The 72,089-nt window shown below is 43.2% G+C and overlaps 3 protein-coding genes across 5 annotated transcripts in view; all 3 read right to left on the bottom strand.

Moving 5' to 3' along the window:
- LOC132388168 (zinc finger protein 239-like) overlaps window positions 1-3,064 on the bottom strand; it is an 8,794-nt gene extending 5,730 nt beyond the window's left edge. The window contains exon 1 of the mRNA XM_059960519.1: window positions 3,042-3,064. The gene's annotated coding sequence lies outside the window, so the exon portion shown is untranslated. The remainder of the gene's footprint in view (window positions 1-3,041) is intronic.
- Window positions 3,065-14,928: 11,864 nt separating this feature from the next.
- LOC132388167 (zinc finger protein 229-like) lies at window positions 14,929-22,854 on the bottom strand. The gene is made up of 2 exons (XM_059960518.1): window positions 22,770-22,854; window positions 14,929-17,679 (listed from the first exon to the last, which is right to left on the bottom strand). The coding sequence occupies exon 2, from the start codon at window positions 17,271-17,273 to the stop codon at window positions 15,831-15,833; it is 1,443 nt and encodes a 480-aa protein (XP_059816501.1). The 5' UTR covers window positions 17,274-17,679; window positions 22,770-22,854; the 3' UTR covers window positions 14,929-15,830.
- Window positions 22,855-44,321: 21,467 nt separating this feature from the next.
- On the bottom strand, window positions 44,322-51,889 carry LOC132388161 (zinc finger protein 229-like). 3 transcript variants are annotated; one of them, XM_059960509.1, is made up of 2 exons: window positions 51,846-51,889; window positions 44,322-47,602 (listed from the first exon to the last, which is right to left on the bottom strand). In XM_059960509.1, the coding sequence occupies exon 2, from the start codon at window positions 47,193-47,195 to the stop codon at window positions 45,906-45,908; it is 1,290 nt and encodes a 429-aa protein (XP_059816492.1). In that variant the 5' UTR covers window positions 47,196-47,602; window positions 51,846-51,889; the 3' UTR covers window positions 44,322-45,905. The 3 variants fall into 3 exon arrangements, with proteins under 3 accessions (XP_059816492.1, XP_059816494.1, XP_059816493.1); XM_059960511.1 differs by having other exon boundaries at window positions 44,322-47,422; window positions 51,846-51,856; XM_059960510.1 differs by lacking the exon at window positions 51,846-51,889 and adding an exon at window positions 51,378-51,507.
- Window positions 51,890-72,089: the final 20,200 nt, after the last annotated feature.

Genomic DNA, 72,089 nt, shown 5'->3' with positions numbered 1-72,089 from the left:
CAATACGATTCACCCCCTCCATTATCTGTTCTGTCATTCTGGCTCCCTCCCTGCCTGCAACTTTAAATCCCCCACTAGCACTTGCAAGCTTTACCACTAGGAGATTAGTCCCATTCTAGTTCTGTTCCCCTAACTATTGAATCCCCTATCACACCTTTGACTTACCTCTGCCAGATAATCCCTCCCCCAACAGTTTCGAAAGTGGTCCACCTGTTGTTGTGGGGGATGGCCACAGGAGTATTCTACGATGGCTGTTTAACCTCATTCCCCTTTCTGACTCTCAATCAGTTTCCTGTGTCCTGCACCTCGATAAGACACACCTCTCTTTCTGTCATTTCTATCAGCCCCTCCCACTCCCGGCTGATCCAGAATTCATCCATTTCAAGTTCCAGCTTCTTAAAGTGCAGGGTTACAAGCTGCAGCTGGATGCACATCTTGTAGGTGAGGGTATCAGGGACCTTCCCACCAGTATCCCCTCCAATTTGTAATCACCAGTGTTCACAAAAACCTTGTGCTGTGCAATTTTTTGCCCAGTGAGAACAACACGTGCACAGTGAATTTTATATAGAGAGGTATTCATTTCGTCAGCTATCAAGTCACTGTCAATAAGCACTTTGATCTCCTCTGGGTTTCACTGACTTCATCCGCACTCTCACACAGCCAATGCAACAGGCCTGTAGCAGTACTGAAGGATTTTCTCACCAGTGCTTTTGCACACCGTATATACATTGGCACGCAAAAGTTTGGGCACCCCGGTCAAAATTTCTGTTATTCTGAATAGTTAACTGAGTGGAAGATGAACTGATCTCCATAAGTCATAAAGTTAAAGATGAAACATTCTTTTCAACATATTAAGCAAGCTTAGTGTATTATTTTTGTTTTTACAATTTCAGAGTGGAAAAAAAGGAAAAGAGCACCATGCAAAAGTTTGGGAACCCCAAGAGATTTGAGCTGTCAGATAATTTTTACCGAGGTCTCAGACCTTAATTAGCTTGTTAGGGCTATGGATTGTTCACAATCTTCATCAGAAAAAGCCAGGTGTTGCAAATTTCAAAGCTTTATAAATACCGACTCCACAAAACTTGTCCCAACAATCAGCAGCCACGGACTCCTCTAAGCCCCTGCCTAGCACTCTGAAAATTAAAATACATGATGCAGGAGAAGACTATAAGAAGATAGCAAAGCATTTTCAGGTAGCCATTACCTCAGTTCATGATGTAGTTAAGTAATGGCAGTTAACAGGTACAGTGGAGGTCAAGTTGAGGTCTAGAAGACCAAGAAATCCTTCCAAGAGAAATGCTCGTAGGATAGCTAGAAAGGGAAATCAAATCCCCTGTTTGAGTGCAAAAGACCTTCAGTAATATTCAGCAGACTCTGAAGTGGTGGTGCTCTGTTCTATTGTGCAGGGACACCTGTACAAATATGACCTTCATGGAAGAGTCATCAGAAGAAAACCTTTCCTGTGCCCTTGCCACAAAATTCAGCGTCAGAAGTTTGCAAAAGAACATCTAAACAAGCGAAACGATGAAGGGTGTCGGCCTGAAACATCGACAGTGCTTTTCCCTATAGATGCTGGCTGGCCTGCTGCATTCCACCAGCATTTTGTGTGTGTTATCTAAACAAGCCTTATGCATTTTGGAAACAAGTCCTGTGGACTGATGAATATAAAAAAAGAACTTTTTGGCCACAATGAGCAGAGGTATGTTTGGAGAAAAAAAAGGTGCAGAATATCATGAAAAGAACACCCCTCTAACTGTTAACCATGGGGGTGGGTCGACCATGCTTTGGGCTTGTGTTGCAGCCAGTGGCACCGGGAACGCTTCACTGGTAGAGGGAAAAATTAATTCAATTCAATACCAGCAAGTTCTTGAAGCAAACATCACACCATCTGTAAAAAAGCTGAAGATGAAAAGAGGATGGCTTCTACAACAGGATAATGATCATAAACAGACCTCAAAATCCACAATGGACTACCTCAGGAAGCGGAAGCTGAAGGTCTTGCCATGGCCATCACAGTCCCCCGACCTAAACATCAAAGAAAATCTCTGGATAGACCGCAAAAGAGCAGTGCATGCAAAATGACCCAAGAATCTCATAGAACTGGAAGCCTTTTGCAAGGAAGAATGGGCAAAAATCCCCAAACAAGAATTGAAGGACTCTTAGCTGGCTGCAGAAAGCCTTTAGAAGCTGTGATACTTGCCAAAGGGGTTGTTACTAAATACAGACCATGCAGGCTGCCCAAACTTTTGCATATCACTGTATGCAATTTTCTTCCTGAATGGTGCTTCAAAAAGTTGGACTTCCAAATATCACTCTTCTTCCTACTTGCAAATTCTCCAGCAACTTTTGCATCACCACAATGCACACAGGTAACACCAGTTTCTGTATTGTACATAAATATTTCCCCTGAAACCTCCCTCAAATGACGGACAGTGATGAACTCGGTGACGACAATGCCAATGAATTTGAAGGGAAGGGCAGCAGTCTGTCTCATTGGAGTCTGGCACATTTGTGATGTGAAAGCTACTTGTTGCCCAGGACAAAGGTGTTTGATATCGTTATGTGCCCAAAGAGAATTGGCAGAACATGTTCTCACGGGTAGAAAAGTCCAGAGCAAGAGCAGGCGGAGCACGCAACACACACAAAATGCTGGAGGAACTCAGCAGGCCGGGCAGCATCTATGGGAAAGAGTACTAATGCTGAGTCCCGCCGGCATTTTGTGTCTGTTGCTGGGATTTACAGCAGCTGCAGATTTTCTCCTGCTGCGGTTGGAGATAGAGCAAAGGTGATTTTCCAGCTGATCGAAAGATTTTGTTCACTTTTTCCGAGTTCCTAATCCTTGCATTCAGATAGCTGGAGCTCAGCTCCGTCTGTGAGATCTATCTGCTCCCGTTCCCTGATCAGCCGGAAGCTCCCCGGGGCCCGTGTACGGATCGTGGGGCTGAGAGAGAGGAAAAAGACCTGCCTGTGCCGAGTTTACGGGCCACAGTCTCCGGTTCTTACAGCAATTGTCACTCAATTAGAGTCAGAAAAGCCCTTACCTCTCCGCTCCTCCCGACATTTTGTATACTGCGCGCATGCGTAGTTATCGGAGACGGCAGCAACACTGCGCCTGCGCATTTGATCGCTGCTTCGAACGACGGCGGAATTTTATTCACGCGGTTTTATGGGTAACCATGGTGCTATTAAACATTTCTGCAAGCACAGGTTCCTTGTCCATATCACAGGTTTTTTTTTTGTGTGTAGAAAACTCAGCAGCTTTCTTAATGCAGAAAGCGGCTCCCATAAACGATACATTAAATATCAACAGGCACTTCGTGTATCTAATGCCAAAGTGCAATCCTCTTACAAATGCAGATCTGAAACAAAAGAGATTCTGCATTTGCTGGAAATATAAAGTCGCACGCACACAAAATGCTGAAGGAGCACTGCAGTTCTGGCAGCAACTAAGCAGAGGAGTACACAGTCTGGACATGCTGAAGGGGCTCGGATTAAATGCTGCCCATTTATTCCTCTCCACATTTGCTGCCTGATCTGCTGATTACCCGCAATGTTTTGTAGAAATTAACCATTTTGTTTTTCAATTGACCAGTTTCCAAATGTTTCTCATCTTTCATTCATAGCCACATCTTGCTGGTTTGGTTCCTCTTCCTCCTCCTGCTCGTAACCTCCAGATCCCATCTCTTTCCGGAGCCCCAACGCCCTGATTGGAGCTGGCAAATCTTTGGTTTCTGACTCTGTTCCATCGAAAATTCACTCGCCATTCTGCTGTCAGGCTTTAGAGGCGCATTGCAACAACCCGGTTGTCTGAGGCACAGTCCTCTGAAATTAGTGGAAATGACACAAAATTTGAAAAGAGCAGGGAAAAAGGAGTTTAACCATCTTAGTCCAGAGCCCTGGGGAAATACTCAGCGAGCTCATCGTGTTAATTAGCCTGGGGAAAATCATGCAGGAAATTCATGCAGGTGTATCAGATGATGAGAGGTTTTGATCGTGTGAAAAGTCAGTGGACTGCACTGCCAGCGATGGTGGTAGAGACGGGTACAATAGAGTCTTTTAAGAGAATCTTAGAGAGGTACATGCTTAGGAAAATAGAGGTTCTGTGGTAGGGTCATTCTAGGCATTTTCTAGAGTAGGTTACATGGTCAGAACAGCATTGTGGGCCGAAGGGCCTGTAATTTGCTGCAGATTTCTCTGATTCTAAGAAATTCAAGGGAAATCTCTTCTCCCACAGTGGTGACAAGTTGCAACAGGGAGACTCAGAGATAAGTTTTAAAATACTGATATGGAACAGAAAACTGGGCAGGGACCAGATAGACTGAGTGGCCTCTCTAGTGTACATTGTACTGAGATCACATTTTATTTACGCGGCTGCGACTAGAGACTTTCTGATTATTATGTCCCTCCCGGCATTTGACGGTGGTAAACTCAAGAGTCAGCAATGGTATTGTACCTCAGGAGTAGGTGATTAGGCTTTTTCGTTGGAGATCGATAAACTGCCGGTAGTGTGTGTCTGGATGAGTGGGTCGTTTTCAGACTGGAAGGAGTGAGCGTTTGGAGTACCCCAGAGAGCAGTCCCTGACCACAGTTGTTCACAGTTTAATGTCCTGGCGGAGGCAGCGAGATGTGAGATGTCCCAGTCTGCTGGTGACGCAGAAAGAGTGGAGTTGGGGGAGGGCAGGCTATTCACATGCAATTTCGTAGCTTTGCAATCAGTACATAGTGCACTGTGGGGCTGCAGTGGCGGGTTCCAATGCTGGGATCCGTGCACAGTCACTGTGGACTGTGACAATTTTGTGAATAAAGCTCCATTCTCCAATTTAGAATCGCAAGCTGGGGAACAAGCCTACCGATTGTATATTTAAGTTGTATTTAAGTTGTATAATAATAATCTGATAACCAGATAGTATAGCTCTCCACGACCTCTCTATCCAGTCCTTTCAATATTCGAATTCGTTTGTAAATTTCCCCAGCGGGCCATCAATACTGTCATCCGATGCATTGACAGTGAACTCGCTGATAGAAAAGTAAAATTTTCTCACTAGCAACCCTATGGCTTCTAAGCAAAAACGTTACTTTACCGGCTTGATAATTATATTTTATGATAATTAGTGAGTGCAACCATGTAATACTTCGTCATATTATTAAATTAAGTATTATATGTGTTATTGTACCAGTTATTCACTGAAATGTAGTGATAGGCTATAATCTTGTTAATGTCTTAACTATCACTATATTTCTGTGGAGCTCTGGAATTCATATATTTCTTTCATCTTGGTTTACTACTTGACATTATAAGAAGCCCTATTTTATACATACACACACACGTATACATATATATACATACGTGCACACACACACACACACAATTAATGAGCAGATACACAAATTGGGTGCGACGTACGAGGGGTTAAGTCCGGGATCAGCCCCTAATTATCGCCGCCCGAATGGGAGAACCGCCAACAACAGATGCGGAGGTCTGCACCTCGCCGCCGGTGGCCGGAGGTCCATGCAGCGCAAACGGGTTGGCGGGTGGAGGGGGGGGGGATACTCGGATAGAATATAGGGACTGATCCTGGACACTGAGGGTGGCCTCATCTTGGCACAAGAGGAGGCGATGTTTCACACGTCGGAACGGGAACGGGAATGGGAATGGGAATGGGAATTAACATGTTTGGACACCGGGAAGTCCCGCTCGGAGCGGATAGTTCAAAGGTTAATCTATTAGCAAAGCAGGTATCCATAAACAACTCTGAATGTTTTACTTCTCCAGAGAGCCACGAAACAAATGTCGTTCACAGAGAAAAATGTAATTTCCACACCAACCCCAGCATAAAGACTAACGGCATCCCGATCATCAACCCTCAAAACCCACCCCTCCCGTACAAAAGGGAACAATAACATCAACACCCCCGAAAAATAAACACTACTACCCGGCACAATTGCGGAGGAGCCGGTGTCACCAGTGTGGAGGCGGCCGCATCGGGAGCAGCGGACACAACAGGCGACCCCGGAAGATTCACAGGTGCAGTGTCGCCTCACCTGGAAGGATGTTTGGACAACGGAAAGAGTTTGACCGTCCGGCCCTTTCACTGTGACACCCCGAACTCCACATCAAATCCGTCCAAACGAATCTGGGTGATCTTTAATGACCAATAAATATAATTCCTCTCAGCGATCAGCTGTCTGAATGATCCCCTGAATCTGAGAGGAAGGGGTATCTATGGTCCACACTGTCAGGGTGATGAGTTTACCAGGAGACAAAGACTACAGGGACGGGAGGTTTTCTGTTGACTAATACACTGTGTGTGGACCCCGCTGGCAACGCACTCCCACATGTGACGTCACACAGCTCCTCCCCCACGCGCCTGATGTCAGGCATGGGCTCCCCACACCGGGATCTGCCCTCACGTGCGCGGTGTCTTACGTCACCCACGCGCTGCTGTGCTCGAGTTTTATCGGTTTAACAGCTGGGCTAATAATCACATGACTAGCCCCTCCCCCACCGCTGTCAACAGAGGATTCAGGGGCTACGTTATTCCCATTGGTGCGAAGCGATGTCAATCACTGGTTACAACCAGTCACGGAGGCGGACAAGCCGAGTGGGCGTTACCCCGCTGAGTCCATCTCCCGCTCAAGCGCCGACAGCCTCCTCAGAGCGGAGAAAACCTCAAAGTAAATGTCCGCTTTCTGATTTATTTCCATTTGCCTCCGAGGGCAGTTGGGGTGTTTGTGAAGCGTCTCCTGCGGCCGGAGTCTGATGTATCGCTGAGAGGTAGGAGAAGACCGCTCGGTTCGATGCCGGTTCCCCGGGGAGGGATTTTATTGAAAGGATGAAGATACTGAGAGAGTGGGCGGACAGGATGTTTGTCCCGGTGGGGGCAGGAGGGGCTCATCTGTGGAAATGTCTGAGCACACGGTGGTGTCGAGCAGAGGGATTCACCACATTGGGGGCAAACACCGGCAGACTGTTGTCCTTCAAGCGGGGACAATGGTCCGGGCAAAGTGACAATAATTTGTGCTTTGTTGAGATTGTACCTGGAATATGGTGTAAAATCCCGTTCCCCGTACTAACACGGGTTATACAGACCGAAGAACAAACTGCCGGAGGAACTCAGTGGGTCGGGCAGAATCTGTGGAGGGAAATGTACCGTCAACATTTCGGGCCGAGACTCTCCCTCTGGACTGAGAGTGGACGGGAAATAGTCAGAGAAAAGAGGTGAGGGGTGGGGATGGGGCAAGAGATGGGGAGAGAGAGGTGGATCCAGGTGAGGGGGAGGTGGAAATAGTAACAGGGGTGGGAGGTGAGTGGTTGGGGCAACACGAGGCTGCAGAAGATGGAAATTAATTCCACAGAGGATTATCAAAGAGGTTAGAGAGCATTTGTTATAGAGAGTGCAATGAAGATTCACCAGACTGATCACTGGAGTGGTGGGGTCACCATATGAAGAAAGATCAAATGTGGTAACCCTTTCATTTTGAGAACCGAGGACTGAGAGGTGAACACATTGAAATGTACAACATCATGACTGGTTGAACCAGGGATCTCAGTGTCTGAAACAGGGATGGACTGTCCGGGACTGAGATGAGAGTAAATGTCCCCATTCCGAGGGTGGTAAATGTCTGTAAAACCCCTCCACAGAGGGCGGTGAAAACTCAGTGATCGTCCCCACGTAAAACAGAGGGCGGCAAATGTGTGGAGACCGAAGGGATAGAGGAAACGAGGACTGGGCAGAAACATGTGGCTGAGATGGGAGAGCAGACGCAATCTTGCTGATGGTTAGAGGGGCTGAATGGCCTGCTGTTTCTCACTTGATATTTCAGTGTTCCTGTCCAGCAAGGCTCCGGAGGAATGCGAATACAAATTAGTGTTTATAAACACAGAACTGATTTAAATGAAACGTGAAAATTTCCTGTTTGGGTCTGAGATATGTTTTGGACCTGGATGGGAATGAGCCGCTGACTCTGTGACCTGGAGGTGGAGGGAAAGTGATCGGGGAAGATATGGTGTGAAATAATAATCATGTCTCTGGGGTAAATATGGAATAATGTGGGGAATGCAGTGGATGAGTCGGGCAGCGTGTGAGGGGCGAGGAGCAGAGTCACCAGATCAGAAGGGAAACCCTCCACCCTTCACCTGATCCCGTTTCCCGTTCACGTTTCTCTGCAGATCTGCAGCATCTGCGGGTCACTGCTCTACGTGTGCGTGTAGCTTCATCTTTCCCCGTTCAGACAAGTCAGTGAGATCCGGATCTGTCACGTCCTCTGTTGTGCGTGGACAATGTTTTTTTCTCTGCAATACTTTCTGCATGTTTCTTGTTTAAAATCACAATTGTTAAAATCTATTGTTATGAATTAGGTTCTACTGCTGCCGCAGGGACAATGAATTTCATGTCATATGCCGGTGCTATTAAACCTGATTCTGATATTGATATGGGAGACCCACCACCGGTCACCTGTTCCCAGTTACCGCAGATCGTAATGTGAGATTGAAGCATTTTCCATATAGTTGCTTTCCACAGAAATGACAACAGTTCAGTTTCCTTCTGAGGTTCCTGAGCAGAAGCTCAGTCTGTCTAATATTTCCACACAATTAAAATGGGGAATTTGTTTATTATCATCATGTACTGATTGATTGGCCTAATCTCAAAACCGCTAACAATCAATCAAATACCTTCTGACAAGGCTCGGTCCAAACAAACTTTTCACCCTTCTTCAGGAGGTTGGTCAGAGGAAGAACGATAGCAGCAAAGTTCTTACAGAACTTACGATAATATCCATCCATTCCCAGAAACCTGCTAAGAGCCTTCTTAGCAGTCAGAATAGGAACTTGAGAAATTGCCTGGACTTTTGACCGAACAGGAGCCAACCTGCTTTGACCTACAACATAGCCAAGACAGGTCACAGTGGCATGGCCAAATTCACTCTTAGCCAAGTTAACTGTAAAGTTGTCCTGGGAAAGCCTGTCAAATAGCTTTTCTACTGCAGATATATGCTCTTCACAAGTGCCACTCCCTGTAACTAAGTCATCAATATAGGTATCTGTGTATTCTAACCCTCGAATTACAAAATCAGTCACTCTCTAAAATGTTCCTGGAGTATTTTTCCTTCCAAAAGGCAAAACATTGTACTCATATAACCTAGATGGTGTCACAAATGCAGAAATTTCTCGACCTCTGTCCGTCAATGGAACACACCAATACCCTTTCAACAGATCAATCTTTGTAAGAAATTTGCTTTTCCAGCCTTATCGATGTAATCCCTGGGGATAGGATAGGCATCTGTTTTTGTTACTGCATTTACCTTTCTATAATCAGTGCAAAATCTAACAATACCATCAGGTTTGGGTATAATAATGCAGGGTGACTCCAATCTCATTTTGAAGGCCTAATAATACCATTCTCCAGCATATACTCAATTCCCTGGGCAGGCAAATTTACACTTTTCTACGTTCATGCAATATGGGTGTTTAATCAGTTTGGCTTGACCAACATCTACATCATGTACTGCGACCGTTGTTTGCTTGGGAACATCGGGAAATAAATCTTTAAACTTCAGAATTAATTCCTTCAGCTGTTGTTGCTTTGGCTGGGGATGAGACAACCTGTTAGCAGTGTTTTTTGGAACAACCGAGTTCACTAGCCTAACTGGAACCACGTTTGGTTTGTGAAAATTCTCAGACGAGTCAATTGTTTCATTCTCAGGGTTGCCAGTTTCATTTGTTTTGACAACAACACTCACAGATGGTACCTACTAGTCAAAAAAGGCTTTATCATATTTATGTGTACCACCTGTGTTAGTTCAAGTCAGTTGGGTGTTTTAATAACATAATTCACATCATTAATTTGGGAGACTATCTCATACGGTCTATTGAATTTCACCTGAAGTGGATTCGTCAACATAAGGCAAGCTCCTTATCCCCCACCTGGTATTTTCTTTCGCAACCCCGCTTATCAAACCAACACTTCATTTTGTTTTGAGAAACCTTTAAGTTTTGACTCGCTAAACTAAAGGCTTGGTGTAGTTTATTTTTGAACTTCAAAATGTACATCTCCATCAATCCACCGTTCCTTTTAACAAGTTCAAACGTCACTCTGCGACCAAATACAAGTTCAAACGGAGTAAAGCCCAGTGATTCCTGTACTGACTCTCTTTCTGTGGACAAAAGCAAATGTATTCCTTCATCCCACTCTTATAAATTTTCAACACAATATGTCTTAATCATTGTGAGGTCGAGTCCATTTTATCATTCATTTGGCTTATAACCACAGACAGGAAGCCGTCCTTCAGCCTGGTGTTACGCACTTTACGGCTTTTGTATCCCTTCCCCGATGGGGGAGTGGGTTTGCAGCCAGACTGTCCAGGTTATGAGGTTCTTTGTGTCCATGGCCTGCTTTTCCGAGGGAGGGGAAGTGTAGGAAGAGTCCATGGAGTGGAGGCTTGTTTCTCTGATGTTCTCTGCTCTCCAAAGTTCTCTGCAGTTCCTTGCAGTCATGGGCAGAGCAGTAGCCATACGAAGGCGTGAAGTTTCGACAAGAAGCTCAGAGACCTCGGCCTTCACCCTGCCTTGTGTAGCTGGATCCTGGACTTCCTGTCAGATCGCCGGCAGGTAGTAAGAGTGGGCTCCATCTCCTCTGTCTCCCTGACCCACAGGATGCATAACCCACAGGGTTGTCTCTTTGGCCTTCTCCTTTACTCTCTGCGCACCCATGACTTGTGTTGCCACCCACAGCTCCAATCTGCTATTTAAATTTGCTGACAGCAGTACATTGATTGGCCTAATCTGAAATACCGATAACAATCAATCAAATGCCTTCTGACAAGGCTCGGTCCAAACAAACTTTTCACCCTTCTTCAGGAGATTGGTCAGAGGAAGAGCGATAGCAGCAAAGTTCTTACAGAACTTACGGTAACATCCATCCATTCCCAGAAACCTTCTAAGAGCCTTCTTAGCAGTCAGAATAGGAACTTGAGAAATTGCCTGGACTCTTGCCCGAACAGAAGCCAACTTGCTTTGACCTACAACATAGCCAAGACAGGTCACACTGGCATGGCCAAATTCACTCTTAGCTCAATTAACTGTAAAGTTGTCCGAGGAAAGCCTGTCAAATAGCTTTTCTACTGCAGAGATATGCTCTTCCCAAGTGCCACTCCCTGTAACTAAGTCATCAATATAGTTATCTGTGTGTTCTAACCCTCAAATTACAAAATCAATCATTCTCTGGGATGTTCCTGGAGCATTTTTCCGTCCAAAAGGCAAAACATTGTATTCATACAACCCAGAAGGTGTCACAAACGCAGAAATTTCTCTACCTCTGTCCGTCAATGGAACACACCAATACCCTTTCAACAGATCGATCTTTGTAAGAAATCAGCTTTTCCAGCCTTATCGATGCAATCATCCACCCTAGGGATAGGACAGGCATCTGTTTTTGTTACTGCATTTACCTTTCTGTAATCAGTGCAAAATCTAACACTACCATCAGTGAGGGGGGATTTGATCAAGGTATTTAAAATTTTGAGAGGGATAGATAGAGTTGACGTGAATAGACTGTTTCCATTGAGAGTAGGGGAGCTTCAAATGAGAGGACATGATTTGAGAGTTAGGGGGCAAATGTTTAAGGGAAACAGGAGGGGGTATTTCTTTACTCAGAGAGTGATAGCTGTGTGGAATGAGCTTCCTGGAGAAGTAGTAGAGGCCAGTTCAGTTGTGTCATTTAAGGTAAAATTGGATAGGTATATGGACAGGAAAGGAGTGGAGGGTTATGGGCTGAGTGCGGGTAGGTGGGACTACGTGAGATTATGAGTTCAGCACGGACTAGGAGGGCCGAGATGGCCTGTTTCCGTGCTGTGATTGTTATATGGTTATATCAGGTTTGGGCACAATAATGCAGGGTGACTCCAATCTCATTTTGATGGCCTAATAATACCATTCTCCAGCATATACTCAATTCCCTGGTCAGCCAATTTACACTTTTGTACGTTCATGCAATATGGGTGTTGTTTAATCAGTTTGGCTTGACCAATATCTACATCATGTACTGCGACCATGGTTTGCTTGGGAACATCGGGAAATAAATCTTTAAACTTCAGAATTAATTACTTCAGCTGTTGTTGTTGCTTTGGCTGCAGATGAGCCAACATGTTAGCAATGTTTTCCAGGACAACCCGAGTTCATTAGCCTAACTAGGACCACGTTTGGCTTGTGGAAAGTCTCAGACAAGTCAATTGTTTCATTCTCAGGGTTGCCAGATTCATATGATTTGAGAACAACACACACAGATGGTGCCTGCTTGTCAAAAAAGGCTTTATCAATTTTATGTGTACCACCTGCGTTAGTTCAAGTCAGTTGGGTGTTTTAATAACATAATTCACATATTTAATTTGGGAGACTATTTCATACTGTCTATTGAATTTCGACTGAAGTGGATTCGTCAACATAAGACAAGCACCTTATCTCAAACCTGGTATTTTCCTTTGTGAGCCCTGTTATCAAACCAACACTTCATTTTGTTTTGAGAAATCTTTAAGTTTTGTCTCGCTAGACTACAGGCTTGGTGTAGTTTCTTTTTGAACTTCGAAACACAGTCTAACGAGTTAACATGTACATCCCCATCAATCCACCGTTCCTTTTAACAAGGTCAAAGGTCACTCTGCGACCAAATACAAGTTCATACGGAGTAAAGCCCAGTGATTCCTGTACTGACTCCCTTTCTGTGGAAAAAAGCAAATGTATTCCTTCATCCCAGTCTTTTCCATTTTCAACACAATATGTCTTAATCATTGTTTTGAGGGTAAAATTAAATCTTTCTAAAGCCCCTTGTGATTCTGTATGGTACGCAGATGATGCAATTTGTTTTGCTCCCAGTTCAGAAACAACCTGCTGGAATAATCCAGATGTAAAATTACATCCTTGATCAGACTGGACTTCTTTAGGCATATCGAATAAAGTGAAAATCTTGGTGAGAGCCTTCGCCACAGTTTTAGCTTTAACATTTCTGAGAGGCATTGCCTCTGGGAATCTGGATGCAGTACACATAATAGTTAGCAGATACTGATGGCCAGCTTTAGTCTGTTAGCAATGGGCCAACACAATCCACTATAACTTTGAAAAAGGGTTCACCGAATGCAGGTACAGGCCACTGGGGTGACCTCATTAGGTTTACCCACAACTTGACAACTGCCTTTTGGAAACTCTTATTCAGGGTAAACATAACTTTATCAGTTAAAGCAAATTGATCTGCTAATCTAGCAGATTCCTGCATAGTGGCAGCATCATTTCCATCTAAATACATCTTTATGTCATCAGGAACGCACCCTCTGAACTCTTCAATTAAAACCAACTCTTTGAAGCTGTTAAAATTATCATTTACATGTTCAGATGTGCACCAGCGGTCAAGACACACAATTTTCTCAAAAGCAAATTCCGTATGTCTGGTTCACAGATTTCTTCAAATTTCTGAACTTCTGCCTGTCTGCTTCTGGGACCAACTCACAAGCTTTGAGCACAGCCTGCTTCAATAGATCATAATGTGTCATGAATAGGTCATGACCATGTGGCTAAGGTGTTGGACTCGTGATCTGAATGTCATGAGTTCGAGCCTCAGCCGAGGCAGCTTGTGTGTCCTTGAGCAAAGCACTGAACCACACACAGCTCCTGCAGATTTATAGCCCAGTGGCGATGATTGGGGCAGCATAAATAAATAAATAATAAGCTGCTTCAGCAACTGTCAAAGCAGAATAGGCTTGCTAAGCATTCCCCTTAATTACCCTTTGTAAGAGAAATTTCTGTCTGCTTTTCTGCCTCTCCAGCCTGAAACTGCCTCTGCCTTTCCGCAGTCTCCATCTTTAATTTTTCTCACTTGCACTGGATCTCAAGCTCACTAGGTTTACTTTCAGGAAACACCTCCAACTCCTCCACTTTAAACACACCCTCAGATACATAATGTTCAGCTATTATCCTCCGCATCTGTGCCCTCCTCATTGTCAATTTCACCTTAGCAAGTATTAACATTATAGCAATACTGAACAACTCAATCCTTCTGCTGTTCTCTAATGCCCGAGAGGCTCACACTTCCAGATATCTATCAACATCCATTGCTGCTGGTTTTCCACACACAAATAAATCAAAAGGGATTTCCCCAATGAAATCGATAATACATCAATCCTTAAATTTCTTCATATCCCAGACGCAGGCCCCATTTTGTTACAAACCGTAATGCTTTAGAAACGAACCAGCAGCAACAGACTCCGCCTAGTGGCTACGCATTTTAATTCCACATCCCATTCCCATTCTGATATGTCTATCCATGGCCTCCTTTACTGTCAAAATCAATCCAAACTCAGGTTGGAGGAACAACACCGTATATACAAGCTGGGTAGCCTCCAACCTGATGGGGTGAACATTGACTCCTCCACCTTCCGTTAATACCCCTCTTCCCCTTCTTACCCCATCACTGACATATTTAATTGCCTGTTTTCCATGTCTCTCTGGTGCTTCCCCCCCCCCCCCCACCTTTCTTTCCTCTGAGGCCTCCTGTCCAATGGTCCTCTCCCAGCTCTGTATCACTTTCGCCAATCACCTTTCCAGCTCTTAGCTTCATCCCACCACATCCGGTCTTCTCCTATCATTTTGCATTTCAGCCTCCCCCCACTACTTACAAATCTCTTAGTATCTTTCCTTTCAGTGAGTCCTGACGAAGGGTCTCAGCCTGAAACGTCGACAGTTCTCCTTATAGATACTGTCTGGCCTGCTGTGTTCCATGAGCATTTTGTGTGTGTTGTTTGAATTTCCAGCATCTGCAGATTTCCTCCTGAGTGTTATGTGTATAAATAAAATTCCCAAACTATTGAGCTCGGGGGAAACAAGACTTGGAGTCTTGATTTGGTAAAGTATGAAAGTTCAGTTCAAACACAGAATAGGTGATGAGAGAGATATTTGTAATCCAGGGTAAATGTTGAGAGAAGGCAATTATGTCATATTCCACAGGTTACATGGTGGTAAAACAAGACCAACAGTTGCTGTAGATTTTATCTGTCATCCTTCCAAATCCACATACTAATTATCACCCAAAGTGACTTGTCATGAAGGGTATCGTCTTCAAAAGAATTACCACACCATAGCCAGACAAGGGTTAACACATTAGTGGTCACCGCAGGATACCCCAAATCAGATCCACTCCAATGGATCAAATGAGGTGACATCCACATATTCAATGTACGGAGAATCGATAATTTGCCCACACTTGTGGGCAAAGGAAAGTTCCAAACAGTGACCCTTGGCCACTAGTTCCCTGGTTTCGATTCTTTCCATTTTTCCTCCTTCGTCTCCGTCTGACTCTGAGTGTCTGTGTCCTCAGTTAAAACTAAACAAGCTGCACACAATGTAAACAAGCTGCAAGTCAGACACATTTGCCTTCTTAATCTCTCTCTCTCTCTCTCTCCACAGCAAACAAAACCTAGAGATTCATAACAATGGCCACTCCCCATTGTGAGCTGACAGGTGTGTCAGTAGGTGGGATGACTGAGTGAATCCTTTCCCACATTCTCAGCAGGTGAACGGCCTCTCTCCAGTGTGAACTTGTTGATGTTTCTGTAGGGTGAATAACTGAGTGAATCCATTCCCAGACTGAGCAGTTGAAAGGTTTCTCCCCAGTGTGAACTTGCTGATGTACCAGTAGGGTGGATGACAGAGTGAATACTTTCCCACATTCTCAGCAGGAGAACTGCCTCTCTCCACTGTAAACTTGCTGATGACTCTGCAGGGTGGAAGAGTCAGTGAATCTCTTTCCACATTCTGAGCAGGTGAATGGCCTCTCCCCAGTGTGAACTCACTGATGTTTCTGTAGGCTGGATAACTGAGAGAATCCCTTCCCACATTCTGAGCAGGTGAACGGCTTCTCCCCAGTGTGAACTCGCTGATGTCTCTGTAGGGTGGATGACACAGTGAATCCCTTCCCACAGACTGAGCAGGAGAGAGGCCTCTCCCCAGTGTGAACTGACTGGTGACTCTGTAGGGTGGATGACTGAGTGAATCCCTTCCCACAGACTGAACAGGTGAATGGCCTCTCCCCGGTGTGAACTCGCTGGTGACTCCGTAGGTGGGATGACTGAGTGAATCCCTTCCCACAGACTGAGCAGGTGAATGGCTTCTCCCCAGTGTGAACTCGCTGGTGACTCAGTAGGTTGGATGACTGAGTGAATCTCTTCCCACATTCTGAGCAGGTGAACGGCTTCTCCCCAGTGTGAAGTCGCTGATGTCTCTGTAGGCTGGATAAATTAGTGAATCCCTTCCCACAGACTGAGCAGGTGAACGGCCTCTCCCCAGTGTGAACTCGCTGATGTACCAGTAGGGTAGATGACAGAGTGAACCCTTTCCCACAGACTGAGCAGGTGAACGGCCTCTCCCCAGTGTGAACTCGCTGATGTATCAGTAGGGTAGATGACAGAGTGAATCCTTTCCCACATTCTGAGCAGGTGAACAGCCTCTCCCCAGTGTGAACTCGCTGATGATTCTGCAGGGTGGAAGACTCAGTGAATCTCCTCCCACAGACTGAGCAGGTGAACGGCTTCTCCCCAGTGTGAACTCGCTGATGTTTCTGTAGGCTGGATAACCAAGTGAATCCCTTCCCACATTCTGAGCAGGTGAATGGCTTCTCCCCAGTGTGAACTCGATGATGTCTCTGCAGGTGGGATAACTGAATGAATCCCTTCCCACAGACTGAGCAGTTAAATGGCCTCTCTCCAGTGTGGACTCGCTGATGTATCTGTAGGTGGGATGACTGAGTGAATCCTTTCCCACAGACTGAGCAGGTGAATGGCCTCTCCCCAGTGTGAACTCGCTGATGATTCTGCAGGGTGGAAGACTCAGTGAATCTCCTCCCACAGACTGAGCAGGTGAACGGCTTCTCCCCAGTGTGAACTCGCTGATGTTTCTGTAGGCTGAATAACCAAGTGAATCCCTTCCCACATTCTGAGCAGGTGAACGGCTTCTCCCCAGTGTGAACTCGATGATGTCTCTGCAGGTGGGATAACTGAATGAATCCCTTCCCACAGACTGAGCAGTTAAATGGCCTCTCCCCAGTGTGAACTCGCTGATGTATCTGTAGGTGGGATGACTGAGTGAATCCTTTCCCACAGACTGAGCAGGTGAATGGCCTCTCCCCAGTGTGAACTCGCTGATGTACCAGTAGGGTAGATGTCTGTGTAAATCCTTTCCCACACTCTGAGCAGGTGAACGGCTTCTCCCCGGTGTGAACACGCTGGTGTGCCATTAGAACAGATGACTAAGTGAATCCTTTCCCAGAAACTCAGCAGTTGACCAGCCTCTGCCCAGTGTGAACTGATTGGTGTGTTCACAGGTGGGATGACCGACTGAACCCCTTCTCACACACAGAACAGGTGAATGGCCTTGCCCAGTGTGAACTTGCTGATGTACTTTCAATTGTGATAATCGAGTGAATCCATTCCCACTGTCTGAGCGGGTGAAAGGCCTTTCTCCTGTGTAAATTACAGGCGTGCCAGTTGGTCAACTGTCCAAGTGAATCCCTCCCCACAGTCCGAGCAGAAAGGGTGGTCAATTGCATCCCTTGCTCCACTTTTTAAACATCTAGACAGAGACAACAAAACTGATGTGCCGTGTTTGAGCTTCCTGGCGACAAATTCCTTCTCATTTTTAACCTGTAAAAAGATTTAACAAAATCCATCAATGGGTTTAGTGCAACATTTCAAATGAGATTACTTGAGTTGCCAAGGTTTGATCTGGTATCACACTGTTACGGTGAAGTTCAACGAAAGTTGGACAGAGAAATCAACTTCTGACTGGGCAGAGTGCTGGTATCTGGAATGACCATCAATTCCCTGATGCTCTTCCTGTCTCTATAAGAATGGGGCATTTCTGCCATCTCCAATCTGTGACCTGGCTCAGTTTGACTCTCTCCGTTGGTATTATTCCCTGTTCCCACTGAGCTGCATGGGTTCCTGGCCCCTCAGTAACTGAAACACTCTCACACAAATAGTTTTTCTTGACTTGCAGCTGGGATCTTCTTTGATGTATTATTAACTTAAAGTGTCACAGTTTTAACGTCACATAAAAATTCCTGCTGAAATGACTGGTTGGTTCACACAGCTGTCAAAAGGGGTTAGAGTGAATTTTTGTATTATTTCAGGTTCTTGTCACAATCTTAGAAAATTTCAACATAGAAACAGGCCCTTTGGGCCATCCAGTTTGTGCTGAACCATTTAAACAGCCCACTCCCATACCCCTACCATCCAGGTACCAACACAAAACTCTTAAATGTTGGAATTGAGCTCGCATGCACCACTTGTGCTGGCTGCTCATTCCACAGCCAGATGACCGTCTGTGTGAAGAAGTTTCCCCTCATGTTCCCCTTAATATTTCACCTTTCACCTTTAACACATGGTCTCTGGTTGTTGTCCCACCCAATCTTCATGGAACAAGCCAGCTTGCATTAACACTATCTGTGCCTCTCTATCACAATCAAATCTCCCCTCGATCTTCTGCATTCCAAGGAATAAAGTCCGGATTTGTTCAATATTTCTTTATTATCCAAGTCCTCCAGACATGGCAACATCCTTGTGAATTTTCTATGAAATCTATGAACTTCTTTTACAACTTTCCTGTAGGTAGGTGACCAAAACTGTACACAATACTCCAAATTAGGCCTCACCAATGTCTTCTAGAAGTCAACATAATATCCATCTATTGTTATCAGTAATTTGGTTCATGAAGGGCAATGGGCTGAAATCAATCTTTCTATCCCTATCTACCTGTGATACCACTTTCAGTGAATTAAGGTCTTGTATTCACAGGTCCCTTTCTTCTACAACACTCCTCTGTGCCTGACCAGTCACTGTGAAAGACCTCCCTTGGTAGGTCAGACCAAAGTGCAACAACTCATACTGGACTGCATTAAATTCCATTTTCCATTTCTAAAACCATTTTCCCACCTGGTCCAGATTGCACTGCAAGCCATGATAGTCTTCTTGCACTCCACTGAACCCCCTGTCTTATTGTCATCCACAAATTTGCTGATTCAGTTAACCACACGATCATCCAGATTACTGATATAGACTGACAAACAACAACAGATCCAGTACTGATCCCTGTGGCAGCCACTAGACACAGGCCTCCAGCCAGAGCGGAAACCACACTCTGGCTTCTCCCAAAGACAGTGTCTCATCCAGTTTACTGTTTAATCTCGAATGCTGAGTGACCGAACCTTCTTGACCAACCTCCCATATGAGACTTTGTCAGGTGCCTTGCTGAAGTCCATGTAGACAACATCCACTGCCTTGCCTTCATCCACTTCCCTGATAACTTCCTTGAGAGACTCTATAAGATTGGCAAGAGCCATGCTGCCTATCCTTTACCAGTCCACACCTATCCAAATACTTACAGTATATACCTGGTTCCTGCACACATTCCAATAACTTTCCCAGTTCTGATGTCAAGCCCACCATAATTTCCTAGTTTATTTTTACAGCCTTTCTTGAACATCAGAACAACATTGTCTGTCCTCCAATCTTCGAGTACCTCACCTGTCACTAAGGATGATTCAAATATCTGTGTTTAGGCCCCGATAATTTCTGCACTTGTCTTCCGCCGGGTCCTAGTGAACAACTTGTCAGGCCCTGGGGATTGATCCACACTAATTTGCCTCAAACCCCTCGGCCTCTGTAATCTGTACAGGGTCCATGAAGTTGATGCGGCTTTGCCTCACTTCTATAGACTCTGTGTTCATCTCCTGAGTAAATACGGATGCAAAAAAAATCTCCCCAAGTCTATGCTATCCTTCATATGGATTACCATTCTGATCTTCCAGAGAATTAATTTTTTCCCTTGCAATATTTTTGCTCTTAACATATCTGCAGAATCCCTGAGGATTCTCCTTCACCTTGTCTGCTGGGGCAACCTCATGCCTTCTTTTATTTCTTTCGTAAGTGTTCACTTGAATTTCCTGTATTTCATAAGTACCCCATTTGTTCCTATCTGCCTGTACCTGGTATGCACCTCCTTTTTATTGATCTGGGAGAGGAAAGACAAAGGGGTGATAGATCTGCATGGAGGGAGGTGGGGGTAAGGAGGGTTAAACTAAAGTTGCAGGGGGAATGGGAGCCTGAATAACAGAACAGAGAGTGGAGAATTTGTGGAGACAGATGTTGTTCAGGCCTCAGACAAAGTCAGGAATGAAAAAGTTGAGCGTGGTGCAGTGAATATGCTGAGCCCTGTATATTTCAATACAAGGAGCAGCGTAGGAAAGGCGGATGTGTTCAGGGCATGGATCAATACCTGGAATCAACACTAGGATCTGGCAACTGTGGACTGGGACAGGCTGCTTTATGGCAAAGGTGTGCTTGGTAAATGGGAGGCCTTCAAAGCAAAATTTTGAAATTAGTAAGCGGGTATGTCAGAATAAAAGTTAAAGATAGAAACTGTAGGGAAACTTGAATTGCAAGAGATATTCAGACCCTGGTAAAGCACAAAATGGAATTACATAACAGGGATAGGCAGTCAGTTCCTTATGGAGTATAAGAAATGCAACAGAACACATAAGAAATCAATCAGGATGGCTAAAAGATGGCATGAGGTTGCTGTCACAGAAGAGATGAAGGATAATCTTCAGGGATTCTAGTGATAGATTAAGAGCAAAAGGATTGCAAGGCACAAAGTTGGTCCTTTGGAAGTCCAGAATGGCAATCCACGTGTGGAACCAAAGCAGATGGGGGAGATCTTAAATATTTTTCAAACTCTATTTACCCAGGAGATGGACAAAGGGTCTGTGGGAGTGTGGAAAAGCGGCATTAACCATTTCAACCCTGGGGGAAAAAACACTTCTCTGGCCACTCACACGCTCAATACCCCTCATCATTTTATACACCAAAAAATGTCTCTAAATATAAACAAGGAAATTATACATTGCACAATCTACTTTCCATGATTCAGTACATTTACACAGACAGGTGTGTAAAAAGGGCCCAACGAATATCAGCGACAAAAAGGCCCAATTCACCACAACCACAAACTGTTCCTGCTGCTATCATCCAGGAAACGGTACCACAGCAAAAGGAGCAACAGGCCCCGGGACATCATCTTCCACCAGGCCATCAGACTGATTAATTCATGCTGATACAATTGCATTTCGATGTTGTATTGACTGTCCTATGTACAAACTATCTATTATAAATGACTATAAATTAAACATTGCCCATTTAGATGATGTAAGGTAAATATTACTACTCATGTTTATGAAATATGTATTTAATAAAGTCAATTCAATTCACCCTCTCCACTATCTGTTCTGTCATTCTTCAACTTATTTTAACCACATCACCCCCTCCCCTGCTCACTACCACTAGCAAGTCTTACCACTAGGATATTTGTCCCCTCTTGTTCTGTTCCTCTAACTAACGAAACCCCTATCTTTTGACTTTCATCTGCCAGGTAATTACCCCCACAGCTTCTGGTCCACCTGTTGTTGTGTGAAATGGCCACAAGAGTACTCTGCGATGCCTATTTAACCTCATTCCCCTTCCTGACTCTCACCCAGTTTCCTGTGTCCTGCACCTTGGGAGTAACTCACCTCTCTTCATGTCATATCTATCACCCCCTCCAACTGCTGGATGATATGGAATTCACCCACTTCAAGCAGCTCATTGAAGTGCAGGGTTACAAGTTGCAGCTGGATGCACATCTTGTAGGGGAGGGCATCAGGGACACTGCAGGTCTCCCCTCCTTCCTCCAATACCCCTCTAATTTGTAATAACCAGTGTGCAGATAAATCTTGGACTGTGTATTTTTTACCCAGTGACAGCTAGCAAATCACTGTCAATAGGAACTTTAATCTCCTCTGGTTTGATCGAGTTCATCTGCACTCTCACACAACCTATGTAGCAGGCCTGTAACAGGAAATGCAGGAGTTTCTCACCAAAGCTTTTGCACATTGTCCATATGTGGTTTGCTTGCTAAATTACGCTTTAAGAAGTCAGATTCCAAATATCACTCCACTTGTTCCCACTTGCAAATTCTCCAGCAACTTTTGCATCACCAAAATGCAAACAGGCATCACTAGTTTCTGTGTTCTACATATATATTCCCCCTGAACCCTCCCCCAATGACTGACGGTGGTGAACTCAGTAAATGAAATCCCTATGAATATGAAGGGAAGGGCAGTAGTCTGTCTCACTGGAATCAGCACATTTGTGATGTGAAAGCTACTGTTGCCCAGGGCAAAGGTGTTTGATATCATTATGTACCCAGAGAGAATGGGACAAAACATGTTCTCACCGGTAGAAAAGTCCAGAGCAAGAGGAGGTAAATGCAGCAACACACACAAATACTGGAGGAGCTCAGCAGGCCAGACAGCATCTATGGAAAAGAGTCCTAATGCTGATATCCTCCGGATTTTGTGTGCGTTGCTTGGAATTCCAGCATCTGCAGATTTTCTCTGTTAGTGATTGGAGGTAGAACAAAGGCGATTTTCTCAACTTGTGATGTAAAAGATTTTTGTTCCCTTTCTCCGAGTTCCTAATCCTTGCATTTAGATAGCTGGAGCTCAGCTCTGTCTGAGAGATCCATCGATTCCCATTCCCTCATCAGCCGGAAGCTCCCCGGGCCCGTGTACGGATCGTGGGGCTGAGAGAGAGGGAAGAGGGCAGGACTGTCCGGATTGCTGCCCACGGTGTCCGAAATTCAGAGGAATTATCCTGAAGTCGGTATTTAAGATAAAAACACGGTTAATCGCTCTTACCTGCAACCGACATTTTCAAAGCCTTCTGTGCACTGCGCGCATGCGTGAAACTCAGGGACGTCCTCAGCCTGACGCCTGCGCATTTCATCGGCGCTTCAGCGCCGGCGAAATTCTGAACGAATTGCCCTATGGGTAATCACGGTGCCATTAGACATTTCTGCAAGCACCCGTTCAATGTCCATACCTCATTTTTTTTATCGTGGGAATCGAAAAAATCTGCAGCTGTTTTAACGCAGAAAGCGGCTCCCATAAGCAATATACTCAATATCAACATGTATCTAATGCCAAAGTAAAATGCAGATATAAAACATAGGAGATTCTGCAGTTGCTGGAAATACTGAGAAAACATTTCCTATGTATTCCTCTCCAAAATTTCTACCTTATCTGTTGATTTCCACCTGTGTTTTGCAGAATTAACCACCTTTTTTTCGATCAACCAGTTTCCAAATGTTTCTAATCTTTCACTTTTAACCACATCGTGCTCGTCTTATTCGTCCCTCCTCCTCTGGACCCCATCTCTCTCTGGAGCCCCTGACTCAGGCTGGCAAATCTTCGGTTTCTGACTCTGCACCATCGAAGATTCACTCGCGAGTCTGCTGTCAGACTTTAGAGGTGCATTGTGTTACGAGACGCCGGTTCGTTTACTGTGAGTGTCGCTTTAAGTGCCTGAGTGAGGCGGGGCTCTGAAGTCAGACACAAGCTGCGGCAGCCTGAGGGAGCGGGAGCGGGAGAGGGAGAGGGAGAGGGAGACAAGCTGTTGGAACTTCAGCGTGTGACTGCTATAGGCTGCAACTCTTCCATGCCAAAAGGTTGGGTTGATCTGATCATCGGCACGCAGTGCACAACGGATATGTGACAGTCACTTCGTATCATCCATATGTGTGGATTTGCTGGAGTATCCGGTGGTATCACTTTTGTTGGCCCTTACGTGGAATCGGGGTGTTCTGTGGTAACCACTTGAAGACGATATTCCTGTCACTGTCACAGTTGATATTTCTATGTGGATTTCGAACTAATCGACGGATAAGAACTTCGGCGACTGATACTTCGTTTACCCAGCGTGGAATCTGTGTGGAATTCTTCGTAATTGTCTTATATCTACATGTTCGTGTACTTATCTCATCGTGCTGAGCCCCAGCTGTCATTCAAACAGTTCCTCCCTTCTCTCTCTGTAAGAACACAGAAGCTGATAGTGTCCTTGTAAAAGTGTAAACAAGCTTACAGATAAACCATAACACCGTCTCCGAGCAGTCTTAGTCTTAGTCTTAGTCTTAGTCTCTCTCTCTCTCTCTCCTCTCTCTCTCTCTCTCTCTCTCTCTCTCTCTCTCTCTCTCTCTCTCTCTCTCTCTCTCTCTCCTCTCTCTCTCTCTCTCTCTCTCTCTCTCTCTCTCTCTCTCTCTCTCTCTCTCTCTCTCTCTCTCTCTCTCTCTCTCTCTCTCTCTCTCTCTCTCTCTCTCTCTCTCTCTCTCTCTCTCTCTCTCTCTCTCTCTCTCTCTCTCTCTCTCTCTCTCTCTCTCTCTCTCTCTCTCTCTCTCTCTCTCTCTCTCTCGTTGAACATCTCCCTCTCTCTTTTCAAAAACACAGTTCATAGGGGTAATTCAGGCACCCGTCACAATACAAATGAAGAAAGTGGTTTTAACGTAGAAACATTGAAAAGAGCGGGAAGAAGGAGTTTAACCAACTTCGTCCGGAGCCCTGAACAACGTCACAACCACAGTGAGCTCATCGTCTTGTTCAGACCGGAGAAAATCATGCAGGGAATTCATGCAGGTGTATAAAATGATGGGAGGCATTGGTCGTGTGGATAGCCAGAGTCTTTTTTTTTCCCCAGGTAGAAACGGCTAACACGAGGGGGAATCGGTTTAAGCTGCCTGGAAGTAGGTACAGGGGACATGTCAGAGCTGAGTTTTTATAAGCAAAGAGTGGTGTGTGTGTGGAATGCACCGCCAGCGACGGTGGTAGAGGCGGATACAATAGGGTCTTTCAAGAGACTCTTAGAAAGGTACATGGAGCTTGGGAAAATAGGAGGCTATGCGGTAGGGTAATTCTAAGCAATTTCTAGAGTAAGTTACATGGTCGGTACAACATTGTGGGACAAATTATCGATAATATGTTGTAGATTTCTGTGATTCTATGACATTCAACGGGAATCTCCTATCCCACGGAGTGGTGACTAGTTGCAATCTGTCATCTCAGGGAGGGTGAGAGGGGAACGGCAGGGGTAGATTTTCATATACTGATATGGAACAGAAACATGGGCAGGGACCAGCTGGGCCGAGTGGCCTCTCAAGCGAGACACGGGATTTGATACAAACTGCTTTGTCTTTCACAGATCCACAATATTAAACACCAGTCCAGTTTAAGGCTAACATCAGCAGAACAGACTCCTCCAATGCTCAGTGACCAGGGTTCAGTCCTGGGTGCGATGAGCAGCCGCAAGAACTGCAGAATCTGACAGTAACAGTCCCTCATGGACCTGCAGCTGCCTTCAGTCACCGTGATGGTGAAACATTTAACACGGAGCTGATTTGAACTTCCTCCCTGATATGAAGTTGCTGGTGCTACAACAGCTGGGATGATTGAGTAAAACTCTTTGCTCACTCCGGACAGAAATGTAGTCTCTATTTATTGTGAACTCACCGGAGCATCACAAGGTGGTTAACTGAATGAGTCTCTTCGCACACACGGAGCAGGTGAACGGCCCCTTCCCTGTGCGAAGCTGTTGGTGTATCTGCGATGCCCGACTGAATCCCTTCCAAAATGAGAGCCAGTGAATGACGTCACAGTGCTCGTAACGTCATGGCAATGTATCCAATCAGATCACGGACATGGACACGTGTTCGGGCTCTCCTTATCGCGAGTGGGGCGCTGTCTTCTCCAGCATCTCCGCCCCCACATTCAAGGATCGGCGACATTCAAGCGCTGGTGAACTGACAGATACAGCGGAACTATCGTGCCGTTGTGTTTGTGATTCCCATACACAAATCCTTTGTATTTTCTAAACTGTTAAAAGTTTACAAACCACGTCGGTGGGTGAAGGACAACATTTCCACTCAGATTATTTAGTTTCCATGGTGCCTTCTGAGAAAAACACTGTCACAACTGAAAACAATTTGGGGGGGGACAAGACTTCATCTTCTAACTGGCCACAGTTCCGGAATCAGGCACAACATCAAACTCTCCGCTTCCCTCTCTGTGTCAAAATGGATCATTCCTCCCCTTCATCAGTCTGTGACTTGGCTCAGTTTGTCTGTCTCCTTCGCATTCTGAGCATGCGCCACACACCCACTGAGATCACATTTTATTTACACGGCTGTGACTAGAGACTTTCTGATTATTATGTCCCCTCCGGCATTTGACGGTGGTAAACTCAGAGTCAGCAATGGTATTGACCCTCAGGAGTAGGTGATTCGGCTTTTTCGTTGGAGATCGATAAAATGCTGGTACTGTGTGGATGGATGAGTGGGTCGTTTTCAGACTGGAAGGAGGTAGCGTTTGGAGTACCCCAGAGATCAGTCCCTGACCACAGTTGTTCACAGTATAATGTCCGGGAGGAGGCAGCGAGATGTGAGATGTCCCAGTCTGCTGGTGAGGCAGAAAGAGTGGAGTTGGGGGAGGGGAGGCTATTCACATGCAAATTCGTAGCTTTGCCATCAGTACATAGTGCAACGTGGGGCTGCAGTGGCGGGTTCCAATCTGCTAATTAGATTTGCTGACCACACTACATTGATCCGCCGGATCCCAAATAATAACGAGGCAGCCGACAGAGAAGAAGTCATCACCCCGACACAGTGGTGTCAAGAAAACAATCTCTCCCTCATTGTGACAAAAACACAGGAGCTGGTTGTGGATTACAGGAGGAATGGAGACAGTGAGCAAATTCAACATTTCCAAGCCTGTTATTGACACAAAATGCACATTTTAATAGTGATAATGACACAATGTATTTTATATATTGTTGATGACATAAAACATATTTATAGATTGTTACGGACAGAGAATCGTATAATTTGTGTTCCGTGTGTTATCTGAATGTACTTGCCTGTGATGCTGCCACAAGTCAGTGTTTCTCTGTACCTGTACCTTCCCGTACTTGTACACTTGGCAATAAATTCAACAGGACCTGAGAAATCTCAGTGAGATTTGATTAGTGATGATCATCTTGGCAGCTCGGTAGGTCGAATGTATGAGACAGTACACTGTTAAATGCAAAACCCTGAACAGTGTTGATGATCAGAGGGATCTTAGACTCCAAGTTCATCGCTCCCTGAAAGAGACTGCACAGATTGATCGGGTGGTTAAGAAGGCAAATGGCGTGGTTGTCTTTATTAGTTGAATCACTGAGTTCAAAAGTCGGGAAGTTGTGTTGCGGCTGTTACGAGCCTGCGGTCGTACTGTGACTGTTTCTTTAAGAGCGCCGGCGTGAGGAGGCGGGACTATGACGCCAGTCACAGGCTGACAGCGCTGACTGTGGACTGAACCATAAGAGAGAGAGAGCGATCTGCAGACAGGCAGTCGGCCAGTTTAAAGAGAGAGAGAGAGAGAGAGAGAGAGAGAGAGAGAGAGAGAGAGAGAGAGAGAGAGAGAGAGAGAGAGAGAGAGAGACTGGAAAAGCTGATCGCTTCAGTTAGTCGCAGCTGAGGCTTGGAACTCTCCTATGCCCACAAGAGTGGGTTGATCATCGGTACACGGAACCACAACGAATGTGTGTGGCTGTCACTTCGTATAATCCATAGGAGTGGATTGTGGAATATCTTGTGTTAACGCTTGCCTGGGTATGTTGTGTGGTAACCCCTGGAAGACGGTGTTCCTGTGACAGGTCACTTTCGCTGATAACTCGTATGTGGACGGATTCAACGGATAAGAACTTCGTCGGTGGTTATTTTGAAGTAACGGCCTTTTCTCTACGTTTCACCCTGGATTACAAATATCTCCCCCCCCCCCATCGTTTATTCCGTAGATTACTGAACTTTCCTACTTTACCATCTCAAGACTCTGAGCTTTGTTCCCTCAGACTTGATAGACTGGGGGTTATATTTACACATATATACACTTTATTTCGTTAAATTACTATATTATAAGTAGACACTAATAAAGAGAGTGGTTTTAACATCCAAACCAGACTCCAGTGTGAACTCTGTTGCTGCTGGTTCGTTTCTAAAACGTTTCAGTTCGTAACACAGTTTTATAAAACATCTGGAGTGTTTCATACAGTTCTGGTCGCCCCCATTCTCGGAAGGATGTCGGGGCTTTGGACAAGGGCGCAGAAGAGGTTTACCAGGACACTGCCTGGATTAGAGGGCATGAGCTATAACGAGAGGCTGGACAAACTTGTGTTGTTTTCTCCAGAGCGGCGCAGGCTGGGGTGAGACTGGATGGACGTTTATAAGATTACGAGAGGTATAGATAGAGTGGACAGAGGATATATTTTTCCTGGGAGTTGAAATGTATAATACATTTAAGGTGAGAGGAGATGTGAGCGGCAAGTTTCCTTCTTTACACAGCCTAATGAGTAGCTGGAGTGGGTAACTGGAGTCACTGCCTGCAGTGGGAGACCAAAGCGATCACGTGATCCCATTTCCTGTTCACCTTTTTCTGCAGATCTGCAGCATCTGCGGGTCACTGCTCTACGTGTCCGTGTAGCTTCATCTTTCCCCATTCAGACAAGGCAGTGAGATCCGGATCTGTCACGTCCTCTCGTTGTGGTGGACAATATGTTTTTCAGCAATATTTTCAGCATGTTTCATTTCACTGTTTCTACCTGCTGAAGTGTAGCCGATGTTTTTGGGTGTCTGACCCATTTATGTGAGAATTTAGCCTTTTCTATTTCTCTGAGCTTCTCATAAATGTGTACAGTTCAGTTAAGCTTCACTCCACTACTTCCAAAGCAACAACCCAGTCAGTCAAATAGTTGCAAACAATTAAAATAGTTTATTAAATCATTTTTCATTTTGTACTATATATATATCATTTAACTATGTAATATTTATATTCTTATTTTAAATCACAATTGTTAAAATCTATTGTTGTGAATTAGGTTCTACTGCTGTCGCAGAGACAACGAATTTCATGACATATGCCGGGTTTATTAAACCTGATTCTGATATTGATATGGGAGACCCACCACAGGTCACCTGATCCCAGTTACCGCAGATCGTAATGTGAGATTGAAGCCTTTTCCATTTATTTGCTTTCCACAGAAATGACAACAGTTCAGTTTCCTTCTGTGGTTCCAGAGCAGAAGCTCAGTCTGTCTAATATTTCCACAAAATTAAAATGTGTAATTTGTTTATTCTTATCACGTACTGAGATACAGTGAATATCTTGCCTGACAGACCATCCACACAGATCGATACATTACAACAGTGCATTGAGCTGATATACGGCAAAACAATAACTGCAACGAAGCATTATGGCTGCAGAGAAAGTGCAGTGCAGATAGACACATGGTGCAGGGTCACGTCGAGTTACATTGTGAGGTCGGGTACATTTTATCATTCATTTGGCTTGTATCTGTAGACAGGAAGCCGTCCTTGAGCTCGTCATGACTAATAACTGCAGGCCTTCCTTTTTTTCTCACTTTCTCGTGGCACTAGACAGGGATGTCCATTAGGCCCTTTATTTTTTAAACTTGTATTGGAGCCTTTAGCTATAACACTACGTGAAGCTAAAAATATTCTCGGTATCTCTATGAATGGAACTATACATAAGATTTCCCTTTATGCAGATGATCTTTTGGTTTCTATTTCAAATCTTGAGGAATCAATTCCTAATCTTTTGGAAGCACAAAGATTTTGGTGAATTTTCAGGATATAAACTTAACTTGAATAAAAGTGAATTGTTTCCATTAACTGTCCATGTTAGTATATATAATGATATTCCTTTTAGAATTGTTAATACATTTAGATATGCAGGTATTGTAATTACTAAAAAATATAAAGAACTCTATAAAGCGAATGTAGTTCCTTTAATCGACTCCATGAAACAACTATTTTCTAGATGTAATCCACTTACTCTTTCTTTAATAGGTCGTATTCATGCTGTGAAAATGATGATTGTACCTAATTTTTTTATATATTTTCTAAAATATGCCTGTCTTTTTCTTTCTTCTTACAATATTTTTATTCAGAAAAAAAAAGATGTACACAGTGCAACACATAGATACATCTCAACATGTGTACTTTCATATATTGTAATAAACTTGATCAAAATGTTATAGCATAACACATAAAGGTATACCACTCTGTGATCAAAAATTTAAAGATGGGTCATACATCATAAAAGAAATTTTTTATATATAAAAAATCAACCCCCTAATAACTACCGAAGGAAAAAAATTGATAGATGACAATGGATAATTAGAAAAAAGAAAAAAAAATTCACTTAAGAAGAGAAGATAAAAATATACATAACATTCTGTGCACTGTTAAACTTTATAAATTGGAAAAGTAATTTAGGAAAGGTCCCCAGATATCATAAAAAGATTGTTTCGAATTTAAGACTAAGCAGCGGATCTTTTCTAAATTTAAATACCACATAATATCACGTAGCCATTGAAGATGTGTAGGAGGGGTAGACTCCTTCCATTTAAGCAAGATTGCTCTCCTTGCTAAAGGAGAGGGAAAAAATAAAACCTGTACGTTAGGAATATTTAAAGTTATATGTTCATTTGCAATAATACCAAACAAGGCAGTAAGGGGCAAGGCAGTAATTGGTCATTTGACCAATTGTTAAATAAATTTGCACTCCCAAAATCACATTTTTACAGATATCTTCAAATTAGAGATTTTCTACGTTTCCAATTAGTTACTTTTCCGCTAGGTCCTCATAAAAATTTACTGGACGATCTTTTAAATGTAAAACCTTTTGTTAATGGTTCTATTACAGGTATCTATAAATTGTTGATTGATTCCAGACAAGACTTTTTAGTTTAAATAAAAAAAGCTTGGGTGGATGACCTAAATTGTCAGATTTCTGATGATAGATGGAATAAAATTCCTAAACGGGTTAATAAATCATCTTTCTGTGCTCGTCATTCTCTTCTACAAGTTAAAGTGGTTCATAGAGCTTACATTTCTAAACAGAAGTCCTCAAGTTTTTACCCGAATGTTTCTCCACTTTGTAATAAATGCAACTCTGCTGATGCCTCTTTAATCCATATCTTTTGGTTTTGCCCTACAATTGAAAAGTTTTGGCGGGAAGTATTCCATACCTTTTCACAGCTTTTTAGGCTCCAATTTGATCCAAATCCCCTTACTGCCTTGTTTGGTATACCTATCATTTTAACTAAAAAAAATTTCGATCAAATTGACTCTCTTATTTCTTCCTTTATTTGGAACAATAAGAGACCAAGAATTAATAAGTATCATTTACAAAAGATGGTGGACTTGCACTTCCTAATTTAAGACTGTATTATTGGGCTGTGAATATTAGACAATCATGTTTTCGTTTATATTGTCTTGATAATGTAACCCCCTGGGTCGCCTCAGGCTCGCTCAGCTCGCTTCGTCTAGGGGGAGCAGCCTTCGGCCCCGCCAAACTGGGTAATCAGCTGGTGTGGATGCTGTGTGATGTCCCCGCCTCACCCAAAAAAAGACAGTACACCATATGCGATTAAATGAGTACAATTTATAAAGGTTACTATAACTAAGTGATTAATAACGATACAGTATATATGAAGAGAAAATTAAAGAAAAGGCGCCAAACTTATCAAAGTCCAAACCACTTCGTGCACAACCGTTGGAGCTCAATTTCTGAAGTCTTCTGGCCACCATTCGATCCCCTCCGAACTCCTCGACTCTCCAAACAGCTCAGGACCCTCCGAACTCCTCGACTCTCCAAACAGCTCAGGACCATCCAAGTGGTCAACCAAGCACATCTAGCTTCACCCCCCCCCCCTCCTCGAATCTCCCGGCCGCGGACCCCCCTTTGGGGTCCGATCCTCGCCCAGCTTAGAGCATTGCGTCCTCTCTCTCGACCCCCTCGCGCCGATCTGCCCAAAAGCCCGTCAACAAAAGCTTACAGACTCAGAAGAAAGAACATTAATCCCCATTTGGTTTACAAAGGAATACCATTCTCGGTATCAGTAAATTAGCATTCCTGCTAGTTAACAAAAAGAAACCCTTTCCCAACAGTAACAAAGAAAAAAGAAGAAACCCCCTTTACAATAAGAACCAAAAACCATTATGAGTTGATTTGGAATTAAAAGCTGTTAAACAATTTCATTTAACTTCAATATTAGGACCTCCATTACTTCTACAGCTCTCTAAAATTCCAAATTTAAATTATTACCTGGTTATTAAACAATCCCTACGGATTTGGGTTTAGTTTCGTTTTTTCAAAAAAAAACAACAAATTAAGTTGTCTTGTTTTTATATCGAAACTTTTCATTTATACCTTCAACACCTGACCACATTTTGTCTCCTATGGAAAAATGAAGGGATCCTTTGAAGAGTTAAATAACAAATTTTCTCTCGCTCATACACATTTTTTGCAATATGTTCAGATGGAACATTTTTTACAACAATGCTTACCCAAGTTTCCATATTTACAAGAATCTGATTTCTTAGATACCATTTTGAAATTGAATCCCTTAGTGAAAGGTTCCATTAGCAGAATGTATAATTTATTTTTGTTACAAAAAGAGAACTTATCACTAAAGATTAAACAAGATTGGGAGAGAGAACTTACTATGACCTCTGTTAATGAAGATTGGCTTCGAGTTTTGAAAAACGGAAATTCTTCTTCTATATGTGCCAACCATTGTTTAATTCGATTTAAAATTGTTCATCTTTATTATCTAACAAAAGAGAGACTATCTAAAATATTTCCTTGTATAGACAAATGCTGTGATACATATAAAACTGAAGTAGCTACTTTATTACATATGTTCTGGTCATGTTCATCATTAAAATCGTTTTGGAAATCTTTATTTTCAACAAGTTCTAAAGCTCTGAAAATTAATTTACAACCTAATAGGTTGACTGGTCTATTTGGAATAGTTCCACATCATATTCAGGGTATTTCATCGTCAGATCAACATGTAATTGCATTTGTTACACTACTGACAAGAAGGGCTATTTTATTAAAATACAAAGATATTTCTTCCCCTACATTAATTGAATGGTTTTCACAAGGAATCTTATGTCTTAGTTTGAAAAAAATTAGTAGAACTTTTGATCCTCGATTCGATTTTGAGAGAAGATGGGGTTCTTTGCCAAATATTATCATTTAATTTTAATTATGCTATATGGTTTCCGTCTGATTTTATTTTTTTATAAATATGAACTGACGGTTGATGATTCTATTTTCATATGTAGATGATGGTTAAACGTATTGCTCCGGGGGGTTGATTCCTAATGGGTTTTTTCCCTTTTTTGTTGTTAGTGGGTTCCCCCCTAGTTAGATGGGGTTCTTTATTTCCTTCTTTTTCCTATATATACTTTCCATTTTTATATTTTACGATTAGTTTTTTTCAGCTTTATTAATTTTATAAATATTAATCTATTGAAGTTTTGTATCATTCTATAGCTGTAGAAGATTATGTACTAGTAAAAAAGATTCTAAAAATGAAAAATGATAATGACAAAACACTCACTATAACAAAGCATTATGGCTGCAGAGATAGTGCAGTGCAGATAGACATATGGTGCAGGATCACGTCGTGTTACATTGTGAGGTCGAGTCCATTTTATCATTCATTTGGCTTATGACCACAGACAGGAAGCCGACCTTGAGCTGGGTGGTTCGCGCTTTAAGGCTTTTGTATCTCTTCCCCGATGGGGGAGCGGGTTTGCAGCGAGAATGTCCAGGTTGTGAGGATCTTTGAGTACGTGGCCTGCTTTTCCGAGGCAGGGGAACTGTAGGAAGAGTCCATGGAATGGAGGCTTGTTTCTCTGATGTTCTCTGCTCTCCAAAGTTCTCTGCAGTTCCTTGCAGTCATGGGCAGAGCAGTAGCCATACGAAGGCGTGAAGTATCCACAAGGAGGTCAGAGACCTCGGCCTTTCACCCTGCCTTGTGTAGCTGGATCCTGGACTTGCTGTCAGATCGCCGGCAGGTGGTAAGAGTGGGCTCCCTCACCTCTGTCTCTCTGACCCTCAGCACACATACCCCACAGCGTTGACTTCTTGCCCCCTACTTTACTCTCTGTGCACCCATGACTTGTGTCGCCACCCACAGCTCCAATCTGCTAATTAAATTTGCTGACGACACTACATTGACTGGCCTAATCTCAAATAATAACGAGGCAGCCTACAGAGAAGAAGTCATCACCCCGACACAGTGGTGTCAAGAAAACAACCTCTCCCTCATTGTGACAAAAACAAAGGAGCTGGTTGTAGATTACAGGAGGAATGGAGACAGGGAGCAAATTCAACATTTCCAAGTCTGTTATTGACACAAAATGCACATTTTACAATTGATCATGACACAATGTATTTTACATATCGTTAATGATTTAAAACATATTTACAGATTGTTACTGACAGAGAATCGTTTAATTTGTGTTCCGTGTGTTATCTGAATGTACTTGCCTGTGATGCTGCCATAAGTCAGTGTTTGTCTGCACCTGTACCTTCCCGTACTTGTACACTTGGCAATAAATTCAACAGGATCTGAGAAATCTCAGTGAGATTTGATTAGTGATTATCATCTTGGCAGCTCGGTAGGTCGAATGTATGAGACAGTACACTGTTAAATGCCAAACCCTGAACAGTGTCGATGATCAGAGGGATCTCAGACTCCAAGGAGGCGGGACTATGACGTCAGTCACAGGCTGACAGCGCTGACTGTGGACTGATCCATAAAAGAGAGAGAGAGAGAGAGCGATCTGCAGACAGGCAATCGGCCAGTCTAAAGAGAGAGAGAGAGAGACTGGAAAAGCTGATCGCTTCAGTTAGTCGCAGCTGAGGCTTGGAACTCTCCTATGCCCACAAGAGTGTGTTGATCATCGGTACACGGAACCACAACGAATGTGTGGCTGTCACTTCGTATATTCCATAGGAGTGGGTTTTGGAATATCTTGTGTTAACCCTTGCCTGGGTATGTTGTGTGGTAGCCCCTGGAAAACGGCATTCCTGTGACAGGTCACTTTCGCTGATAACTCGTATGTTGTCGGATTCAGCGGATAAGAGCTTCGTCGGCGGTTCCTGGATCCCCAGCGGAACTGGTAATCAGAGAGACCTGAGTTGATCCTCATGCGGTTACATTCGGTAGTGGTTTGCATGTGTGGTCACATGGAGATTGGCCTTCTGGGGGAAATTTTAATTTGAGACTAATCCAGTTCTGGGAGGACGCCACCCGAAATGGGGACGGCGACCCAAATTGGGATGCTGATTACATGTTAAGACGATTTAAACGATTGAAGGAGGTTGTTAAAACGACACCAACCTCCAAAGAAAAGGAGATTAAAAGGGCTGAAAAGAAACCTGCCTCTGGACTTTATCCACAACTCCCCGTACCGGCCAATGCCCCATTGGCACCCAATAGTGAAATAGACAATTTAATAATGACGACGACGGCCTTGGGACGACCCGTACCCACTCCCTGCAGCCCCCATGCCAGAGATTCAGGCAGCTGACACCCCCCAGCGGGGCAGACATCACCCTGACGAGAGAAGGGTCTCAGGAAAGAGGAATTGAAGGAAGTGTCAGCAGGACCAGAGGGGGAAAAACGCCAGAAAAAGCAAAAAAAAAGCAGGAAGAGAGAAAAACAGAATGAAGGATGCGCTTTTAACAGACACCTTCATTGTATCTAAAACAGCCCCGTTTCCCCTGCTGGGACCACAGGCCATTTATAAATTAGGGGCAACGCTGCACTGTACAGCTGAAGGTATTTACACGGAGCTCCCTCAAATTAGGATCCCTGAAATGCTAAAATTAATGAACGGGCGAGAAAAGGACAGTTCAGGACCCATACTCTACTGTCGGCAGCTGGATAGCAATCCCTATGCTTGTCAGGTTCAGAGACTGTCTGACACATTGATAGGACGGGCCAACCCCTACATGTAAAATCTGCAATTCTTGATTAACAGCAGCCGGGAAAAGAAGCAGCTCCATTGCACGGTCTATTACTGTTTACAGACTGACCCAAACTGTGCACGCTTATGTAAACGGTAAAGGCGAAGGCAATACCGTGTGTGTATATTGGTCCCGAGGGATTAAGGCTCCTAGTAGTTTTAGTGGAAGATTAGGAGAAATGATTCCGACCTCAATGCCTCATTTGACAGTGGCCATAAAGCCACCAGCAAAGCCTAAAGATATCGGGAGGATGATAAAACGATTGGCCAGAAAAAAAAACAATGCTGTTTATATTATAACTCTGCCGGTATTGGGACAAGAATCGCGAATAGAATTCTATAACGAAAAGGAGGGCAGAAAAATGATAAAGTCCGAGAGCTGGGAAACATCCTTTGAAAAGCAACCACCACCAGCAGAAGACCCTGTACTTCCCGCTAGAGCCTCAGAGCGGGTGTAGGGAACCTCTGAGCCCAACATAAAACATCATGTGGGAAAGACCCAAACCGCTCCGGCGCATAAAGTTAACCTAAAAAAAAGAATGTGCCACTGTTCTGTATTAAACAGTACCGTATGGCGACTGAAGCCGAAGAAGGTTTCGTTCCAGTAACTGACTCATCTCAGCAAGGGGTGCTAGTGAAAACATAAAGCCTGTGTAACCCTATATTACCTATTCAAAAAAAAAACGGGCAGGAGTAATGAGTGCCATTTTGTGCAGGACCTCAGAGCCATTAACAAGATATTCATCCCTATTGCTCCGCTGGAGCCGCACACCAACATTATGCTTACGTCAATACCTGTGGGAGCGATTACCTTTACTGTAGTCGATCGGTGCTCAGCATTTTTATCCACACATTTGCACGAGGATAGCCAGCATTTATTTGCCTTTACTTATAGGAATGCGCAATACACGTGGACACGTCTGCCCCAGGGATATACCGAAAGCCCCGCAGATTATGCTGCAGCAGTTAAAAATAATTTTGCCGAATGGAAGCTGTCTGAATATTCCACGCTGATTCAGTATGCCGACAACATCCTGACAGCATCTGCTACAGGGCCACAATGTCTGACAGATTCTTTAACACCCCTTGAACTTTTGGCGGGAAGAGGGCACAGGGTGGCTGTGGAGAAAATGCAGTTTTGCCAAAAGACTGTCCAATACCTTGGATTCCTGCTCAGTGAAGTTTGGCGAAGTTTGGGAAGGGATCGAATAAAAGCAATAAAGAAGATCCCGGTCCCCAAAACAAAACAAAAATGACGTTCCTTGTTTCCTGGGCATAGTAGGGCGCTGTCGACAGTGGATTCCCGAATACCGGGAGAGGGATGCAGTAGTGCGTTCTGCTGCATTGAATGATCTTTATTGTCATTATACATAGGTACACTGAAACTCTGGCTTCCTCTCCGGCAAACAGAGCGGTAGATAAAAACAAGACTGTAATATAAAAACAGTATTAAATGGTTAAGTAGCAGAAAATAAGTTGCAGCAGCAGCAGAATGTCACAGTAATGCACAAAGTGCCGTTAGTGCAAGTATTTGATTCCTTGTGCGTGCTCATAGTTTCAGTCATTGCTCTGTGGAACTGGTGTGACGGAGGCCACGGCTCTGGGGTAGAAGCTGCTTCTCAGTCTATTTGTGCTGGTTTTTACTGTACTGAACCTTTTGCCGGACGGCAGCGGGTCAAACAGGGAGTGGCCGGGGTGTGTGGTGTCTCCGGTTAACCTGATTGCTTTCCTCCTGAGTCTGCTGGAATAGACGGTGTCCAGTCCTGGGAGCTCCATCCTGACAATTCTCTGGGCCGCCTTCACCACGCGATGCAGGTTTTGTCGCTCAGCGGCTGTGCAGCTGTCATACCCACACCGTGGCGCTTTTGGCCAGGATGGTTTCAATTGTGCTTCTGTCGAAGTTAAGCAACAACTTGTCTGGGGGGGGGGGGGTACATTGAAAACGGAGAGCCTCATCGTGGAATGGCCACCCGAAAGGGACAAAGCCAACCATGACCTTAATGCAATAGTAGAAAACTCTATTCCTTTTGCATTGGATCGCCCGTGTACTGTGATGGTACCTCTTGCTGTAATGCTGTTGAATTCAGCGGCTACTCAGCATTTTACCACGGCTAGAAGGACAGGTTATGAGCTGATTCTTCTCTCTCGATGCAACTGAACGTACAAAAGATCTCCGGCTATTAATCCAGCTACTTTTGTTATGTCACCATCTGCACAACAGGATGGGGATGGCATTAACTCTCTGTTCGCAGTGGAAGCGACTACTACTCCCCCACCAGACCGGAAAAGCGACCCTATTGATAATCCTGATTTAATTCTTTTCACAGACGGCTCTTTGCACCGCCCTAGAGATGATCTGTTGCTGGCAGGGTATGCTGTAGTAACTCCCCACGAGGTAACAGAAGCTTCCGCCTTGACAACAGGATCATCAGCGCAGGCGGCGGAACTCTCTGCCGTTACCCGAGCTCGCTTGCGTTTTGGCCGAAGGAAAAGCTGCCGATGTTTATTCCGACTCACGTTATGCGTTTGGGAAGCACATGACTTTGAACAATTGTGGGAAAATAAAGCATTCATCAGCTCCTCGGGGAAAGCGATTCAACACGCCTCCCTCGCTTCAGAAGCTGTACACTTGCCACAGACTTTAGTGATAATTAAGTGCGAGGCGCACACCTCATCCCAGAATGAGGTCTCCAAGAGAAATGCAGACATGGCAGCTAAACAGGTGGCCCTTCAGGGACAACCTGCGGTACAGACCCCTCGGGTTGGATCGGGAGGGAAGGAGCTCCCTGTGTGTATCGACGTCCAGCAGTTGCAGGAAGCCCAAAATCTTGCCTCACAGCAAGAGAAATGTGCCTGGAGCCGATCTGCACGTTACCGGAATACTGGGCTATGGCGTCACCCAGACGGCCGAGTATTGTGCCCGCATAGTTTATTTTTGCCCCCGGCTCGCCTGGCACATGGCCAGAGGAGGGATGCAGCATGTCATCACTTAACAGTGGCACGCCCCTGCAAATTGACCTGTACATATGCCTGTGAAAGGAGGTTTAAATATATACTGCGAATAATAGACGTGTTTTTCAGATGGGCGGAGGCCGATCCAACTAGGAGGAATGATGTAAGAACTGCGGTGAGCATATTGATGAAAAAAATATATACCTAGGTTTGGAATTTCCCCAGGGATAAATAGCGACAGGGGAACCCATTTTACAAATAAATTAGTACAGGGACTGAAGAAAGCCTTGGGGTTCCAGAAGAAATTGCGTATCCCCTACCAGCCTCAGTCCTTGGGTATGGTGGATGCAGCAAACGGGGGAATAAAAGGGGCTTTGACAAAAGTTGTCAGAAAAACGGTCTCGGATGGCCAGAGGCAGTGCTCTTAGTAACGTACACTCTGCAAAATCAGAAGAACAGAAATACAGGACTTGCCCCTCATGAAATTTTGATGGGGCGGCCTATGACACACCAGTGATGGTAGCCCTAATATGATGTGATGAGAAGACACTGAAATACGCACAGGCCTTGTGTCAGGAGGCAGAGAAATTGTATGAGAGTGTCCGTCAAGCCCAGCCACCTTTAACTGAAGGTAACATCCTGCGTTAAGCCGGCAGATATGTGAGATCAATGATTAAAGATTTTTTATCTCCCGGGTGGAAAAGCCACCTCCTAGCGCTGCTGACGACCCGTACAGCCATTAAGATGAAGGAAAAAACCTGATTAAACACATACCAGCAGGTGCAAGTTGCACCACGACGAGGACGAAACAAAACACTGAACGAGTGACATCTTCCCCGGGAGAGAGAGGAACGGTGCTGAGAACCAGGAACCAAGTGCTAATGGGAGACTGGAACATAAATCTATTCTTACCAGCACCTCATGTTATATACATAGTGAGTGGTTATGAACAAAATATATTCTCAGCAGAGGACTAACGTGAAAGAAGTAGGGGTAATAATCATAATGGGGGTGGGATTGATTGATTATCTAACAGCGTCGAAGGGCAAGTACAAAGAAAAAGGAAAGTGGAGAGGAAGTACTAGCCTGGGAAGGAGGGGTCTGTGCGTTAGTAGGGAAAGAATGTTGCACCTACATACCCGATGCTTCAGAAAATATGACCCACGTGTTAGAACATATGACCCAGCTGCGAGATGGAATGCACAAACTGAACTCTCAAGCCCCTCCAGTTGGCTGGGATTTCTTTAAGTGGGTTAAGTCAGTGTTAGGAGAAGGAATATTTTCCTGGCTACAGCCCCTCTTTTATGGCCTCATTGCCCTAGTAAGAAAATCGTGGGAAATAATAGAGGGATGGTTTTCTGGCTGGGGAAGCTGGATAACGCATGGAACAATTATAGTGGCGATGATATGTATTTTAGGGTTATGTGTATGTGAAGCATTGCGATTGTGCTGTTATCAATTAATGAAAAGAGCCTGGTCTGTCTCTAAAGGTGTCCCTATGGTACCTCAAATAATGAATGACGCAGCCAGCAAGGAGCACTGGTGGAGTGAAGAGGTGTACCCAGGGAAGGAGAGACTATTTCCCCATGGATATTAACCCCCTTATGAGAAGGAGGAGGAAATACCCCGGTAAGAAATGTTAATTTAGAAGATATGAATGGACAATAAACAGGACTGGTCAAAGAACACTGAGGCTGTCTACAAGAAGGGTCACAGCCGTCTCTACTTTCTGAGGAGACTGAGGTCCTTTAACATCTGCTGGACGATGCTGAAGATGTTCTAAGAGTCTGTGGTGGACAGTGTTATCATGTTTTCTGTTGTGTGCTGGGGCAGCAGGTTGAGGGTAGCAGACACGAACAGAATCAACAAACTCATTCGTAAGGCCAGTGATGTTGTTGGGGTGGAACTGGACTCTCTGACGGTGGTGTCTGAAAGGAGGATGCTGTCCAAGTTGCATGCCATCTTGGACAATGTATCCCATCCACTTCATAATGTACTGGTTAAGTACAGGAGTATGTTCAGCCAGAGACTCATTCCACCGAGATGCACATAGAGCTTCATAGGAAGTCATTCACGCCTGTGGCCATTAAACTTTACAACTCCTCCCTCGGAGGGTCAGACACCCTGAGCCAATAGGCTGGTCCTGGACATTTCCACTTGTAATAATTTACCTATTATTTATTTATTTATTTATTTATTTATAGCGAAATATATAACAGTGTGACTATAACGAAACCCAATTTCCCTCGGGATCAATAAAGTATGTCTGATTTTGATTAAAAAGGAGGGAACTGTGGAAGAAAATATCAAGGCCTTACATTGGAATGGGCATTGAGGGACTAATGATTTGTTTTAAAATGTGAATTCGAAGTCTGCATTTATTTATCTGTAACTAATGTACTCTGTGTGACTGAAATATGCCTCGCAACCAAGAGGTAAAAGTAAATGTATTTGCACTTCTTTGTTCTGAGAATGTTCATATGTCTGCGGTTGAGCCAGTTTGCCTGACATATTTTTTTGAGAACCAACGTTTAAGTAAAATGTCTAGCTGCTCAAGGACATATTTTTGCTATTTCGCTATTCGGTAGAATTGCGGGAGTTCCTCCTTCAGGTTTAACGGCTTCTTGTCACGTATGCTTGGGGTATAAATGTGAGTGTAATCTTCCGTTGGGCAGAGCCGCGGAGCTCCACTTTTAGGAGCCTGTACTCTCCAGATATCATGTGCCAATAAAGATTTCTAAAGCAGATGCTTTCTGAGTCCGACTGATCCGTAGTACTTTTCTGCGACACTCTTGAATATTACTGGCTAGCGCACCTATGTATTCTATTTTTTCCTTCTTAATTATTTTAGTTGCATTCTGCTGGTTTTTAAAAGCTTTCCAATCCTCTTAAATTCCCAGTAATTTTTGCTCTATGCCTTCTCTTTGGCTTTTATGTTGTCTTTGGTTTCTCGAATCAGCCACGGTTTTGTAAACTTACCTTTAGAATACAACTTCCTCTTTGTGATGTATATATCCTGTGCCTTCTGAATTGCTTCCAGAAATTCCAGTCATTGCTGTTCTGTTTTCATTCCTGCCCGTGTTCTTTCCAAATCAATTTTGACCAATTCCACTCTCATGCCTCTCCAATTCTCTTTCTTCCACATCTGAGTTTATTTTCTCCTTCCCTCATGTCAGGGTGAATTTGATCATGTAAAGATCACTTGCCCCTAAGGGTTATCTAAACTTAAGTAACCTAATTAATTCCTGTTCATTACAACACCCAATCCAGAATAGCTGATCCCCAAGTGGGCTCAGCCATGAGCTGCTACAAAAAAACATCTTGTAGGCATTCTAGGAATTTCTCCTCTTGAGACCAACACCATCCTAATTTTCGTAATCACCTACATGACAATCCCCCATGGCTGTTATAACGTCGCCCGTTTGGCACGCATTTTCTATCTCCCATTGTAATTTGTGGACCACATACTTACTACTGTTTGGAGGTCTCTATACAATTCCCATCAGGGTTTTTTTTTCATACATTTGCTGTTGCTTAATTCTACACCGCCCAACCCTATGCCACCTATTTCTAATGATTTTATTTGACATTTTACCAACTGAGCAGCACAAACCCACTACCAGCTTGTTCTTGGCTTGTTCTTTTAGGAAACATATAAATATCTGGGAAACAGGAGGACCTGCAAATGCTAGAAATCTAGAGAACTCCAAAGTTCCATTTTAACTTCATCATTCCATGGCCGTCACAATCCTCCGACCTAAACATCATCGAAAATCTGTGGATAGACCTCAAAAGAGCAATACATGCAAGACAGCCCAAGAATCTTAGAGAAGCAGACACCTTTTGCAAGGAAGAATGGGCAGAAATCCCCCAAACAAGAATTGAAAGTCTCTTAGCTGGCTACAAAAAGCGTTTACAAGCTGTGATATTTGCCAAAGGAAGTGTTACTTGCCATGCAGGGTGCCAAAATTTTGCTTTAGGCCCTTTTCCTTTTTTGTTATTTTGAAACTGTAAAATATGGAAATAAAGAAAAGTAATCTTGTTTAAAATATTTAAGAAATGTGTCATCTTTAACCTTATGCTTTTTGGAAATCAGGTCATCTTTTCCTCGCCTAGCTATTCACAGTAACAGAAATATTGACCACTGGTGCCCAAACGTTTGCACGCCACTGTACATGAGAGGCCAACTCAGAATAATGAATCATCATTATGCAAGAAAACGTTAACCAGTGGAATGAGTATGACCCTCCATGGGACACATCCCAACAATCTGAGCAGACTCGATGGTGACAAGGAAGCATCGAGCACATGACTGAGAGTTGGAGTCCTCTTCCCAGAAACAGAGGGATTCCTTGCGGAAATACAGGACAAGGTGGGTAACAAAACGAAAACAAATTGAAACTTCATGAAATACAAACAAACAAGGCAGTAAGTGCAGAAAATGCCAAGAGAAACGAGACACAATCCAACACATTCCTTGGATCCTGCAGCAGTTTAACTCAATCTGATTACTTACGCAGGTACAATCAAGTGGCAAATATCGCTCACCTAAATCTTGCTTTAAATACAAACTGATGAATGACCACGGTAACTTCACTGAGGCACAATAAATTCAAGCCTGATTCAGTAAAGGACATAATCTCACAACTTACATGATAATCAATACATTATTTCGGATAGGAAAATCTCAAGTAACCATTTGGATATAATATTACAGGATAAACAAGCTGGAATAACTCCCTCAATAGGTATAACCATTCTCAACTCACACATGTGCCTCCACCACAGGCATTGTTCGTGAGTCAGATAACCAAATTATTTCGTCTGCCAATTAGCGTCAAAATGTTGCTACTCTGTCATTCGTTGCCACGCCCCACTGTTGATTCCTTTTTCCTCATCATACGTTCTTACCCCGTCCAGAGTCCCAAACTCTGCTCTGTGCACCTCCGGTTTCTGACCCTGCTCCTTTGAACATCCAACTAGGCTTCCCATGCCAATTTAAGTCTTTCGAGGACAGTGGTGTTTCCAACAACCCTTTAGAAGCAGGGAAAATGAGTCATAATGTGGAAATAAGTTGTGATTAAGGAGGTTAACGAACAATGTCATTCTTCATCAGCCCAGAGATTATAACTGCAGTCATCTCGACTTCTTCAGTCTGCAAAGAATTCAAGGGAAACCTCTTCACCGAGAGAGTGGTGACTGTTTGGAACCCATCATTACAGGGAGAGTGAGAGATGAACAAAAGGGCAAGATTTAAATGGACTGATGTAGAACAGATTCACTGGCCGGGTTCAGCAGGCCTGAGGACAATAGTTGTGTTGTAAATTCACTAAGCACCAAACACAGAGTTTAAAATAGAACTGGTTTATTTGTCCGAGATCCAGAATATTAAACTCCAGTTCCTGACTGAGAGTTAGGACACCTCTTCCCAGAAGCAGAGGGGTTCCTTGCGGAAATACAGGACGAGGTGGGTAACAAGGGGAAAACAAATCGAAACTTCATGAAATACAAACAAACAAAGCAGTAAGTGCAGAAAAGGCAAAGAGAAACCAGACACAATCCAACACATTCCAGGATCCTGCAGCAGTTTAACTCAATCGGATTGCTTAAAAAGGTACAATCCAGTGGCAAATATCATTCACCAAAATCTTGCTTTAAACTACAAACTCATGAATGCCCTCCATCACTTCATAAAGGCACCATAAATTCAAGCCCAATACATTTTTAGTCAAAAAGTACAATTTATATGATAATGAATATATTATTATTTCAGATAGGACAATCCATAATAAACATCTGGATATAATATTTCAGGATTACCAAGCAGGAACAACTCCCTCAATAGATATAACAATTCCCAAAACACACGTGTTCCTCGACCAGTGGAGCACCTTACAAGAGATATTGTTTATGTCACCAGTTAGACAAATAAATGACTTTTTCTGTCAATCAGCTTCCATATGTTGCTACTCTGTCATTCATTGCCACACCTCGTTGCTGATTCCCTTCTCCTCATCATACGTTCTGACCCCGACCATCATCCAGAGCCCCAAACTCTGCCCTGAGCGGACCTGCCTCTGGTTTCTGACCCAGCTTCATTGGACATCCAACAAATGGTTTTCCATTCTGCTTTCTGTCTTTAGAGTACAGTAGAGTTTTCAACAACCCTTCAGAAGCATGGAAAATGACCCATAATGGTGAAATGAGCCCTAAATAAGGAGGTTAACTCCCAAAGTCTTTCTTCCTCAGCCCAGAGATTGGAGGGGCAAAGAACATCTCAGACAGAACTGCAGTCAACTCCACTTCAGTCTGCAGGAAATTCAAGGGAAACCTCTTCACCCACAGAGTGGTGACTGTTTGGAACCCATCCCACAGGGAGAGCAAGAGGTGATCAACAAGGGAGGATATAAAAGGACTGCCATGTAAGAGAATCACTTGCAGGGTTCAGCAGGCCTGAGTTGACTCTCTATTGTACACTAGTTGTGTTATAAGTTCACTAAGTTCTGGAGACAGAGTTTAAAAGAGAACTGGTTTATTTATCACAGATCCAGAATACAGTATTAAACTCCAGTTACATTAGAGGTGAATATGCAGCCGAAGAAACTCCTCCAATGCCCAGTGACCAGAGTGCAGAACTGGGTGTGGTGAACAGCAGCAATAATTGCAGAGTTCAGCACCGATAGTCACTCTCAAAATAGCATTCAGCAACGGTGATGGACAAATATCCAGCATGCAGTTTCCTGAAACTGTCTCCCCAGTGTGAACTCAGCAGTGTGTCACAAGTGTAACACTGCTAATGTAATGGCTTCTCAGTAATGTTTCACTGCTGAGGTAATGGTTTCTCTGTAGCAGCAATGTTTCTCTTATGACTGGGGAGGACAGGTTTTTGGAGTGTGGGGCTGTCCAACGACAAAACATGTGTGTCTGGAAGAGAGTTTTTCGTGGTCTTTTGCTGGGGAGTGATGAGAAGATGCGAATGAAGAGAGCATGCCCTTTTTCTTTTATTATTGTTTTCTTTACTAACACTATGGTCAAAGTTGGAATTATAAAGCTCAATTGTTTGATCACATATTGTGTACTGTTTATGTCAGAGTACTAAAATGTAACAGGGGACATATCACGCAGTATTCACCCAGCGAGATTTATTAAGTTTGGCCAGGCACGGTCTCTACCCAGTGTGAACTCGCTGGTGTCTCTGTAGATGAGATGACTGAGTGAATCCTTTCCCACAGTCTGAGCAGGTGAATGGCCTCTCCCCAGTGTGAACTCGCTGATGTCTCTGTAGATGAGATGACTGAGTGAATCCTTTCCCACAGTCTGAGCAGGTGAATGGCCTCTCCCCAGTGTGAATTTGCTGATGTACCTTCACTTGAGATGGAAAAGTGAATCCTTTCCCACAGTCTGAGCAGGTGAATGGACTCTCCCCAGTGTGAACTGACTGGTGTGTTTGTAGGTGGAATGACTGTATGAATCCTTTCCCACAGTCTGAACAGGTGAATGGCCTCTCCCCAGTATGAAGTCGCTGATGTACCTTCAGATGAGATGACGATTTGAATCCCTTCCCACAGTCTGAGCAGGTGAATGGCCTCTCCCCAGTGTGAACTGACCTATGTACTTGTAGATGTGATGACTGAGTGAATCCTTTCCCACACTCTGTGCAGGTGAATGGCCTCTCCCCAGTGTGACCTCGTTGATGTACTTTCAGTTTAGATGGGCAAGTGAATCCCTTCCCACAGTCTGAGCAGGTGAACGGCTGCTCCCCAGTGTGAACTAACTGGTGTACCAGTAGGTGGGATGACTGAATGAATCCCTTCCCACACTCTGAGCATGTGAACGGCCTCTCCCCATTGTGAACTCTCTGATGTTCCTTCAGCTTAGATGACCGAGTGAATCCCTTCCCACAGTCTGAGCAGGTGAACGGCCTGTCTCCAGTGTGAACTCTCTGATGTTCCTTCAGTTTAGATGACCGAGTGAATCCTTTCCCACAGTCTAAGCAGGTGAATGGCCACTCCCCAGTGTGAACTGACTGGTGCGCCAGCAGGTCGGGTGACCGACTGAATCCCTTCCCACAGTCTGAGCAGGTGAATGGCCTCTCCCCACTGTGAACTGACTGGTGTGCCAGCAGGTCGGATGACCTAGTGAATCCCTTCCCACAGTCGGAGCAGGTGAACAGCCACTCCCCAGTGTGAACTGACTGGTGTGTGAGTAGGTCGGATGACCGAGTGAATCCCTTACCACAGTCTGAGCAGGTGAATGGCCTCTCCCCAGTGTGAACTCGCTGGTGAACATTCAGTTTAGATGAACAAGTGAATCCCTTATGACAGTCCCAACAGGTGAACGGCCTCTCCCCAGTGTGAACTCGCTGGTGATCCATTAGGTCAGATGACTGAGTGAATCCCTTCCCACAGACTGAACAGGTGAATGGCCTCTCCCCAGTGTAAACTCGCTGGTGAGCCATTAGAACAGATGACTAAGTGAATCCTTTCCCACAAATTCAGCAGGTGACCAGCCTCTGCCCAGTGTGAACTGACTGGTATGTCCACAGGTGGGAAGACCGTCTGAAACCCTTTTCACATACAGAACAGGTGAATGGCCTTGTCCCAGTGTGAACTCGCTGATGTACCTTCAGTTGAGATGACCGAGTGAATCCCTCCACACTGTCTGAGCAGGTGAACGGCCTTTCCCCTGTGTAAAATGATAGGAAGACCAATCAGTCAGATGATCCAGTGAATCACTCCCCACAGTCTGAACAGGAAGGATGACAGAGTGAATCCCTTGTTCCACTTCTTAAATATCTGGACAGAGACAGCAAAACTGGCTGTTGTGTTCAAGATTCCCATAGACAACTTCCTTGTCACTTTTAACCTGTAAAAAAATTAACAAAGTCCATAAATGAGTGTAGGATAACATTTCAGATGAGATTACTTGATTTGTCAAGGTGTGATCTGGCATCACACTGTTACAGTAAAGTTCAACCCAAGCTGGATCGTGAAATCATCTTCTAAATGGGCACAGTGCTGGCATCTGGAATGACTCTCTGATGCTCATCCTGTCTCTATAAGAATGGGGCATTTCTCCCATCTCCAATCTGTTACCTGGCTCAGTTTGACTATCTCCATTGGTATGATTCCCTGTTCCCACAGTAACTGAAGCACTCTCACACAAATAGCCGGCAGTGCACTCCACGCACCCACCACTCTCTGTGTAAAACACTTACCCCGACATCCCCTCGGTTCCTATTTCCAACCACCTTAAAACTATGCCCCCTCATGCTAGTCATTTCAGCCCTGGGAAAAAAACCTCTAGCGATCCACACGCTGAATGCCCCTCATCATCTTATACACCTGAAAAAGGCTTGAAACATAAACAAGGAAATTAAACACTGCCTTGAGGATTTGTTAGAAGGGTTCAAAATTATGAGGGTATAGATAGGGTAAATGCAAGGAGCTTTTTCCACTGAGTCTGGGTGGGATGATAAGAAGAGGTCATGGGTAAGTGGAGAAGGTGAATATTTAACAGGAACATGTGGAAAAGCTCTTTACTGAAATGGTTGTGAGAGTGTGGAATGAGATCACAGCACAAGTGGTGAATATGAGCTCGATTTCACCATTTAACAGAAGTTTGGATGGGAGCCTGGATGGTAGGGGTATGGAGGGCAATAGTCCCGTTGCAGGTAGTTGCATTAGACAGCTTAAGTGTTTTTTAATGGCATTGACTAGATGGGCCAAATAGCCTGTTTCTGTACGGAACTCCTCCATGTTTCTGTGACAGAGAAGCTGTTGAAGCTTGTTTGGAAGGGAAAAGGTAGGAGTGACAACGTAGCAGCAATGGCTGGAGTTTCTGGAGCAATTTGAGAGATGAATGGTAGACACATCCCAAAGAAGTGGAAGCATTGGAACGGCAGGAGAACACAACCGTGGCCATAAAATCAATAGAGAGAGAAAATCATAGAGGAAATTATTGGGAAGCTTTTAAAAGCCAGCAGAAGATGACTGAAAAAAAAGTTGGATGAGCTCAGGGCATGGCATTATGATATTCTAGTCATTAATGACTCTTGGTAGCACCCAAAAGCCTGAGCCATTTAGAGGAACAAGATTTCAGCGGCCTCAGTATCTCTTGAAAACCATGGTTACCTGCACCAGTTAACATTCAACTTTTATTTTGGCAGGCACATGCAAACTCCGCACCCTCAAATCTTCACTTGTGATCAACTCCATTGCCAGGAAACAGCCAGTCCCAAACCACACTTGTCAGATCCTTTCTGATACCATCAAAATTGAACTTTCTTCAGTTTAGAATATCAAGCCATGGTCCAGACCTCTCTTTTTCCATATTTACTTGGAACCTTATGTCATTACAAAGTGTTCCCATACACTAATTTCTGTCACTTACACTGGATCATTTCCTAAAAGTTTATTGCACACTTCTATGTTGGGAATTTTACGTACTGATTAAGGGCACATTTGATAAACGCTACCCCATCTAGTTCTTTTACATATGGGAGTCCCACTCAATATATGAAAAGTTAAAATCACTTCCTCTATCAAACTTTGTTTCTTGGCATTGACGGCAATCTCTGCAAAGTTCGTTCCTCTAAATCTCTGAGTGTTGGGTGCAACCAAGTCCCAATAATGGCTACAATATCACAATTCCCTGTCCTGAGCTCATCGGGCTTTCTTAAGAATCTTTGTGCATTGTGATATACACAGCTCAGCACAGTCATTGCACCACGCTCAACCTTTCGTCTGCTGACTCTATCTGAGGTCTGAGCAACGTCTGTCTGGGTGTCAAGAAAGCAGCCAGTGCTGCACTCTCACACAAACTATGCAGCAGGCCTGTAGCAGGATATGAAGGATTTTCTCACTAGAGCTCAAAGTCACAAAAACAATGGAACTGGTTGTGAACTACAGAAGGAATGGAGATAGGCTAACCCCTATTGGTATCAATGGATCTGGGGTTGAGAGAGTGAACAGCTTTAAGTTCCTCGGCATTAACATCACCGAGGATCTCATGTGGTCTGTACATATCGGCTGTGTGGTACGTGTCCGTAAACCTCTTTCACCTCAGATGGTTGAAGAAGTTTGGTATGGGTCCAAAATCCTAAGAACTTTCTACAGGGGCACAATTAAGAGCGTCCTGACTGGCTGCATCGCTGCCTGGTATGGGTACTGTACTTCCCTCAATTGCAGGACTCTGCAGAGAGTGGTGTGGACAGCCCGGTACATCTGCAGTTGTGAACTTCCCATGATTCAGGACATTTACAAAGGCAGGTGCGTAAAAAGTCCTGAAGGATCATTGTGGACCTGAGTCACCCCAACCACAAACTGTTCCAGCTTCTACCAACCGGGAAACGGTACAGCAGCGTTCAAGCCAGGACCAGCAGGCTCCTGGACCACTCCTTCCACCAGGCCAACAATTTAATTTATGCTGATACAATTGTGTTACTGTTATAATGACTGTCCTACGGACAAACATTACACATCTAGATGGAGAAGTAACATAAACTTTTCTACTCCTCATGTATATGAATGATATAAGTCAATTCATTTCACCCACTTCACTATCTGTTCTGGCATTCTGACTCCAATTCCCCCTGCAAATTCGGTTTCACCACACACCCTCCCCACCACACAGTAGCAACAGCAAGCTTTACCACTAGGATATTAGATCTTGCCTAGTTTTAATTCCCAAACTAACAAATCCCCTATCAACCATTTGACTTTTCTCTGCCTGGTAATCCCCCCTACAGTTTAGAAAGTGTTCTACCTGTTGTTGTATGAGATGACCCCAAGAGTACTCTGTGATGGCTATTTAACCCCATTCCCCTTCCTGACTCTCACTCGTTTAATGTGTCCTACACCTTGGGTGTAACTCACCTCTCTTGATGTCATAACTATCAACCCCTCTGACTCCCAGATGATCCAGAATTCATCCATTTCCAGCTTCAGCTCCTTAAAGCTCAGGGTTACAGGCTGCAGCTGGATGCACATCTTGTAGGTGAGGGTATCAGGGACACTGGAAGTCTCCCCACCTTCCCACCAATGTCCCGTCTAATTTGTGATGACCGGTGTGCCGAAACACCTTGTGCTGTGCAATTTTTACCCACTGACAACAAGACGAGCACACTGAATTTTTCACAGGGAGTTATTTATTTTAACAACTAGCAAATCACCGTTGATAGAACCTTTGATCTCCTCTGGGTTTGATCGAGTTATCTGCACTCTCACACAAACTATGTAGCAGGCCTGTTGCAGGTTATGAAGGATTTTCTCACTAGAGCTTTTGCACACCGTCCAGATGTGATTGGCTTGCTAAATGATACTTTAAAATGTCAGATTTCCAAATATCACTCCACTTCTTCCCACTTGTCAATTCTCCAACAACTTTTGCATCGCCACAATACACACAGGTAACACCAGTTTCTGTATTGTATATACATATTTCCCCTGAACCCTCCCCCAAGTGAGAGATGGTGTTGAACTCAATGTGGCAATGCCAGTGAACATAAAGGGAAGGGCAGTAGTCTTTCTGTCTCACTGGAGTCTGGCACATTTGTGATGTGAAAGCTGCTTGTTGCCCAGGACAAAGGTGTTTGATATCATTATGTACCCAGAGAGAATGGGACAAAACATGTCCTCACCGGTAGAAAAGTGCAGAACGAGAGGAGGTAGAAGAAGCAACACACACAAAATGCTGGAGGAACTCAGCAGGCCAGGCAGCATCTACGGAAAAGAGTACTAATGCTGAGTTCCTCCGGCATTTTGTGCGTGTTGCTTGGATTTCAAACATCTGCAGATTTTCACTTGTTTACGATTGGAGAAAGAACAAAGGTGATTTTCTCAACTGGTGATGCAAAAGATTTTGTTCCCTTTCTCCGAGTTCCTAATCCTTGCATTTAGATAGCTGGAGCTCAGCTCTGTCTGAGAGATCCATCGGTTCCCATTCCCTCATCAGCCGGAAGCTCCCCGGGGCCCGTGTACGGATCGTGGGGCTGAGAGAGAGGGAGGAGAGCAGGCGAGTCCCAGGATTGCGGACTACGATATCCGGAGTTCACAGCAAATGTCCCTCAGTGGGTATTTAAGATATCAACCCGGAAAATCATTCCTACCTTTACCGATCCTCCGGAGCGCCTTTGTGTACAGCGCGCATGCGTGCTATTTGGTGACGTCATCGATCTTGATGCCTGCGCATATGATCGTTGCTTCAGAAGCAGCGAAATTTTAAACCGAGGGGTTCATGGGTAAGCGAGGTGCCATTAAACATTCCTGCTAGCACCGGTTTCATGTCCACACCGCAGGGTTTTTTCTGTGTAGAAAACTCAGTAGCTGTTTTAAAGTAGAAAGCAGCTCCCAAAAACAATGTACTCAATATCAACAGGCATTCCATTTAACTAAAGCCTCTCGGACAACCCTCTTTCAAAGGCAGATATAAAACACAAGAGATTCTGCAGTTGCTAGAAATACACAAACACACACACACACACACACACACACACACACACACACACGATGCTGGAGGAACTGTGCAGTTCAGCTAGCAACTAAGCAGAGGAGTACACAGTCTAGGCATGCTGAAGGGGCTCAGCCTAAACGTTGTGCATTTATTGCTCTCCACAATTGCTTCCTGATCTGTTGATTTCCAGTATTTTGCAGAAATTAACCACCTTTTTTTTTCTCAATCAAGCAGTTTTTAAATGTGTCTGATCTTTCATTTGTAGACACATCCTGCAGGTTCGGTTTGTCTTCTTCCTCCTCCTTGTAAACTCCAGGCCCCATCTCTTTCTGGAGCCCCAAATCCCTGACTGGCAACTTGGTTTCTGACTCTGCTCCATTCACTCGCTAGTCTGCCGTCAGACTTCAGAGGTTCATTGGAACAACCCAGCAGTTCGAAGCGAAGTCTCTGACTCTGCTCCATTCACTCGCTAGTCTGCTGTCAGACTTCAGAGGTTCATTGGAACAACCCAGCAGTTCGAAGCGAAGTCTCTGACTCTGCTCCATTCACTCGCTAGTCTGCCGTCAGACTTCAGAGGTTCATTGTAACAACCCAGCAGTTCGAAGCGAAGACCTTTGAAATTAGTGAGAGTGACCCAAAACATTGAAAAGAGCGGAGAAGAAGGAGTTTAACCATCTTCGTCCTGAGCCCTGAACAACGTCACAACCACAGTGAGCTCATCGTCTTGTTCAGCCCGGAGAAAATCATGCAGGAAATTCATGCAGGTGTATAAGATGATGAGAGGCATTGGTCGTGTGGATAGCCAGAGGCTTTTTCCCAGGGCAGAAACGGCTAACACGAGGGGGAATAGGGTTAAGCTGCTTGGAAGTAGGTACAGAGGAGATGTCAGAGCCAAGTTTTTTAAACAAAGGGTGTTGTGTGTGTGGAATGCACCGCCAGCGACGTTGGTAGAGGCGGATACAATAGGGTCTTTTAAGAGACTCTTGGATAGGTACATGGAGCTTAGGAAAATAGAAGGCTGTGCAGGAGGTTAATTCTAGACAGTTTCTAAAGTTACATGGTCGGCACAACATTGTGGGCCAAAGCGACTGTAATGTGTCGTAGATTTCTATGATTCTATGAAATGCAAGGGAAACCTCCTATCCCACAGAGTGGTGACTAGTTGCAAACTGTCATCTCAGCGAGAGGGAGAGGGGAACGGCAGGGGTGGACTTTCATAAACTGATATGGAACAGAAACATGGGTAAGGATCAGATGGGCCGAGTGGCCTCTCTAGTGTACATTTTGAGTGTGATAGAGACAATAAGTACCTGACACATGGGATTTGATACAGAGCTGATTTATCTTTCACAGCTCCAGAATATTAAACACCAGTCTAGTTTAAGGCTAACATCAACAGAACAGACTCCTCCAATGCTCAGTGACCAGGGTTCAGTCCTGGGTGCGATGAGCAGCCGCAAGAACTGCAGAATCTGACAGTAACAGTCCCTCAGGAACCTGCAACTGCCTTCAGTCACCGTGATGGTTAAACATTTAACACGAAGCTGATTTGAACTTCCTCCCTGATGTGAATTTGCTGAAGTTGCAGCATCTGGGATGATTGAGTAAAACTCTTTGCTCACTCCGGACAGAAATGTGGCCTCTATTTATTGTGAACTCACCGGAGCATCACAAGGTGGGTTAACTGAATGAGTCTCTTCACACACAATGAGCAGGTGAACGGCCGCTTCCCAGAGCGAAGCTGTTGGTGTATCTGCGATGCCCGACTGAATCCCTTCCAAAATGGGAGCCAGTGAATGACGTCACGGTGCTATATCATCGTGGTAAGGTATCCAATCAGATCACGGACATGGACACGTGTTCGAGCTCTCCTTGTAGCGAGTGGGGCGCTGTCTTCTCCAACATCTCCGCCCCCACATTCAAGGACCGGCGGCATTCAAGCGATGGTGAACTGACAGATACAGCGGAACTAACGAGCTGTTGTGTTTGAGATTCCTCTACACAGATCCTTTGACTTTTCTACACTGTTGTAAAATTAAAAGGCATGCCAGTGGATGAAGGACAACATTTCATTTTTCAAAATGGTCTTGACGCGAGCGGTGTAATTTTGTGAAGGTTTATAGCCTTTGTTATACAACACAGCCATGACTTTTTTAAAACTTAAAACGTCCAATTAATATCTTGGGCAAATAATCAAAGACCAGCCTTATCTTATCATCATCAAAGCTAATCATACCTAACCGACGAGATGGCGAATTATAGTAAACTTTCATTTCAAGAAACGCAATGATCACAGGTCGAGGTTCCTGTTGAGAAGAGGATTTAAACACTGGGGCTCGGTGTGCCCGGTCTATTCCAGGCGGAGTCTGGACCCACAATTCGTATATTGTTCCTCCTTGATCTATTCTCAAGGCGACAATCTATTGTCTTAGAGATTCAACGATTTTCGATTATTTATCTCCGAACTTCCCCAACTCATCCGTCTTAGTATCGACTCTCGTTACAGCATCCTCATGTTCCTGAATCTGAGTAGTCGGTTCCTGCAACGTGATTTGAATAGTCTGCAGCAGAATCTCCATTCGTTTAAGCTCTGTGGTAACCTTTAAACACACATCCGAATGTCGTTCAGACGTTTCGCTCTGAGCTTTCCGAATTAGCTCCGCAATAGCTTCCCCAGTCACAGAAGGATCCGCTTCTTTTTACCAGTAGTTTTAGCACGAAACATCAACGCGGATTGGATTCAGTAACTTAAAAAGAACGAAGCTGTTCGAGAAACACGTCTACTCCATGCAATGCCAGTAGGAGGGGAAGGACAGCATTTCAACTCAGATCATCTACTCTCCATGGTGCCTTCTGATAAAAACACTGTCACAGCTCCAAACAATTTGGAGGAATAATACCTCATCTTCAAACTGACCGCAGTTTCGGCACCAGGCACAATATCAAACTCTCTGCTTCCCTCTCTGTATCAAAATGGATCATTCCTCCCCTTCATCAGTCTGTGACTTGGCTCAGTTTGTCTGTCTCCTTCGCATTCTGAGCATGCGCCACACACTGACTGAGATCACATTTTATTCACACGGCTGTGACTAGAGACTTTCTGATTATTATGTCCCTCCCGGCATTTGACGGTGGTAAACTCAGAGTCAGCAATGATATTGAACATCGGGAGTAGGTGATTAGGCTTTTTCGTTGGAGATGATAAACTGCCGGTAGTGTGTGTCTGGATGAGTGGGTCGTTTTTAGACTGGAAGGAGGTAGCGTTTGGTGTACCCCAGAGATCAGTCCCTGACCACAGTTGTTCACAGTTTAATGTCCTGGCGGAGGCAGCGAGATGTGTGATGCCCCAGTCTGCTGGTGACGCAGAAAGCGTGGAGTTGGGGGAGGGAAGGCTATTCACATGCAATTTCGTAGCTTTGCAATCAGTACATAGTGCACGGTGGGGCTGCAGTGGCGGGTTCCAATCTGCTAATTAGATTTGCTGACGACACTACATTGATCGACCGAATCCGAAATAATAACGAGGCAGCCGACAGAGAAGAAGTCATCACCCCGACACAGTGGTGTCAAGAAAACAATCTCTCCCTCATTGTGACAAAAACAAAGGATCTGGTTGTGGATTAGAGGAGGGATGGAGACAGGGACCAAATTCAAACTTTGCAAGTCTGTTATTGACACAAAATGCAGATTTTAATATTGATCATGACACAATATATTTTATACATTGTTAATGACATAAAAGATATTTACAGATTGTTACTGACAAAGATTCGTATCATTTGTGTTCCGTGTGTTATCTGAATGTACTTGCCTGTGATGCTGCCACAAGTCAGTGTCTCTCTGTACCTGTACCTTCCCGTACTTGTGCACTTGGCAATAAATTCAACAGGACCTGAGAAATCTCAGTGAGATTTGATTAGTGATGATCAACTTGGCAGCTCGGTAGGACGAATGTATGCGACACTACACTGTTAAATGCAAAACCCTGAACAGTGTTGATGATCAGAGGGATCTTAGACTCCAAGTTCATTGCTCCCTGAAAGAGACTGAAACAGATTGATCGGGGGTTAAGGCAAATGGCGTGGTTGTCTTTATTAGTTGAAGCATTGAGTTCAAAAGTCGTGAAGTTTTGTTGCGGCTGTTACGAGCCTGCGGTCGTTCTGTGACTGTTTCTTTAAGAGCGCCGGCGTGAGGAGGCGGGGCTATGACGTCAGTCACAGGCTGACAGCGCTGACTGTGGACTGAACCATAAGAGAGAGAGAGAGAGCGATCAGCAGACAGGCAGTCGGCCAGTCTAAAGAGAGGGAGAGAGACTGGAAAAGCTGATCGCTTCAAATAGTCGCAGCTGAGGCTTGGAACTCTCCTGTGCCCACAAGAGTGGGTTGATCATCGGTACACGGAACCACAACGAACGTGTGTGGCTGTCGCTTCGTACAATCCATAACAGTGGATTTGGGGATATCTTGTGTTAATCCTTGCCTGGGTCTGTTGTGTGGTAACCCCTGGAACACGGTATTCCTGTGACAGGTCACTTTCGCTGATAACTCGTATGTGGACGGATTCAACGGATAAGAACTTCGTCGACGGTTATTTTGATGTAACGGCCTTTTCTCTACGTTTAACCCTGGATTACAAATATCTCTCTCCTATCATTTATTCCGTGGATTACTGAACTTTCCTACTTTTCCATCTCAAGACTGAGCTTTGTTCCCTCAGGCTCGATAGTCTGGGAATTATATTTACACATGTATACACATAACACTGCTAACTTTTCTTTATTTCTTTAAATTACTATGTTAGAAGTAGATACTAATAAAGAGAATGGGTTTAACATCAAAATCAGACTCCAGTGTGTACTCCGTTTCTGCTGTTTCGTTTCTAAAACGTTACAGCTCGTAACACAGTTTTATAAAACTAGTTAGACCACATCTGGAGTGTTTCATACGGTTCTGGTCGTCCCCATTCTCGGAAGGATGTCGGGGCTTTGGAGAGGGCGCAGAAGAGGTTTACGAGGACACCTTTGTAAATGGTTCTATTACCGGTATCTATAACTTGTTGATTGATTCTAGACAAGACTTCTTTGATAAAATAAAAAGAGCTTGGTTGGATGACCTAAATTGTCAGATTTCTGATGATAGATGGAATAGAATTCTTAAACGGGTTAATAAATCATCTGTCTGTGCTCGTCATTCTCTTCTACAATATAAAGTGGTTCATAGAGCATACGATTATGAACAGAAGCTCTCCAGTTTTTACCAGAATGTTTCTCCACTTTGTAATAAATGCAACTCTGCTGATGCCTCGTTAATTCATATGTTTTGGTTTTGCCCTACAATTGAAAAGTTTTGGCGGGAATTATTCCATGCCTTTTCACAACTTTTTTTGGGTCCAATTTGACCCAAATCCCCTTACTGCCTTGTTTGGTATACCTATCTTTTTAACTAAAAAATCTTTCGACCAAATTGACTCTCTTATTTCTTCCTTTATTTGGAACAATAAGAGACCAAGAATTAATAAGTATAATTTACAAAAATCTAAAAAAGATGGTGGTCTTGCACTTCCTAATTTAAGACTGTATTATTGGGATGTGAATATTAGACAATTATGTTTTCGGTTATACTGGCTTGATAGAAACAAAAATCATTATGGATTGATTTGGAATTAAAAGCTGTTAAACAATTTCATTTAACTTCAATATTAGCAGCTCCATTACCTTTACAGCTCTCCAAAATTCCAAATTTCTATCTTTACCCGGTTATTAAACTATTCCTACGGATTTGGGTTCAGTTTCGTATTTTTTTAAATTTGAAACAATTTAGTTGTCTAGTTTTTTATATCGAAACTTTTCTTTTAAACCTTCAACAACTGACCACATTTTTCTCCTATGGAACAATAAAGGGATCCATTCTTTTAGAGATTTATTTTGTGATGGTCGATTGATGTCCTTTGAAGGGCTAATTGACAAAATTTCTCTCGCTCATACACATTTTTTGGAATATGTTCAGTTTCGACATTTTTTACAACAATGCTTACCTAAGTTTCCATATTTACAAGAATCTGATTTGTTAGATACCATTTTGAAATTGAATCCCTTAGAGAAAGTTTCCATTGGCAGAATGTATATCTTATTTTTGTTACAAATGAGAACATATCACTAAAGATTAAACAAGATTGGGAGAGAGAACTTCATATGATCTTTGTTAATGAAGATTGGCTTCGAGTTTTGAAAAATGGAAATTGTTCTTCTATATGTGCCAACCATTGTTTAATTCAATTTAAAATTGTTCACCGTTATTATTTAACAAAGGAGAGACTATCTAAAATATTTCCTAGTATAGACAAATGCTATGATATATATAAAACTGAAGTAGCTACTTTTTTCACATATGTTCTGGCATGTTCATCATTAAAATCGTTTTGGAGGTCTTTATTTCCAACAAGATCTAAAGCTCTGAAAATGAATTTACAACCTAATAGGTTGACTGTTCTATTTGGTAAAGTTCCGCATCATATTCAGGGTATTTCATCTTCAGATCAACATGTAATTGCATTTGTTACACTATTGACAAGAAGAGCTATTTTATTAAAATACAAAGATACTTCTTCCCTTGCATTAATTGAATGGTTTTCTCAAGGAATCTTATGCCTTAGTTTGAAAAAAAATTAGGAGAACTTTTGATGCTCGATTCGATTTTGAGAGAAGATAGAGTTCTTTGCCAAATATTATCATTTAATTTCAATTATGCTATATGGTTTCCTTCCAATTTTATTTTTTTATAAATATGAAATGGCGGTTGATGATTCACTTTTTATATTTAGATGATGGTTAAACGTATTGCTCCGGGGGGTTGATTCCTAATGGGTTTTTTCCCTTTTTTGTTGTTAGTGGGTTCCCCCCTAGTTAGATGGGGTTCTTTACTTCCTTCCTTTTCCTATATATAATTTCCATTTTTATATTTTACGATTAGTTTTTTCCTTCAACTTTATTAATTATATACATATTAATCTATTGAAGTCTTGTTTCATTCTGTAGCTGTAGAAGATTATGTACTAGTAAAAAAGATTCTAAAAATGAAAAATGAAAATGACAAGACAACAATGTAACAAAGCATTATAGCTGCAGAGAAAATGCAGTGCAGATAGACATGTGGTGCAGGGTCACGTCGTTTCATTCTGAGGCCGAGTCCATTTTATCATTCATTTGGCTTGTAACCACAGACAGGAAGCCGTCCTTGAGCCGGGTGGTTCGCGCTTTAAGGCTTTTGTATCTCTTCCCCGATGTGGGAGCGGGTTTGCAGCGAGGATGTCCAGGTTGTGAGGGTCTTTGAGTACATGGCCTGCTTTTCCGAGGGAGGGGAAGTGTAGGGAGACTCCATGGAGGAGAGGCTTGCTTCTCTGATGTTCTCTGCTCTCCAAAGTTCTCTGCAGTTCCTTGCAGTCATGGGCAGAGCAGTAGGCATACGAAGCGTGAAGTATCGACAAGAAGCTCAGAGACCTCGGCCTTCACCCTGCGTTGTGTAGCTGGATCCTGGACTTCCTGTCAGATCGCCGGCAGGTGCTAAGTGTGGGCTTGCTCACCTCTCTCTCTCTCTCTCTCTCTCTCTCTCTCTCCCTCTCTCTCTCTCTCTCTCTCTCTCTCCCCCTCTCCCCCTCTCCCCCTCTCCCCCTCTCCCCCTCTCCCCCTCTCCCCCTCCCCCCTCCCCCTCCCCCCCTCCCCTCCCCCTCCCCCTGCCCCTCTCCCCCTCTCCCCCTCTCCCCCTCTCCCCCTCTCCCCCTCTCCCCCTCTCCCCCTGTCCCTCTCTCTCCCCCCAAGAAATCTGGCGGCTGATGTCACTCAGCCACTATCTCTTAAAATGACAATCCACAGCAAGAAACCTAGAGGTTCATCACTCTCTACTATCAACCAATACAATTTCCTTTAGTCTGAGAGCGTCCTTCTACTCAGTTCCTTCAGTAACACGTTTGTAGTCTGTTCAATGTATTGCCCCTTCAGTTTCACAGCCGTCGGAGTGGTCAGTAACACTTCATATGGTCCTCTCCACCGAGGTCCAACTTTCCCTCAATCCCAGTTCCTGATCAGGATAAATTCCCAGGTTCTATGGTGGGATAGTCACTCCTCTCTGCAGGGTAGTTCTCTTCCTTGTAAGCCTGTCATACCTGTGAATGTAACGCTTGGAAAATTTTGGGTAGTTGGCATATTTATTTCCCCATCTCTTCCAATATCTAATTTTGCTGGTAGGCTTTCTGGGAGCAATGGAGCACAAGGTCTTGGTCCCCAGGATATCCTCATGGGCCATCCCTAAATGTTTTAAACTGTCGACAAACCCGCTTTCCCCTATGGGGTAATCCTCGTGGAATAGGGCAATTGGTCGGACCTTCAACCAAGTGAGTTCAGTCTCCGCTGTTAGTCTGGCCAGTTTACTCTTCAGAGTTGCATTGGCTATTTCCACTCTGCCAGCGGCCCGTGGGTGGTGTACACAGTGGAATTGTTGCTTGATCGCTAGTTCGTTACATACCCCTTCGTTTACTTTCACCACAAAGTGTGGACCATTGGTAATTCAATAAAATCAAATTGTAGACAGAAAAAGGTCCACCTGTCAAGGGAGTCGTACCCGGTGTGCAGGGTGCAGGTTAACAACCAGTCCCTCTTTTCCCAGCCAGGGGTGTTAAATCATGTATATAATCAGCCAATATTGGTAAAAACTGTGTAGGAACACAAACCTATCCCGCTGGGGTAATCCAAAAAGCTAGGTCAGGGTCTTTCTGGCACCCCCATCTGGGACCACAGTTTGCGCTCTTCCTCAGAGGCGTCCCCCTGAAAATTACGTACCTCCCACATGTCTGGCAAACCCGTTCTGCTTTAGTCACGGAGGGTTGTTTGATGGGAACCTGAGGGGACTACAACTACTAACGATTGTGCTGCACTTTTCGCTGTCTCATCCACTAAAGCATTGCCTTTAGTGACCCGGTCGGACATGCAGGTGCCGGCTGCTCATTTAATAACAACCAAAACAAGAGGTAGCTGTCGAGCGGTGAGTAAGCTCTTTACAATGGTGGCATTACTAATGGGGTGGCCAGAGGAAGTCAGGAATCCCCATGTTCCCAGAGAGCCCCGTAGACATGTACAATTCCAAATGCATAACGGGAATCTGTATAAACGTTCCCACTTTCGTCTGTTGCCCCAGCAACAGAGCACGAGTCAGAGCAAACAGCTCAGCCTTCTGGGCGGAGACAGCTGCTTCAAAAGAAGCTTGCTGAACAATTTCACTGTCTGTCACTATCGCATAGCCAGAATATCGTTTCCCTGCTGGATCCACAAAAGAGTTTCCATCCTCATAAAATTGCTTCGGGCTTGAGGGGGTATTGCAGAATGGATGGGAGTGTCTGTCCTTCTTTCACAGTGATCTGGACAGGGGGACAGTTGGTGCGACCGACTTCATGGCCTGAATTTGCTCAGAGATGGGGTACAGCGTCTTGGGATCGGATAATATTAAAAGTGTGTCTCACCAGATGTCCCGCCTTCACCTCAGACTCCTTCCAGTATCGGAGTTGGACCACAGCCAGGTCTTGCCAGTCTCCCTCGGTGCTGGAGGCTTGTTTCAGCAAGGTGTAGGCAATGAACTCTGGGCTCTTTGGCTTGAACCCAGGGCAAACACTAACAGCGGTATGGGGAACCACCAGTTCTGTCTGTCGCCAAAGGAAATCCGGAAATTCGGCCAGTAATGCACTGCCCACTTCTCCTTTAACCTCTCCAATCACCATGACTGGGAACTTCTGTCCCTCAAGGGGTGCATAATATTGGCTTTCCTCAGATGAGCACCCCGTAGGGTCACAGCACAGAGTCACGTAGGGGTCGACCACTGGCAGAAGGGGTTCAAATGCAGTGGAGTCCAGATTAGGTGCCCACAACAAGGGGGGTCGGAAATTGGGGAAGCTGTCAGTTGTTCACCTGTCACAGGGTGACACCCTTGCCTGTGCAGAGAATCTCGACTTCCAACAGACAGAGCAAGTCTCACCCTGCTGGATTACACCCCCGACTGCGGGGTGCTGACTGTAAATGAAACCTCACAATGGTTCCCGTGGAATTCCACCTCCAGTGGCTGGTTATGTGAATATGTACGTTCCCTGCCTTCAAACCCAGGCAGAGTGAATGTTGCGTCTGAGAACTGCAATCCCTTTTCCGATACTATTTCCCGATTGAGAGTGGTTGTAGGTGCCCCCATATCAATCATAAACGGAACTGGAATAGCAGCAACTGTCTATTACATTGGGCTCTTCCTGAGGGGTGGTACTCACGGTAGGAAGCATCCTTGCTTGTCAATTTCTAAATGGTTTGTTGGCCCCACCTGCCCCGTGGTAGGTTGTTGTTCCCATTTCTGATCCGCAGATATAGCCTGCTCACATCCTTCTTCCCACTGAACATATTCACCTTTAATATTCTTTTCATATCTTTTTATTATTATTATTATTCAAAAATAGCACAAGTGCATTGAAGTAACAACACTTACAATGCCTCATAAAAGAGGAAATTATCTTAAGAATTGAAAATTTTGTAAATTAAAAGAAAGAAAAGTGAGGGGGAAAAAAAGAAACCCATTGGAGGTACAACCCCGGAGCCGTGCGTCATACAAAAAGCTTCTAAAAATAAACATCAAACCGCCAAAAAGAAAGAAAAGGTATATCAAAAAAATTTACATTTAGATCGTGGAGGAAATCTATCAGTTAACTGAAATGATAATAATGAACAGATGAGCCCCATCTGTTCTCAAAATCAAATAAAAGTACAAAGGTTCGACTTCTAATTTTCTCCAAGACACAGCATCACCTGAGAGAGCCATTGTGACAAAGTAGGAGCTGATATATCCTTCCATTTCAACAAGGTGGCCCTCCTAGCTGTCAATGTAACAAACACAATGGATATTTTGAGGAATTATTCCAAAAAGCATAGTCAATTTATTAGGTTGTAAGTTGATTCTGAGTGCTTTAGAAATTGTCGAAAAGACTGACTTCCAAAACTGATTTAATATTGAACTTCACCAGAACACATGTGTCAGTGTGGCTATCTCATTTTTACATCTATCCCAATACTTGTCAACATTGGGAAATATTTTCGGAAGTCTCTCCTTCGTCAAATGGTAATAATGGACAATTTTAAATTGAATCAGTGAATGACTAGCACAGATCGAAGAAGAGTTAACCAGCTTCAGAATCCATGTCCAATTCTGCCATATAAAAGAGAAATTGAGTTCCTTCTCCCAGTCCCGTTTAATCTGAAGTAAAGGACGCTTATCCCTTTGTAATAATAAATTATAAATTCTTCCAATAGAACCTTTCAACGAGGGGTTCATATTCATAATAGTATCTAACAAATCAGCCTCCAATATGTAAGGAAAATTATTTAAATATTTTTGTAAAAAATGTCGAACTTGAAGATATTGTAAAAAATGTGAATATAAGAGAGAATACTTATCGACAAATTGTTCAGAAGACCTCAATCTGCCTGCTTTAAATAAATCCAAAAACAAATTAATACCTTTATTTTTCCAAAGTAAAAAAAAAATTGCATCACTCCAAGAAGGTTTAAAAAAGTAATTATGATAAATTATACTACAAAGTTTAACCTTTTTAAGATTAAAAAAATTGCGGAACTGGATCCAAATTTGTAAAGTGCTTAACCACAGGATATAGGTTTAAATTAGCAACGTTAGCTAATTGTATAGGTAACTCCGAATAACGAAGTTAAATAAAACTGTTTCACAGCTCTCAGTTCCTGGTCTACCCAGATTGGCTGTTCATTCCTATCAACCCAATGTAATCAGAAGGACATACACCGCGTTAACAGCCCAATAATACATTCATAGATTAGGCAAAGTGAGACGACCATCCTTTTTCAACTTTTGCAAATGACATTTACCAATTCTTGGTCTTTTATTATCCCAAATAAAAGATAGAATAATAGAACCAATCCGATCAAAAAAACTTCTTAGTAAACAAAAACAGGAATATTCTGAAATAAATATAAAAATTTTGTTGGGCGGAAGCAGACATTTTGCTTGCTTCTTCTGGAATAATCCCAAAAATTGCTGTAAGTGGATTAGGTTGAAGATCCACATCTATAACTTTAGATAATATTCCAAACACATCCCTCCAAAAATTGTTTAAACTTGCACCTGACCAAAACATATGAGTTAGAGTAGCTACTTCTTCAGTACATCTGTCACAAATAGGGCTTATATTAGAAAAAATATGAGCCAATTTATCTTTGGACATATGGGCCCTGTGTACTATCTTAAACTGAATTTAGATATGGCATGTGCAGATAGGTGAATTATTGACTAAATAATAAATTTTACTCCACTGATTATCTGAAAGTGAATGTTGAAGTTGTACTTCCCTGGTGCGTTGAACCCTATCATTAGGCGACATGCGAGCATTCATTAACTGTTTATAAAGGATTACTATTAATTGTTTTTGACAAGGTTTAAACTGAAAAATAGCATAAGCCAAATTTAAAGAGCAGGCCAAGGGGTAAATTGGTTAAAAAATCACGTAAAAAATTCCCAACCTGTAAATATCTGAAAAATGTGTATTAGAGATATCATATTTGTCCATTAACTGTGAAAAAGACATTAAACAGTCTCGTAAAAACAAATCTAAAAAAATCCACTGAAGGAGGAAAATTGGCTTTATAAAGATCCTGATATTTTTTAGTAATTATAACCCCTAAATATCTAAAAGAATCCATAACTTTAAAAGGAATATTATCATATATAGAGACAGATGCATTTAATAGAAGTAATTCACTTCTACTAAAATTTATTTTGTATCCTGAAAGGTCTCCGATTTAGTCATATAATTTTAGCAAAGCAGGAATAGATTATTCAGGCTTGGATATATATACCAATAGATCATCAGTGTAAAGAGAGATCTTGTGCATGGTCTCATTCACAAAAATCCCATGAATATTTTCGGCTTCACAAAGAGCAATAGCAAGGGGCTGGAATCTTAATTTACATAACAAAGGACTTATTGGACAAGCTTGGCTTGTCCCCCGTGATAGCTGAAAAAATGAGACCTACAGTTATTAGTGATAACAACAGCAATAGGAGCTTTATATATCATTTTTATCCAATTATTAAAATTAATACCAAAACCAATTTTTTCTAAAGTATTAAATAAATATTTCCATTCAATTTAATCAAATACTTTTTCAGCATCCAAAGATTTAAGGCATTGTGGAGTTTTAGAAGGTGAATGTATAATGTTAAATAATCTCCGAATATTTGAGAAAGAATAATGACCCTTTATAAAGCCTGTTTGATCTTTAAAAATGATTTTACCCAAAATACTCTCCAACAGATTGGCCATTATCTTTAAGTGAATATTAGTATCAACATTCTATAATGAAATAGGTCTGTATGAGGCACAATCAGAAGGATCTTTATTCTTTTTGAGTATTAAAGAAATAGAAGCTTCATAAAAAGTAGAGGGTAAATCACTTTTCACAAAAGATTCTTTAAACATCTTCAACATATACGGAGAAAGCAATTTTCCAAATTTTTTATAAAATTCTACAGGATAACCGGCAAGTCCCGGGGCCTTACCAGACTGCATTGAGAAAATAGCTTCATGAATTCTGGATTCAGTAATTTAGGCATCCAGAGTTTTTTGATCCTCAACAGAAATTTTAGGGAAAGCAATCATTTGTAAAAAAACACAACATTCATTTCAGAAGAGTCCACTGGACATTGAGATTTATAAAGTTCAGTATAAAAGTCTTGAAAAATCTTATTAATTTCTTCATAATCCCGAGCCAGGGTACCATCTTTTCTACGAATTTTCAAAATTTGCCTCTTGGCTCCACCTGATTTTAATTGAGATGCAAGTAGTTTATTATTTTTATCTCCAAACATATAAAATTGGGTCTTTAACTTAAGTAGATCAACTTCAATTGAATGCGTTAATAATAGGTTATATTATGATTGAAGTTCCACCCTTTTTTTAAATGTCAATATTAGGGTGTCACATAGATATTATCTAAATCTTTAATTTGTTTTGAAATTTTATCTAATTTTGCTTTAGCCTGTTTTTTAAGTTTAGTTGAATAAGAAATAATCTGACCACATAAAAATGCTTTGAATGTATCCAATATAATTAATTTAGACATACCACTTATATCATTAAAAAGTAAAAAATTCTTTAATCTGGCTTTTGATAAAACTGATAATGTCAGAGCTTTGCAATAAAGTCTGAGACATGTGCCATGGTGGACGGCCAAAAATGTCATCATCAAATTCAAAGGACAAACTCAAAGGCGCATGCTCAGGTATAGCAATAGTGTCATATTCACAGTTTTAAACATTAGGCAAAAGACAGGGATCAACTATAATATAATCAATCCTTGAATATATTTTATAAACATGGAAAGAAAAACAATATTCTCTGTTATCAGGGTGTAAATGCCTTCATAATTCGATCAACACAAAATTGGTCAAAAAAGAGTTAATAACTGACGCAAAATGATTTGGAAGTCATTGATTAGTTGAGCTCTTATCAGTCATAGGATTTAAGCAACAGTTAAAATCCCCACCCACTAACAACATATACTCATTTAAATCTGGCAGTAAAGCAGATATTTTTTTTTTAAAAAGCAGGATCATCTAAATTAGGACCATATAAATTAACCAAAACAACCTTTCTATTACAAATCACTCCTTTAACAATTAAAAATCTACCATTAGAATCTGATCTAATGAGGACCATTATCCTCTTGAGTAAATATATTAGATTTAATAAAGATAGACGCACCCTTACTTTTGCTCTGAGAAGTAGCATGGAGTTGTTTTCCATTCCACCAGCGAAAAAATCTATTTTGATCTCCTGCTTTGTTATGCGTCTCCTGAGCAAAAATTATATCAGTTTGGAACCGATTAATAATTTTAAGTCTTTTTTGTTTAATAGGATAATTGCAACCACGTATATTCCAAATGATTACATGAATCCATTTAACTGCCATACTATAATTTTATTCTAATTTACTTTATACATGCGCAGAACACATACCAATACGGGATTATCAAAGATGGCAGTGATGAAGAATAAAGCCAGATAGAAAACACGCATGCTCTGGAACCACCCAATGGGGAAAAAAAAACTCCTAACTTTAAACCCACCCACCCTCCCAAAAGCCTGAAAAAAAGGCAAGTGAACTAAGATAGATGCAAAGACATGGGCCACTCTGTTGTTCTCATCTCTGCCTCCCCCCAGCCAGTACATAAAATAAATAAAATGACCTTGCAAGAAAGACAGTAAAGTCTCAACAAAGGAGAGTGTTTACATTCTATCATGTGTTAAACAGAAAAAGAACCAAAATAATATAATCTCTTATAGAGAAAAGCCAGCCCCATCTTAAGTTTAGCTTTAAATCCCTTTAAATTCAGTTATAGGGCGCTATAATAAAACAGATTAAAAAAAGTTAATAGTATACTTAACTGATCTAAATTGATGGAAATATTAATTAGTAAAATCATAGTAACTTAACCCTCCCAGATAAATATATAAAAAGAAACCCTGTTGGTAGAAAAAAAACTACCAGTTAGTAATTTAAGAAATAACAAAAAAAATCAAACCAAATATTAGATAAAAGGAACAAATCCCATTATCCTCTTTTCTCAGTCAAATATGTAATTAACCATTTAAACAGTGAAACTTGATCCGTAAATGTTCTTTCCAAACAAAAATCCAATAGGATGTAATGATGAGCAGGTTTTCTTTTCTTCTTTTATTAATCTGTCAATGAAATATCCAAATAGCCTTCATATATCTTCTTTTCGTAGTGTGAGTAATATACAGATAAACAAACAGCTTTTCAGATAGTTCATTCAGTAGTAACGTCAGTGGTGGTGACAGGTATAGCCTGGACAAAATCCAGCTCGACTTTTGGGTCAAAGAAAGTACATGGGGAAGAATTAGGAGGAAAAACTTTCATTCTTGTCGGGTAACTCAAAGAGGGGAATCGTTTCTTATCATATGCTTGTTTCATTACCAAAGCAAATCTTGCTCTTTGTTCCATTACTTCTTTTGGATAATCTTCGTAAAAACGGAGCTCAGACTCATTGAATCTGAAAACTCTGTTTTCTTGCCTGTCGCATTATTTGATCTTTTATTTTAAAGTGATGAAAACAAGCCAAAACAGATCTTGATCTGGTTGAGTCTTTAAATTTCGAAGTGGACAGCCTGTGTGGTCTTTCAATAGCAGGTAGCTGTGATGAAATAGTCAGAAATAGATCATGAAAGAGCTTACCAAAGTAAACCATTACGTCTCCATTTTCAGCTCCTTTCTGCAATCCAATGATTCGTATGTTGTTTCTGCGAGTCTTAGTTTGCAAATCAATAATCTTATTAACGATATTTTTCCAAACAGGTTGTAGTTTCAGACAGTTTTTGCTTAGTTAACTTCAATTCCTTTTCATGATTAGTAACTTGAGTTTCCAGATCTTTAAGTTTTCCCAGAAATAAATTCATTTCATTATATTCTTTTCCAGTTGATCTTTAATTGCCTTATTCTGATCTTGAATTGATTTCAGTGTCCAAACAATATCTTCAGCCCATGATGGCATTTCAACAGATCTTTCCTTCGGTGTCTTTCCTTTTTCATTACCTTTGTCAGTTAGGTTTATACAGATTCTTCCCACTTCTCATAGGCATATGCATATCACTCCCCTTCAAGAATCAGCAATTAAAAATTTGAAATTCAAAATTTAAGCTGTGGGCGGGAGAGAAAACTAAGAGCAGCACAGAATTAGTGCTACTCCATCGACAGAGGCAGTCTCCATTCACCTGTAATATTAGTTCCCTTTGGGGTTGATTGGCATTCGAAAGGCCTATCCAATGATATGTCAAAGCTCGTTGCATTCGATTTTGGTCATTGTCAGGCCAATCCATATTATTTGTTAATGATGTTGGCTAACTTAGTTGGTAAGCATTGGAGCAGTAAGGCATTAAATTGGGGGGACAGATTCCCATCATTAAAGGCTTGGTCTCCTAAGAAAGTGCTTTAGCAGGCCACAAAACTCATACAGTGTCGATATGCCAGACATGGTGTTCGGGATTCCATGTTTCCCTATCAGTTGTAACTTTAGACTGACATTCCTGCCTTTCTCTCCTATTTAGACCGGCCTTGGTTTGCTTACGTTGTTTTTCCTGCTGTTGTTTTCGGCGCCCATCCATCCATTCATGCTCTGTTTTTAATGTCTCCCAACCTTTGGTGTTCCTTCTGCAGTACTTACCTCTATCCTAGTGGTCGCCAACCTGTTGATTGTGATCGACTAGTCTACTTTTGAGACTTCCCCAGTAGATCCTGGGAAAAGGGAAGAAAGGAAGAAACTGTTGAGAGATTGTTCCCGGGTTGTGGGGTTTTAGTTCCATTTTTTCTACATGCGTGTAACTCCCCCGCACTACACAGTGGTCCCCAACCACTGGGCCGCGAGGAAACAACATGAGTCAGCTGCACCTTTCCTCATTCCCTGTCAGCCCACTGTTGAACTTGAGTGCACGCGAGGTCATCAATCGCCTAACCGCAGTGACACCCTCATGCCAGAGATCACCAGTTGGCCTCGGGCGGCCGGTGGGAAGTGCCGTCACTACTGGCCTGGAGTGCTGCCTCTAAACCTGTTTAGCACACTGAATGTTCGTGGGGAATCTGGTGCTAAAATATTCGCCGTCGATCTAATTTGGGCTCAGCGTTTCATAGGTATCAGAGCAGCTACCGTGCTGTGATTTACTGAAACAAACTTTTGTCGGCTGATAGGTCCTACAAGGGGGGGCGGGCGCGTGCCCTGTCACACTCCTTGCTCGGTCGGTCACTCTCTCCAGACTGTGTCTACCACGGCCCCAGCACAGGGACCTCCGGCCCTGACATTGTCCTCTCACCCGACCCACAACCAACCAAACCAAGCCAAGGCATCTGGCGGAGGGCGGGCAGGAGGCTGTCCAATGAGGCAATGAAGCCCTCAAATCTGCTTCGGTACCCCGAGTCCAAGCACCCTGCACTTAAATGCAAACGCTTTGAGTTTTTTCAGCGGAGAAAACGTGAGCAGCGCGGGACAGAAGCTAAGTGCCGAGAGCTGCGAAAACTAAATTACAGAATAGACCGGACATAAGGAACCTGCTTCGAGTATCGCTGTATTCCTATCGTGGTTCACACCCCCACCCACCCCATCCCCCGTCAGCCGGTCCGCAAGAATATTGTCAATATTAAACTGGTCTGCAGTGTAAAAAAAGGGTGGGTGCCCCAGTGTTTATACATTATTTCTACTTCCAGGTTGTGGGGTTTTATTTCCGGTCTTTTCTGCCCTCCTGCGCATGCGTGTAACTGATTGATCTGGGTCGATCTTGCATTTTAGTAAGGCCAAGGTAGGGGATCTTGGGCTTAAAATGGTTGGTGACCACTACTCTATCCCTTTATCACATGCATTATTCCTCCAACTTGCTGATAATATACTGTTCCACTTTAAAGGTATGTCACATATGGAATTTATTCCAGTTAGCCAAGGATTTCCTTCTACGCCACTGTGCGGTGTTGGGAAATCATGTACAAGGCAAGTTACAGCAGTAGTTTGCCATTGCCTTCTGCTGGGTGAGTTGTTTTGTTCACCAGCTCTAACCCTGCACAGATGAAACAGTGTAAGGGAGTCGGCTGGATTCGAACTCGGGACCTCTTGCCTAAGTCCAACGGTGAAGCCACTATGCCACCAGTGGCATAGCCAGCAAAGTTCTGCTTTACAACTGCCTTTTCCTTCCATTCCCTTTTCAACAATTTCCACTTCTTTCCTCAGTTCTTTATCCAAATCAAATTTACTGCTTGTTCTCATGAGATAATAACCCAGGCTCCTGCACCCTCCCCCATCCGTGGCCACATTTTGTTCCCCAATTTCTTATTCAGCACTGCACTCAACATTCACAAATATTTTTCCTTGTCTGAAGAACTCTCACACAAATTGTGTCGGGCTGCTGCTGGCCCACTCGTATCAATCGTCCGCAATTGACCAGTGGTCTCTAAGTAATTTATTGGGCACAAAGCCTCCTGCTCAATAAACAATGAGATAAATGTACCCGGCTGGCACCTCCTGCTTAATGGATGAATTTACCTGGCATGTCTGCCTCCTGGCCACTTAGTAAAATTTTGCCTACCTTATACAAATCTCCCAACAAATTCTTTCCTGATCCTGTCAAGTTATGTGATCAGCCTTGAGTGAGGCACCGTACGTCCAAAGGAACTAACGGTGAGTGACAAATACCCATTGGGCTCCCTTTCGGTCTCCGCAGTCCCCAGAGTGGTCCAGCTGCTTACTTAGCCCGTCTGCTTGGCACTCCCTGTATTGAGATCCTGTTCATGATGCCAAATGTTAAAGTTGAATCTGAATAAAACTCAGGAGACCAGCTTCTTATCGACGCCATGGTTTATTGTGCATTCAAATACCTGCAGGAGTTTTGAGACCCAGTTGTCAAAGGGGAGCACTGCCACCTTCTGACAAGTCGAATGACTTGGGTTACAGCCATATATTTATAAATAGTACATCCCATACATTAATATTGCAAGATGTTATTTGAACTGGCACACACACTAAGTGTGTTGATGCAAAACTTAATTACTTAGATAACAGAGTTTGGTTTTAATTATAGATGGGTGGACTGTCCAGTCCTTATCAGTTATTCCCTTTGCAAGGCCCTGACTTAATTACAAACAGATATTCATTCCTGTCCCTATCAGTGAGTCCTCCTCCAAGGATACTCACAACAAGGATACAATGTATAATCTTATCAGCTCTCAATGTGTCTCTCTGCAAGCCACAGAGAACGGGTAATGAGTCTGTCTTAGCTAAACGCTGAAGACGGAGTT

The sequence above is a fragment of the Hypanus sabinus genome, unplaced genomic scaffold, assembly GCF_030144855.1.
Source record: "Hypanus sabinus isolate sHypSab1 unplaced genomic scaffold, sHypSab1.hap1 scaffold_275, whole genome shotgun sequence".
Taxonomy (NCBI): Eukaryota; Metazoa; Chordata; class Chondrichthyes; order Myliobatiformes; family Dasyatidae; genus Hypanus; species Hypanus sabinus.
The sequence above is the reverse complement of the archived record's forward strand: the minus strand, read 5'-3'. Positions and strand labels throughout refer to the sequence as shown.

Bases quoted from the DNA above. Each gene is read 5' to 3' on its own strand.
- LOC132388167 (XM_059960518.1), bottom strand. From the start codon at position 17,273: ATGGCACACCAGCGTGTTCACACCGGGGAGAAGCCGTTCACCTGCTCA.
- LOC132388161 (XM_059960509.1), bottom strand. From the start codon at position 47,195: ATGGCTCACCAGCGAGTTTACACTGGGGAGAGGCCATTCACCTGTTCA.